General features: G+C 38.6%; 2 protein-coding genes and 1 long non-coding RNA gene across 3 annotated transcripts; all 3 read left to right on the top strand.

Annotated features, from left to right (window-relative positions):
- Positions 1-19,992: 19,992 nt before the first annotated feature.
- On the top strand, positions 19,993-20,573 carry LOC104107801 (uncharacterized). The gene is made up of 2 exons (XR_688861.4): positions 19,993-20,209; positions 20,288-20,573. It is a non-coding gene; the product is annotated as an uncharacterized lncRNA (long non-coding RNA).
- Positions 20,574-25,975: 5,402 nt separating this feature from the next.
- Positions 25,976-27,108, top strand: LOC138906838 (uncharacterized). Its single transcript, XM_070196543.1, has 3 exons — positions 25,976-26,254; positions 26,422-26,493; positions 26,638-27,108. Exons 1-3 carry the CDS (start codon positions 25,976-25,978, stop codon positions 27,106-27,108), a joined length of 822 nt encoding a protein of 273 aa, XP_070052644.1.
- A 17,113-nt stretch (positions 27,109-44,221) lies between these two features.
- LOC104119978 (CDPK-related kinase 5-like) lies at positions 44,222-57,936 on the top strand. Its single transcript, XM_070185085.1, has 11 exons — positions 44,222-44,927; positions 46,660-46,790; positions 47,063-47,104; positions 47,214-47,322; positions 47,428-47,506; positions 47,611-47,907; positions 47,985-48,097; positions 56,606-56,713; positions 56,805-56,867; positions 56,957-57,124; positions 57,257-57,936. Exons 1-11 carry the CDS (start codon positions 44,406-44,408, stop codon positions 57,395-57,397), a joined length of 1,773 nt encoding a protein of 590 aa, XP_070041186.1. The 5' UTR covers positions 44,222-44,405; the 3' UTR covers positions 57,398-57,936.
- The last annotated feature ends 14,153 nt before the right edge of the window (positions 57,937-72,089 follow it).

Genomic DNA, 72,089 nt, shown 5'->3' with positions numbered 1-72,089 from the left:
GAGTGCTAAAAATTCTTAAGTGAGCTAGGAAAATGGAGAATAAAGGAGGAGGAGTTTGGGATCCACAATGACATACATAAAAGATCGATCTTCCTTGATGAATAAAGTCAACTCTTGATGCTAAAGTGTCACATTAGAACTATATATGCATAAAAGTTTAACTTGTCACCATGTTGAAAATACATAAGTAGAGTGGGTAATTGATGGTCCCAATTGATGTGTGAATGGCTCACTTTTGATTGGCTAGAATGGACCTTAACTTGTGGAGGTAGGAATTATTTTATTTGCTTGAGGACAAGCAAAAACTTAAGTTTGGGGGAGTTGATAAGTGGGGATTTTGCCTACTTATTAGCGCCTTTTAGATTTTATTTTAGTCTAAAAGCGTTTAATAGTGTTCCCGAAACAGATGAAATGTACAAAATTGCAGGAATGTTGGAAGTTAGACTCCCGAGATGAAATCCAACTCAAAAAGGAGTAATCAAAACACAAAGCAACAAAAGGCACAATAGCTTGCAAAGTGCGGACTGCATAATTCCATCTGCGGCCGCAAATAATAAAGGAAGTCCCAATAGGGTTTCCTAGCGAACTGCGGACCACACAGGAATTGTGCGGCCGCAAATGAAGAACTGGAGATGAACTTCAGAGGGTGTGCAAATTTCCAACGTCCAAGTCCCTCAAGAATGTGGACCGGACAAGACTTGTGCGGCCACAGAAGTAAAAATGCATATCACAGAAATAATGCCTCGCGGCCGCAGTGGAGAATTACGCAGCCGCAGAATCCCAGCTCCTGCAAGATGAAGACTTTTCCGGACTGCATATGGAATTGTGCGACCACAGAACCTCTCGAGGGGCATTTTTGTCCGAAATTTCCAGCCTTGTATAAATAGACGAGTTTCACAAAATTGGGTTAATTTTTGACATCAGCAAGTCCTGTAGCTTCTGCGAGTCCTCGGCCGCACCTTCGGAATTCCCATCGCAAGTGCGGTTCTATCTTAGGACAGGTGCGTCCGCTTCTGCGGACCCAAATGCGCATCTGCCCTTCTGCTTCTGCAGCCAAGGAGCGCTTCTACGCACGTGCTCCTGCGGACCATGTCCGCTTCTGCGATCAACAGGTCTCATAGGCCCCTTCTGCGCTCATTCTTCCGTAGAAGCGACTCCGCTTCTGCGGCCTTCATGTCGCACCTGCGGCCACAGGCCACTTACTCCAGCCCCATATCTGTGACCAATGGCTCGCTTCTGCGAGCTCGCACTTGCGGTCAATCTTGCGCAAGTGGGATTGCACCAGAACTGGTGCCTTCAGCCATTCTCCCAAGTCCAAATTTGATCCGTTAACCATTCGGAATCCACCCGAGGTCCCCGCGACCTTGACAAAATATACCAAACAGTCCTAAAACATCATACAAACTTAGTTGAGCCTATAAATCACAACAAACAACGCTAAAACACGAATTGTGCATCGATTCAAGCCTAATGAACTTTAAAACTTCAAACTTCTACATCCGGTGCCAAAACCTATCAAATCAAGTCTGATTGACCTCAAATTTTGCACACAAGTCATAATTGACATTACGGACCTACTACGACTTCTGGAATCGGAATCCGACCCCGATATCAAAAAATCCACTTCCGGTCAAACTTCCCAAAAAATATCCAATTTTCCAAATTTCGCCAATAGACGCTAAAATGACCTACAGACCTCCAATTCAACATCCGGACACGCTCCTAAGACCTAAATTACCCTACGGAGCTATTGAAACCATTGAAACTCCATTCCACAATCGTCTTCATATAATTCACCCTACAGGCAATTCCTATGACTTAAACTTCCATTTCAGGGACTAGGTGTCCCATAACACTCCGAAACTAAAAACAAATCCTCTCAGCAAGTCACAAAACCCAAAAACAAAATAGAGGGAGAAATAAATAGGGGTTCTGGGCTAATACTCTCAAAATGACTGCCTGGGTCGTTATATCCTCCCCCTCTTAAAACAAACGTTCGTCCAAACGAGTATAGAGACATACCTAAAGTGGTGAAAAGATGAGGATAATGGATGCGCATAGCGTGCTTGGTCTCCCAAGTCGCCTCCTCGACCGAATGACCTCTCCACTGAACGTTCACTGCAGGGATGTTCTTTGACCTCAACTTTTGAACCTGCCTGTCCAAAATGGCCACTAGCTCCTCAACATAAGATAGATCCTTGTCCAACTGAACTGAGCTGAAGTCTAACACATGAGACGGATCATCGTGATATTTTTGGAGCATGAAAACATGGAATAATGGATGAACTGTAGAGAGACTAGGTGGTAGTGCAAGTATGTAAGCCACATCTCCAACCCTCTCAAAAATCTCAAAAGGCCCGATATACCTAGGGCTCAACTTGCCCTTCTTTCTCAAGACCCGCTCCCCAATCATGAATGCAACGTCGCGAACCTTCCGATCCGTATAACTCTTCGATCTGGATTGGGTTGTACGGTGTCGATCCTGAATCAATTTAACCTTTTCCAAAGCATCCTAAACCAAGTCTGTACCCAATAGCCTAGCCTCGCCCGACTCGAACCAACCCACTGGAGACCGGCACCGCCTACCATACAAAGCCTCATACGGTGCCAACTGAATGCTCGACTGATAACTATTATTGTAGGAAAACTCCGCAAGTGGAAAGAACTGATACCAAGCACCTTTAAAATCCATCACACACGCTCAAAGCATATCCTCCAATATCTGAATAGTGCGCTCGGACTGTCCTTCCGTCTGAGGGTAAAATGATGTACTCAACTCCACCCGAGTACCCAACTCACGTTGTACGGCTCTCCAAAATCGTGATGTAAACTGCGTACCCTGGTCAGAGATGATAGACACCGGTACACCATGAAGCCTGACAATCTCGCGAATGTAAACCTGAGCCAGTTGATCTGAAGAGTAAGTAGTAACCACAGGAATGAAATAAGCTGACTTGGTCAATCTATCCACAATCACCCAAACCGCATTGAACTTTCTCTGAGTCCATGGGAGCCCAACAACAAAATCCATAGTGACCCGCTCCCATTTGCACTCTGGGATCTCAAACTTTTGAAGCAATCCACCCGGTCGTTGATGCTCATACTTCACCTGTTGACAATTTAGGCACCGAGCTACATATTCCACTATGTCCTTCTTCATCCGCCTACACCAATAATGTTGCCTCAAGTCCTGATACATCTTCGCGGCACTCAGATGAATGGGGTACCGCGAGTTGTAAGCCTCCTGGCGAATCAACTAACGCAACCCATCTACATTGGGCACACATAGCCTGCCCTGCATCCATAATAAACTGTCATATCCAATGGTGACATCCTTGGCATCGTCGTGTTGAACCGTGTCCTTAAGGACAAGCAGATAGGGATCATCATACTGAAGCTCTCTGATATGATCATAAAGAGAAGACTGAGAAACCACACAAGCCAATACTCTGCTAGGCTCATAAATATCCAATCTGAAAAACTGGTTGGCCAAGTCCTGAACATCCAAGGCTAAAGGCCTCTTTACTACTGGTAGATATGCTAAACTGCCCAAACTCTCCGCCTTGCGACTCAAGGCATCGGCCACCACATTGGCCTTCCCGGGATGATAGAGGATGGTGATGTCATAATCCTTAAGCAGATCCAACTATCTTCATCGCCGCAAGTTAAGATCCTTCTATTTAAACAGGTGTTGTAGACTCCGGTGATCGGTGAAAACCTCACAAGGAACATCATACAAATAGTTCCGCCAGATCTTCAAGGCATGAACAATAGCTCTAACTCGAGGTCGTGGAAAGGATAGTTCTTCTCGTGCACCTTCAGCTGTCTAGAAGGATAGGCAATCACCCTACCGTCATGCATCAACACCGCGCCGAGGCCAATGCGCGACTCATCATAATACACCGTATAGGACCCTGATACAGTAGGCAACACTAACACTGGGATGTAGTCAAAGCGGTCTTGAGCTTTTGAAAGCTCTCCTCACATTTCTCGGTCCACCTGAATGAAGCACCCTTCTGGGTCAATCTGGTCATAGGTGCTGCAATAGACGATAAACCCTCTACAAATTGACGGTAATACCCCGCTAAGCCAAGAAAACTCCGGATCTCTGTAGCTGAGGATAGTCTGGGCCAACTCTGCACTGGTTCAATCTTCTTCGGGTCTACCTTGATCCCCTCGCTCGATATCACATGACCCAAAAATGCCACTGAATCTAGCCAGAACTCACACTTCAAAAATTTTGCGTACAACTATTTTTCTCTCAAGGTCTGAAGCACAGTCCTCAGGTGCTGCTCATGATCCTCCTGACTCAGGGAGTACACTAGAATGTCGTCAGTAAATACAATGATGAAGGAGTCAAGATAGGGTTGAAATACACAGTTCATCAAGTGCATGAATGTTGATGGGGCGTTGGTCAGCCCAAAAGACATCACAAGGAACTTGTAATGACCATACCGAGTCTTGAAAGTAGTCTTCTGGATATCTGGCTCCCGAATCTTCAACTGATGATAGCCTGAACGTAAGTTGATCTTAGAGAATCCTCTAGCACCCTGAAGCTGATCAAATAGGTCATCAATACGTGGCAATGGTACCTGTTCTTCACTGTAACCTTGTTCGACTGGCGATAATCAATACACATTCGCATAGAACCATCCTTCTTCTTTACAAACAAGACAGGAGCACCCCAAGGCGACATATTGGGCCGAATAAAGCCCTTATCGAGCAACTCTTGCAATTGTTCCTTTAATTCTTTCAACTCTGCTAGGCCATACGATAAGGTGGGATAGAAATGGGCTGAGTGACCGGTAAAAAATCAATGCTAAAGTCAATATCCCTATCGGGCGGCATGCCTAGAAGATTCGCCGGGAATACATCTAAATAGTCCCTCACTACCGGAATAGACTCGACGGTAGGAGTATGAATACTAACATCCCTCACATAGACCAGATATGAATCACACCCTTTCTTAACCATTTCTTGAGCCTTAAAAAATGAGACAACCCTGCTAGGAACATGATCTAAGGTACCTTTCCACTCTATTCACGTTAGGCCTAGCATAGCCAACGTCACCGTCTTGGCGTGACAATCATGGATAGCGTGATAGGGCGACAACCAGTCCATGCCCAAAATAACATCGAAATCCACCATACTGAGCAATAGTAAATTGGCTCTGGTCTCAAAATCACTAAGAATAATCAAACATGACTGATACACACGGTCAACAACAATAGAATCACCCACTGGTGTAGATATATAGACAGGTGAGCTCAGAGAATCACGGGATGCACCCAAATATGGAGCAAAATAAGATGAGACATAGGAATAAGTGGAGCCTGGATCAAATAAGACTGATGCATCTCTATGACAGACCGGAACAATACCTGTAATGACATAATCGGATACAAATGCCTATGTCCTACCAGGAAAGGCATAACATTTGTCCCAGCCTCCCTCACAAGGGCAACATCTACCTGTCCGACCTCCACCTCTAGCTGGATGTGCAGGTGGTGTGGTAGCTATTGCTCTAACCATAGCTTGAGGACCCGGTAGAGCACGTGGTACCTGAGAAACCTGTGGAGGTGCAACCCTCCTGAGTCTGGGGCAATCCCTCACCACTTGACGAGTGTCACCACACTCAAAATAAGCTCTCAGAGGACGTGGCTATTGCGACTGGCTCGGGCCTGATCGACTGGACTAACCACTAAAAGCACCTCGTACATGAGGTATGCTAGACACTAGCGGTGCATAATAGGGATCCTAGGGCCTAGGAGTGGCCGAAGCACCGCTGGCAACTCAAAGTGCTGAATGAACAGGGCGACCCATATAACCCCTGTCCTGACAAGCTGCCGCTGGGGCACGAGTACCACTATAAGTGCCAGACTCTCGATACCTCTTGGACTCTCTCTGCTCTCTATCCCGAGTCAGCATACCCTCTAACCTCCTAGCAATCCCTACTACCTGCTGGTACGCAATAACCGTCTCCAACTCTCGGGACATACTAAATTTGATACTAGGGTTGATCCCCTCAATAAATAGATGAACCCGCTCTCGAACAGTAGCAATCAAGGCTGATACATGCCTAGCCAAATCACTGAATCAGACCGCATACTCTGACACGGTCATAGAACCCTGGCGTAACTGCTCAAACTCTGTACGCCATACATCTTTGAGACTCTGAGGGACATACTCCCTCAAGAACATATATGAGAACTGAATCTAAGTGAATGAAGCTGTCTCGGTCGGACTACCCAACTCATATGCTCGCCACCACTGATACGACGTTCCTCTAAGCTGGAACACAGTGAAAGAAACACCACTAGTCTCCGTAACACCCATAGTATGGAGGATAATGTGGTACTCCTCAAGAAAACCCTGGGCATCCTCTGACGCCAAGCAACTAAAAAAAGGAGGGTGGTACTTCTTGTACCTCTCGAGCCTAAGCTGCTCTGCCTCAGAAATTGTTACCCTAACTTTCGGCTGAACTGGAGCTACTGGCTGCATCGGTATGATCTCTGGAACCTGGTCAACTTGAACTAGCTGCTCTGGGGTACCGGCGGTGGGAGTTTGTGCTCCTCCCCCAACTTGAGATGTGGCAAGAGCAAGTGATATCAATCCTGCATGAGCCAAGGTGCTGAACATGCTCAGAAACTGGGCTAGCGACTCCTAGAGAGCTGGTGCGGTAACAGGCATCTCAGGTTCCTGTCCTCCAACTGGAGCTACTGGTGGCTCCTCTGTAGCAGCTCATGTGGGTGCTCTGGCTGCACCAAGTAGACATCCTCGGCCTCTACCCCGGACCCGGCCTCTTGCGGCTCTAGCAGGGGGCGCGGGTGTCTGGTCATCTGATCCAGATGTACGTGTCCTCACCATATGTGAGAGAATAGAAAGACAAAAATTTAGAATTCGAAGTCAAAATCTTGCACGATAAGGAATCAAGAAGTGAAGTTTTTCCTAACAGTTCCATAGCCTCCCGAAGATAAGTACAGACTTCTCCGTATCGATCCGCGAGACTCTACTAAACCTGCTTGTGAGTCATAACACCTATGAACTTGGAGCTCTGATACCAACTTGTCACGACCCCAATTTCCCTCTGTAGGGTGTCGTGATGGCACCTAGTCTCTAAGACTAGGTAAGCCTAACAATTTGTGGAATAACTGAATATAAAACTGAACTCAAATCTCAACACATGACATATAAATAGAAACTGTAGTTCGAATAATTACAACTCCCTAAACCCGATAGAATTAAGTCACAAGCTTCTACGAGAAAATATTAAGTGTCTCTATACATCTGAGTCTAACGAGAATAAGGAAAAACAACATAATAAGGATAGAGGGGGACTCCGAGGTTTGCGGACGCTGGCAGATATACCTTGAAGTCTCCACATACAATCCAACTCATTGGTATCTGGTCTGGTAGGAAGGACCTAGATCTTTACAAAAAGATGTGCATAAGTGTAGTATGATCAGTAGGCCACAATGGTACCCAGTAAGTGCCAAGCCTAACCTCGGTAGAGTAGTGACGAGGTCAGGTCAGGGCCCTACTGGAATAAAAGAAAATGAGGGAGAAAAATGTAATAATACAATGAAGTGACTGAGAAATGATCAACGAGAAAGTACAGAAAGGTAACAGCACAGCAAATAGAGGAAAACAATAGGGGCTCTCCCGAGGAATTGCCTCATAGCCCCAAATGTAAATGCATAACAGGGGGATCTCCCGAGGTACCGCCTCGTAGTCCCAAAGGTAAATATGTAACAGGGGGATCTTCCGAGGTACCGTCTCGTAGTCCCAAAAGTAAATATGCACGACAGGGAGATCTCTCGAGGTACCGCCTCGTAGTCCCAAAAGTATATATGTAACAGGGGGATCTCCCGAGGTACCACCTCGTAGTCCCAAAATAAATATGCAACTCATAAATTATGGAACAACGAATTTATAGTAAGGAATCCTATAGTTAAAGACCGAATTCAATAATCAAGGAAACAGGAAATTCCATTGAGCATGTTGCACGAATTTCAAGTAAAGGTTAAGACACGTAGACATGCGATACTAGGCTAACATGACAGCTACACATGCTAAGGAAACTCAGTTAAGGAATTTAAAAGAAATCTACTTGGCGAGAACCGGAATTTCCATAATTTTTCCGTGTACGCACTCATCACCTCGCGTACACGGCGCTCACATATCATAAATTGTTACAACAGTACCAAATCCTAAGGGGATTTCCCCCCACACAAGGTTAGACAAGTCACTTACCTCAAATCTCGCTCAATCAATCGATAAGAATGCCTTTCCCTTGACTTTCCGACTCCGATCGGCTTGAATCTAGCCAAAACAATTACATACTATAAATATAACTACAAGAAACTAATTTAAATAATGAAACTACGACTTTAGCAAAGAATTAAAAAAAACTCGGCCCAAAAAGTCCACCCAGGCCCACGTCTCAGAATCGGGTAAAAGTCATAAAATACGAACATTCATTCGATAACGAGTTCACTCATACCAAAATTACTCAAATCCGATACAAAATTCTCGATCAAAACCTCAAAATTCAGCCTAAGAACTTTCACCATTTTCTCCCGAATTTCTCAACCCAAATCCTTAATTAAATGAAGAAGTTAATGATAGATTAGTGGATATTAATCAAAAATGAGTGTAGAATCCTTAACCAAATGTTTCCTCTGAAAAACCCTCGAACTTTCGCCTCATTCCGAGCTCTATAACTCAAATTATGAAGCAAATGGCAAACCCTTGATTTAATATAATCTGCCCAGCGATTTCGCTTCTGTGAGTCCTCAGCCGCATCTGCGGCTCCGCACCTGTGGAATTCCCATCGCAGGTGTGTTCTAACTTAGGCCAGGCACGTTCGCTTCTGCAGACCCAAATGCGCATCTACACTTCCACTTCTGCGGCCAAGGAGCGCTTCTGCGCACGCGCTCCTGTGGACCATGTCCGCTTCTGCAATCAACAGGCCTCCTAGGCCTTTCCGCTTCTGCGCTCATTGTTCCGCAGAAGCGACTCCGCTTATGCGGCCTTCATGTCGCACCTGCGGCCACATGCCACTTCCTCCAGCCCCACATCTGCGTCCAATGGCTCGCTTCTGCGAGCTCGCACCTGTGGTCAATCTTATGCAGGTGCGATTACACCAGAACTAGTGCCTTTAGCCATTCTCACAAGTCCAAATTTGATCCGTTAACCATCCGGAATCCACCCGAGGCCCCCGGGACCTCGACCAAATATACCAACCAGTCCTAAAATAGCATACGAACTTAGTCAAGCCTATAAATCACATCAAACAACACTAAAAACACGAATTGCGTATCGATTCAAGCCTAATAAACTTTAAAATTTCAAACTTCTACATCCTGTGCCGAAACCTATCAAATCAAGTCTGATTGACCTCAAATTTTGCACACAAGACATAATTGATATTACAGACCTACTCTGACTTCCGGAATCGAAATCCGACCCCGATATCAAAAAGTCCACTTCCGGTCAAACTTCCCAAAAATCATCCAATTTTCTAACTTTTGCCAATAGACGCTAAAATGACCTACAGACCTCCAATTCAACATCCGAATACACTCCTAAGACCAAAATCACCCTATGGAGCTATTGGAACCGTCGAAAATCCATTCCGGAATCGTCTTCACACAATTTAGCCTACGGTCAATTCCTACGACTTAAATTTTTATTTTAGGGACTAGGTGTCCCATAACACTCCGAAACCAAAAACAAATCCTCCCGGCAAGTCACAAAACCCAAAAACAAAATAGAGAGAGTAATAAATAGAGGTTCGGGGCTAATACTCTCAAAATGACCGGCTGGATCGTTACAAAACAATCCCAGAATATAGTTTTGATGATTCCAATAGCTCTGTATGGTGATTTTGAACGTAGGAGTGTGTCTAGAAAATTATTTGGAAGTCCGTAGTTAAATTAGGCTTGAAATGGTGAAAATAAAAAATTTAAGTTTGAAAGTTTGACCGGGGAGTTGACCTTTTGATATCGAGGTCGGAATCCAGTTCTGAAAATTTTCATAGGTTCGTTATGTTATTTACGACTTGTGTGAAAAATTTGAAGTCAATCGGACTTGATTTGATAGGTTTCGGCATCGAATGTAGAAGTTGGAATTTCTTAGTTTTATTAAGCTTGAATTGGGGTTTGATTCATTTCTTTAGCGTTGTTTGATGTGATTTGAGGCCTCGACTAAGTTCGTATGATGTTTTAGGACTTGTTGGTATAATTGGTTGAGGTCCCGGAGGCCTCGGGTGAGTTTCGAATGGTTAACGGATCAAAATTTTGACTTAGAGGAAATCTGAAAATTTTGCCTTCTAGTGCAATCACACCAACGGACATTTTCTTGCAGGTGCGAGCTCGCAGAAGCGAGCTTGGCATCGCAGAAACGTGAGGCCCACAGAAGTGGACGAAACCTCGCAGAAGCGAGTCCGCAAAAGTGGACTGCTGTCCGCAGAAGCGCCCTAAGCCGCAAAAGCGTCAAAGCCCTCGCATCTGCGTGACCGCAGATGCGGCCAAGTGAGCCGCAAATGCGAAAAGCCCTGGACAGAATAAAATCAGAAGGGTTGCGGGATTATGTCATTTTGGACCTTTCAAACACGGGTTGAGTCAGTTTTTGAGAGAGAATTCACAGGAAATCTTGAGGTAAGTCACTGATGATCATTGTTAGTCAATAATATTGAATTATCATTGAGTATTTCGACTAGATTACGTGTTTTTGAGGTGAAATTCGAGGATTTTGGCCTAGGGATTTGAAAATAAGATTTGAGGGTTTTAAGGTCGAGTTGATGTCGAAATTTGGTAAAATTGGTATGGTTGGACTCGTGGTTGAATGTGCATTCTTTGTAACTTTTGTTGAGTTACGATACGTAGGGTCCACTGTTGATTTTTGAGTTTTATTTTGGATTTTAATTGGGAAATTTAGTATCTTCATATGAAATTGATTCCTATAATTTGTGTTGACTGTATCGAATTAATTGTGACTAGATACGAGGCATTCGGAGTCCGATTCGCGAGGCAAAGGCATATTGGAATAAAGAACTTGCACGATTTGAGGTAAGTAATACTTCTAAACTTGGTTTTGAGGGTATGAATCCCTGAATTTCGTGTTATATGAATTGTTTGGAGGTGACGCACATGCTAGGTGATGGACGTGTGGGCGTGCACCATAAAAATTGTGACTTAATTGATTCCGTGGAGTTGCATAATTAAATAATCATGTCATTATCCACATATCCTCCACGTGTTAGAGGAAATTGAGCTGAGACTCATGTTAAAGATCATGTTTAGGCTACGTGCCGATATTTTTGGGACACAAAAAGGTCTTATCGCTATTGAATCACTTGTTTAAATTTACAAATTTTGTACTCAGTTACATCTATCATTTGCATATCATATCCCAGTCTCTGTTGTCATTCATTGATACATCATATCATCATGTCGGGTTGATTTTTATGTTATTGAGAGCCCGGGAGACTGGAGATTTTGAGTAATATTTATGGGATTGAGCTGCATGCCGCAACATATTTTTTTTATTTATGCCTGGATCTGGATATTATAGCGCTTGGGATAAAGGAGCCCCTCCGGAGTCTGCACCCCCACAGTGAGCGCGATTGATTTTATATTGAAGGATGGATCTTCCCCAGGCATGAATCTTGCCCGAAGCATTTATATTGAGGGATGGATCTTCCCTAGACATGGATCTTGTCCGAATCATTTATATTTGGGGATGGATCTTTCCCTGGCTGGATTGGCCTCATACAGTACTGAGTGACTGATTGTTAGTTGATGTATATATATATGGGATGGATCTTCCCTGGGCTGGATTGGCCGTATACAGTACTGAGTGATTGAGTAACTTGAGATTTTCCGTACACGAGGTTTCCACTGAGGTGCATCACATACAGCATGTACACTGGCATGTAGATATAGAGATGCCATATTCCTCATACCATTCAGAATCGATCTATTTTACTTGTACTGAGTTTAACTATTGAACATGAAAGCATGCCTACATTTCTGAAATGTTATTTCTATACCGGACTATACCTGTTGAGCTCGTCACTACTTTCAGCCCAAAGGTTAGTCTTGTTGCTTATTGAGTACATGGAGTCGGTTGTACTCATACTACACTCTGCACTTCGTGTGCAAATTCAGGTACTTCCGGCTACGGCGGTTGCTAGGTTTCGGAGTTTCATCTGTTGGAGACTATTGAGGTAGCTGCTTGGCGTCCGCAGACCTCGACTCTCTTTCCTTTCAATTATTTGTACTGTTCTACATTTCCAGACAGTGTTTGTATCAGTCCGACTATATTCATTTAGATGCTCATGTACTCAGTAACACCGAATTTTGGGAGTGTATTTATATCAGTATTTGCGAGATTCTCTATTGAATTTAAATAATAGGTTTTTCGAAATTAAGGAAATTTGTGGTTTATTGAGGTTGTCGGCTTACCTAGTATTAAGATATGCGTCATCACAACGGGTGTGATTTTGGGTCGTGACAAGAATGCAATGGCGAAAACTGTTTGATTTCAGAGAATAATCAAAAACCGGCGAAGAAGGAGAGAGAGACAGAGACAAGAGACAATATGAAGTATACTTAGAGAGAAAGTAGTCTTTTATTAAAGGACAAAATCGTCTTTTAAAAATATTTTTAACAAAAAAACGGATACAAATATAAACGAACAAATAAAACGGATAAAAGTTAAAAAGGGGCGACCAAATAAGGCGCCCATGCAATTTTTACCACTATAGCCGGTTAGATGGTAAGGCCACTAAAGGTCTTACGCCTCAAAATTTCGAAGGCCTCAAAACTTACTAAGTATCATTATATATAACAATGTATATTTATAAATTGACTCATCTTACTCAATCATGATTAATTATATTTTTTTCACCTAATAAAATCACTTAATTATGGAAAATTGAAACATCTCAATATAAACATCCGGTACTGAACTGCATATTGCTCTTCTCCAATTTGAATTCTACCTTTTTTCTTTTTTGGCATTACGTTGATCTAGACAATTCTGATACTAAATATGGTTAAATACCATAATATTGCTCATAAAATAATATTTACAGTTTCTATAATGTTGATCCAATAAAAATAAAAATTTTAAGTTAAAATTGATAAATATTATTTATGATTAATAATGTCTCAACAAAGATTTATTAAATGATAAAATATATTGTTCATTGAAAAACCCTTAGAATAATTAATAATTTTGTATTTCAAAAATCAAATATTAAATTTAAGTAAAAATATAGATGAATTTTGTTTTTTAAAAAAAGAGAGTAAAGCCTATTGTTAAAACTTAACTTTAGGCCAAATATTTTGCCGAGACGGCTCGGTCCTTCACCACCATCACTTCCAATTCAATATAGCCACATGCAATGAAGGGTGATCAGTTATTAGAAAGTCGAAGTAGTAACTTTATCCCAATTTTCAAATAGATGAGATGGTCGAGTGGTCTCATTTGGAAATGAAATTGCACGTGTTTATGGATTGAACAAGATTCAAACTGGAAAAATGGTTGAATTTGCCATCGTTAATGAAAATGTTCAAGTAAAATAGACATCAAATGTGAATTGGTATTGAGATGGAGTCCTTACATAGGTACTTCTATTATCATATGAAGCAGAATCAGAACCTGGAGTTGCTGGCAAGCTACCCTAGTGTAACGACCCGATCGGTTATTTTACTTTTTAGATCCCCATTCCCTTAAATAAGACTCCTTGTATGTGCTTCTACTATTTTATGACATGCGGGGATGGTTAGTTCGGATTTAAAAAGGTTTGGGTTGAAATCGGAACACTTAGTTCCTTAATATTGGCTTAAAAGGGGTAAGTTTGACTTGAGTCAACATTTTGAGTAAACGACCTCGGAACTGGGATTTGATGGTCCCAATAGGTTCGTATGATGATTTTGGACTTGGGCGTATGTTCGGATCGTATTTCGGATCACCCGGGAGCATTTCGGCACACAAAGTTGGTGCATTAAAGGTTTTAAAGTTCTTTAAATTTGGTTTGAAGTAGATTTTGATGTTATCGAGGTTCGTTTGGGATTCTGAGCCTCGAAATAGTTCCATATGGTGAATTGTGAGTTGCACGCAAAATTTGGTGTCATTCCGAGTAGTCTACGTATGATTCAACACGTTCGGAGCAAGTTGAAAATTTGAAGTTCATAATTTGATTCAATTTGGTTTTGGGGTGCGATTCTTATTTTCGATATTATTTTACGCGTTTCAAGAGTTCGAGTAGGTCCGTATTATATTTATGGACTTGTTGGTGCAGTTGGACCAGATTCCGGGGAGCTCGGGTGAGTTTCGGATCGCCCGGAGCTAAATCCAAAACTATCGGTGTGTTGGTTCTGGTTTCCTTCTTTGCGACCGCGGAAGAACCCTCATGTTCACGATGAAGGATTTGGGGACTGGGAGCTTTTGCTCTTCGCGTTCGCGAAAATAGGGCCACGTTCGCGAAGGCTTGGAACCATTGGCCATCGCGTTCGCGTTTGGTTGATCGTGTTTGCGTAGAAGCCTGGGCCTGGGCAACCCAGTTGCCTTACGCATTCGCGAGTTGGGCCTCGTGTTTGCGAGGAGTAGCTGACTCAGTGCACAGTGTTCGCGTGTGCCCTCTCGCATTCGCGTAGTATCTTTTCCCTGGGTCCTTCAGTTTAGCCTTCGCGATCGCGTGAGCTTGGCCGTGATCGCGATTAAGGACCACTGGAAAAAACGTTTTTAAAATGAGACTTAGGCCATTTGGGTTCATTTATTTCACTTCTTGGGCAATTTTGGAGCTTCTTAGAGAGGGATTTCCACCTAGCTATTGAAGGCAAGTAATTCCTACCCAATGTAAATACATAAATTATGGGTAGATTTTAACATGTAAAATGGTGAAAATTATGGGTTTAGTTGAAAAATCTAGATTTTGATAAAAATGGGATTTAACCACGAAAATAATTATGGAATTGGGTGAAAATTATATATTTGAGTTCCTGAGATTATGGGTAACAATTATCTTCAAAAATTTCTGGAATCCGGGCATGTGGGCTCGGGGGGTGAGTTTTAGAAATCTTCCAATTTGGGTTGGGTAATCACTCTAATAGTTAAATTATGAACTTTTGAGTATATATTGACTTATTTATAAAATATTTGGCTAGTTTCGATTTTTTTGGCACCAAGTTGAGGATTTAAAGCGTATTTGTGGACGAGAAGTGAGCTTGAGAACGAGGTAAGTCTCTTGCCTAACCTTGTAAGAGGGAACTCATCCCCTTATGTGTATTTTATTGTGTGTTATTCGTGTAGGGATCTACGTATGCACTAGGTGACGAGAGTCCGTGCGTAACTATATTTTATGAGATGTCCGGATAGTCTTAGATTTACATCATGCTTTAATTGTACGGTCATATTTGTTTTGCATATTAATTTTCTTAAATAGAGCTGAGACTAGAGATTTTAAAGTTGAAAACTTCCAATTTAGGTTTCTTATTTTGGGGAAGAATTGATGAATACTTAATATCTCTGAGAAATCCATGTCCTCTCGCGTCGCAAGTACTTCCGCGAGAGGGGTAAACTTCTCTATTCTCATGGGAGCGGGTCGTTCGCCTCGGTAGTATAATAGATGCATATATGGTTCATGTCATTCGACCATCGGTAGTGCACATGGTATAATTTTGGATCGGGTCGTACGACCCCAGTATAAATCATGCGTGATAATACTTGGAGCCTAATTATACTTGATATTATTTTATGGCTTGAGAGGTTAAAATTTATTTAATGACGGAAATTGATTTGAAGTTAGTAGGTGTTGGTTAGAGATGTTGGAACTTTTAATTAAAGAATCATTTATTCACCGATTATTATTGTGTTATTATTATTATTATTATTTACATAACCCATGCTTATTTATAATTTCTATATTTTATTTGTTGGCCCATAGTAAGTGTCGATGTCGACCTTTCGTCACTAATTCTTCGAGGTTAGACTAGATACTTATTGGGTACATGTTTATGTACCCACGCTACACTTCTGCACTAACCGTACAGGATCTGAGACGGGTGCATCTGACAGTCATCCCGGCGCGCACCCCTGATACCCCGAGACTTAGTGGTGAGTTGCTTTCCGAATCCGTTCTGCAGCACCCAGAGTCTCTCTTTTGTATTTACTTTCTGTCTACTCTATTTCAGACAGTAGTTTAGAGTTTTGTATATCCTACTAATAGCTCATACACTTGTAATACCAGGTCTTGAAAAATATGCTAGTAGACATTTGATGGCTTTTGAGTAATTATTTCACCACACTTGTTCTTATATTTATTTATGCTTTATTTTATTAAATCTTTCACCTCTTACTTACTTAATAAATAAAAATCAACTATTTCGAAATTGTTAAAAAGAATAAATACATGGCTAGTTCACCCTTCGCTTGCCTAGCGACGACGTTGGGCGTTATCACGACCTATAGGAGAAATTAGGGTGTGACACCTTGCCTACCTCATCTATAGGCATTTCTATCCGCCCGCGCGCAAGATCAAATCGACTACTCTACTATCATCATTCGGAAGGTTTTTTATTCAAAATGATGAAGAATAAATAGCTTATTCCCTTATGAACCTAATGCATACAAGTTTTTCTGTTTGTTGGAAAACTTATACATAATACATAACCAAAGGAATGCTTATAGTGTATTCATTACCTCATAAAACGATCTTTTCCGGTAAAAAAAATGATCTTTTCAATACCTTCAAAGAAAAATTATATTGTATATAAAAAATTATATTACATACGTAAATCAAAAATTACTTTATATATATATATATATATATATATTAAATCCTAAACCCTTAATGAAATTCTTGTTTTTGCCATTGTACTCTTCCATCACCGTACCCACCGTTGGTACAACCACCTCCTCTTAGTCAGTAAAATATTTTGAGTCGGCTTCAGTTTTCAATGATCATCCATTTTAGAACCCTTTTCTTATTCCATATCCATAGCTTTACAAAAAGCTTTAAAAAATGGAAAAGTTCAAGAGACTTTGGTCGGAGAGTTTTTTCTGAGAAGCCTCCATTTCTCCAGTAAGTCCACTTGAGATTCAATTCAAACAGTTCAGATATAACTCATCCCACACATTATCTCATCCCACAAATATTCAGTTGCAATTAATAACACCATGATAATTCAGTCCTCAACTCCAGCCATGATATACAGCTCCATGTACTATTTGAAGTTGCAATTTCTATACACGCGACCCAAACGAATAATAAGTTGAATTTCTAAAAATCCAAAAAAAAACATTAAAAGGGAATTAATCTTTACGTACTATTGAAGAAAAGAATAAAGGAGTTTTATTTCTTGTCTCTTTCTCTAAGGGCTTTTCTCTTTTGAAAAGCAGTGGAGTAGTTCGAGGAGGTGAGCAAGAAGATTGGAATAGAGAAATTTTGGAGAAAAAAATTGAGAAAGGTATATTTTAGCTATTCTTAAAAATAATAGTCGATAAAATATATATATATATATATATATATATATATATATATATATATATGCGTGTGTGTTGTATACATATAATATACATACTTTATATATTGTTTGGAATGTAATTAATTTTAATTGACCGATTAATTCTATATTTTATGCTGAAAAATTTAAAGTGTTTTAAGTTCTTACGTTTTTGCTAACACGGAGCACGTATACTTCACCACTCGATTTATAAGACTACTTTTGGAATCGACAAGAGGGCATCAGTTCGATTCCAAAAAAGGATAAGGAGACGACCGCCAAAATTGGATTGTGTAGATAATATTTTTCCGTTATAGATATACATTTTTTTACCCAGAAAAAACAAAATACATTTCATAACATGAAAAGTTGGTAGAATTGTCAATAAATATTTAAAAACCGATTGAACCATACCGTATCGAATCGATTTTTAGGTTTCTTTTAATAAAATCGTAGGTTTTTATATAAATCTATAATTCTACCGATAATTAGGGTAAGTTTTTTATTTTATAAAAATAAACCGAAAAAAATATCAAACCGTACCGAATAAATTTACATGTAAAAAATATATTTATATAATAAAGCATTAAATTTTTCCTTGGGTGTTGATATTATGAAAACACTTACAAGCCAACAAGTAATTAAACTAAAAATCCTAATTCCAAAATCTATTATGCTACTCATATTGAAACTAAATTTTCAGCACATTCACTAGCAAGACATAAGGTATTGTAGCGATTGATTGTAGCGATTAGCGATTGATAAGCAAACTACAATGTATTGAATATTTTTCCTTTCGTATGATTTAAATTTATCTTTTTGAATATAGAATAGTTAATATATTTTCACTCATGTGATTTATATTTTCTTTGTATTTGCTTAGTTTCTTTTACACTGTTGTAGAATAGTTAATGTATCTATATTCTGGTCATATTTCATATTTTCGTAATTCATCACCCTTTAAACTGTAAAAATATCTTAATGTTTTGCTAAAGTCTTATAAATGTACATATGTTATTGCATTCTACTTCTCCTAATGACTTTTACATAATTGGGACGAATCGAAAAGTGTAATTTTGGTTATACATAATAGAATAACCAAAAAATTGGTATGGTATAATTTTTATAAAATAACCGGCGGAACCGAACCATTGACACCCCTAGAAGTTGGTATCAACTAGGATGAATATGCCACAAAAATAAGCCAATAAAGCTTTTGGGAAGAATACTTACTTTTCTGATAAATCTTTTGCCTTTCAAACATAGATGAGGCACTTGTTTTGTGCTCGGGTGGCATTGGTGTGACAACCTACCCATATAATTAGTAGAAAAAAGTCATAGTTATAAATATTGACACCAAATAATCAATAAATGTATATCACAACAATAATGTGTATATCATAACTTTTTTTCTTCTTTGCGTATATAAACATATATATTAAAATTTTATTTTCCTTTTTGATATATCCAAAATATGAAATTATATTATAGTTATTGAAAATTTATCGTTGCCTCTATATCAGTGTATATCACGATAAAATAATTATATTGTTTTATATATCACAGTATAACACATCGATTATGTGTATATCAAAATGTATATCCTAAGTTTATTTTTCTTCATTAGGTATATCGAAATGTATATCAAATTTTCTTTCTCTGTATATCAAAATTTTATTTACTCCCATAATTATATTTATTAATTTTATTTTAGAACTTGCTCTATACCTATTATAGCAATAATTTATTTTCCTTCTTTGATCAATAACAAAATTAAAGTAAGTTTATTCAGAATGAATTTTGCCCTTTTAAAATCAGTTGGACGATTTGATTCCGATCTAACATTATATTGCCAAACCTAACAATGTATATCACGATATACATAGATGTACACCACCTCAAATACATATATTATCTTTTTTACAATAAAAAAAGAATAGAGAAGAAAAAGAAAATCGAAATCGCCAAAGAGCTTACGAAAACAAATCGAACTCTACGATTGCTAATTGCCGTTGCCGTCATTGTCATAGCAATCTGCCAAAAAAATCAAAATTTGTCATTGCTAACTGCCTTTGCCATTATCATCATAGCCACTTTTAGGGCTTTCTCTTATTTATATAGATGGGAATATGACGGGGAGAGAGGGAGAGAGAGACGGAGAATAAATAGAAAAATGTGTTGAATCAATACAACTTCCTAAACATTATCAAAGAACACATGCCCTTCCAAATCTATATTGAAGAGAAAAAATTGCTAGATTGAAGAAGAAAAAAAAAATATTGAAGAAGAAAATTGGAGAAGAAATACGGGGAGAGTGAAGAAAAAATATGTGGAGGGAGAATAAATAAGAAATTAAGATTATTTATGATTTGACTATATAATGCCAATATTTTTAGGTTATCTTTGTCAAACCTAATATAAGGCTAAAATATTGTCAATTCTCTTTATGTATTGTCTAGCATGTCATTATCTCCGCATACAATTGGTAGCAACAAGCCTACAAGGCCCAATAAGCTCTTCAACTCCGACCTGCCGGGCAAGTGTTGCTCCGAACTCCGAGATTTATCACTGTAGAGATTCCGGCCGCCGGAAATTCATAGTTATAACCCTAATTTCACTCCACCAGTCCATGCTTCACTGGAAAGTTCTTCAATTTCGCTTTGATTGTGAGAAACGATTGATTTTTGCAGTAGGTAAGCTATTGCCTTATTCTATGGCTCGGATTAGTAAAGATCTCACTTTTGATAATTGAACATGATTTTCATTTCCAGATTGGTACCTCTTCTGGAATAAGAACATTACCTGTTCAAAATGCTGCACGTTAATCTATATGTGCACATCGCTTCTCGAAGAGCAACCAAACAGATCGCTTGCACGAAAAAGCAAAAGAAGAAGAGATCCTTTCTTTCAATTGTCGAATGGCAAAAACAGAGTATACATAAAAATGAAATCCTAAGTTCTTAACTTTGGATAAAATCCATAAAGGGTAATCCAGATGAAACCAGCGATCATAAAGAGGATGTTGTACGAGCTCTTTTCTTATTAAGTAACAACTCTTTAAGAAAATAATTGGAGCCTATTGTTTAAGTTCCCTTAATCGCACAGTCTCCACTTTTTAGTTTGCTTCCAAAATTACAACCATGATATTGTTGAAAATGCTAGTAATATCTTATAATCTCAATTACCTTCAAAGTTTTTTTTTTTTTTTGGTCTCAATTTAAATACACAAGGCTACACTCATTTTGAATGTACTGACCCTAAATTCTAGATTACTTGTGATGGTGAATTTACAAATGGGCTTGGAGAAATACTGCTGCGAAGTTGATCAAAATGGAAGATTTTATTGGCAAGGTTGGCAGTGGGATAGGGTTGTTTTAGCCTTACTTTCCTGGTAATAACTAAATGAGTGATTTACTATTGAGCAATCACTATCTCTTTAACATCTTGCAACTGCAATTGAATGGAAGACCTTAAGTTTTTGAGAAGACTACTACTTTGCCTTGCCGCAGACCAGAGAATAAATTCAGAAATTTTATAACTTGTCCCTGTATATCATTTAATGCCTTCTTCGTTTAGAGGTCAAGCTATGACTAATCAAGGTTGTGAAAAATATTGGTTGTTTTCGATTATCTAGGGCTGGACTCTGAAGTCACAAATCTGGTAGTTGGCTTCATTGATTACCTTCGTTTTCTCCCTAGGATTTATAAAGTTTAATCATTTTCCTTGTGTTTCTTTCTACCTTCTTATGACGGCTTTCCTTTTTCTTCTTCTTTTTTTCTTCCAATTATTTTCTCCATTTCATTTTAAGTGGTACTGTTTAACTAGGCATCAAATTTAAGAAAGAGCTGAAATATATCGTAATATTTGTAGGGTTATAAAAACTGTTATTAAAAAGTTGAGTAAATTACTTATAAATTTAGAAATGAGTTGTTCTCTTTTGAAAGATTAAAAAGAAAATAAATGAAATGGGGAAGTATGTAGTTTTTCCCGCTATCCCCCTGGAAAGTTACTGATCTTCTCGAAATCATTTCTCAAGCTTTACTTTGTATTATAGGTATCTCATTTTCTCTCAACAGTGAAATAGTATCACCTATAATAACGTAACTAGAGAATTCCATTCGACTCTTTTTTGCTCTACACACGCACACACACATCTTAGTTAAAAGAGGCTTTTTATATCATTCAAAAGTGGAATAAGGAATTATATCTAACCTTAAAAGGTTAGGAAGTTTAACTACTAAGTTTTACTCTTTAGAATTGGAAATTAATTAAGAATAAATTGGATTTTGATTAACGCTTCTCGATCACGGACAGGAACATGAAAAATGGGGTGACAAATTGAACAAATTTTCAAGCAAGAGAATTGGTTAAACCATTAAGTGCTGCTAAAAAGTGGTCAAATTTGATAGATGTTTCCCATTTCTGAGTGAAGGACTCTTTCCATGAATTATGAATTAAAGATATGATGGCTATAGAAGAAAAAAGAGCACCGAGTGATTTCTGGTTTGGTTCTTTTAATAATTGCATTTTAGTGGGGAACCTACTCATTTTTGGAACAGTCATTACCACTATCATGAAATCGATACAAAGTGCGTGAACTTCCAACTTTTAATGTATGGTTTCCAATGCTTTTCCCTTTGACTTTGCTAAAATATTTAGCTCATCAATACTTACAAGATTTATTGTCACTATAGATGATGTAAGAATTAATAAATTGAAGAGTATCTGAAATACTAGTACTTCATTAATAATTGGTTAAAATGTTACTAACAACATTATGGACCTATGTAAAAAATCGATATATGAAGATGGTTTGGTATAACATAAGTTATTTTTCAAAAAAATAGTTTTTTTTAGGAGAAAGTCATTTTTCTATACTTGGTTATGGACGGTTGCTAGAAAACGGGAAAAAAAGACTTCCCTCTTGTATAGAAGTTATTTTCTTTACAATTATTCTAACTTCTAACTTCCTATCTTGCTCAAATAACACTTACACATTATTGTTAATCTTACACAAAGTTCCATAAACATACTCTTAAATTTGCATGGTCAACACCATGATAGTGAGTTCGAGTCACTAAAGGAGCAGCAATAGCTCCAACAAATATCAAAGAATATTTTTCATTTACCAACAAAATATCAAAAAATAATTTCAAGAAAATAATTTATTACAAAAAATGCTTTGTTGAAAATGACTTTCATCATACAAAGACACTCTAGAATTCTGCATCCATTAGTTATATCAGGTTTATCGAAAGCAAGACAGTTCGGCCATAGATTATAATAAATTTCATATTTGTCTTGGTTGGTAGTGGAGAATTTTGTAGCCTACAAATAGTGGAACATCTATTGATATGGCTCCTAAGATGTTACAATATTTTTGCTCTTTATTAGTAGGCAATTTTGTGGGGTATGACTGGAACTCTAATTATAGTCATGGATATGCATGCTAAAAGATATGGGATGAAATTCATTACCTAGATATCTACTAGTGGTTTTTAAGTGGGTAGATGCATCTCAATCAGCGGCGGACGCACATAGTGGCAAGCGAGTTTAACTGAACCCGTTTCATTAAAAAATAATATTGTGTATATGTATAAATTAGGATTAAAGCTGCGTAAATTTTATATAAATATTTTATTTGAACCCACTTGACAACTACTATTTTACGACTAAAGTTATGTACTTCTAAGATTGAACCCGTTTACACAAAATTCTGGGTCCGCTACTGATCTCAATTAGAATGAACTTTTTTGCTTACAACATCAAAAAAGATAGGTTAGTGAAATTCTCCCCTTTTGGTTTAAATATAGTACTAATTCTGCAGATATCTCTGAGCAAAGGATGCTTCTTATGGAGCAGCTTTTATATGGAAACAAAGGCACAATATGGATTATTCCTTGTCATTTTTGGCATCATGGCTCATAATTATGGAAATCTATTTAAGCAAATCCCGCATTTCCATTTAGTCGAAACAAAACAAAAAGACAAAAACGGAAGAAAAACAGACATTTCTCACAACTCTAACTCAAAATTGTGCTCTTGTCGATCAGAAAGAAAACTCTAAATATAGCAATAAGCTTTTTATCATCTTGTTTCCTCAATAAATTTCTAAATGATAATTTCAGTTCTGTAAATAGAATTTCCAGATACGCTCTTGTTAACCCAACAGGCAAAAATTATAACAAGTTATAAAACCAAACTTAGTAAAAAAATTGTAACTTGTTTAGCCGAAAAATCGGATAACGTTAAATTTAGATATGGTTCTAAGGGTATGCAAATTTTTTTAATACAAAATGACGATACAGGTATTTTTTGCTATGAAATGGGAAATGATGGACGGGAAGACTAAAAAATATTAGAAGAACAAGCACAATGAAATCTTAATATGTCTTGCCCTTTCTATTGCAGTCTATCTCCCTTTTTATAGTAGAGGGTCACTACTTTATCTATAATAACATAAAATAATACATATAGTGGAGAACCCATGATGGTTTGTCTCTCCCTTGATTCTCGCCAAGATTCTCTCCCTTGGTGCTGTTGTAACGCCTCTTGTCTGCGAACTTGGCACTGACTCGAGCTTGGTGCTAGATCGAATCCCCAGTCTTAGTTCGAGCTCGGTTCTGCCTTGGAGCATCGATATTCGGGGCCTGTGTCGGTCGTCGTTATCTCATAGTCCGATTCGGACGCGGGCTCGATAATGATATCGAGTTTTGCGGTTGATTGGTCTTATAGCTCGAAGCTCGACGTCTCTACTTCGGAATTCGTCCGAGATCGCCATGCGGATACCCTTCGATTGAAACATCATTGTCTCGACCGGTTTTTATGACTGAGAATCGATTTTGACCGTACACAAATAGTCCCCTTATTTTCTCGGAAAGGATGTGGCGAGGAACGATATGATTTCCCTGCGGCTCGATCAAATTTATGCCGACGTTTCTATCGAACCCGATCTCGACGTATGTGATAGCTGTCCCATCGGCTCGATTTTACCGAGGCATTTAATGTGTGTCAGACGGTGGTCGGCCACCGCTGATACCGAACCGTCAGGCCTTAGTCTATAAATAATCTTTCCACACAACTTTTACCATTTTTGCGCCTTCTCTTCTTCCAAACTTTCCTATTTATCCTCTCTACTTCGCTGTTACGGGGCCGTCCATACCAGAATTTTGGTGCTGTCTATTTCCTCCTTTGCACTCTTTCCTTTCATATCCATGGCGAAAACTTCCAAAACCGTACCTCAGAAGGAAAAAGCCTCTTCCCCACGGCCGTCTGATGATAAGGCGCCGGCGGAGCCGTCAGTTCATGACTACATTCCTGGCCCGTGCATTTTGAAAATTGATTTTAAGGTGGAGAACCCTTCCTCCGTTCCGGGTCGATGCGAATACGTATCGATGTATACATGCTCTATAACGGAGGATTACCTCGAGGCCGTCCGAAAAGACTGCAACTGGGGTTCCGAGGTCGTGTTGCAAATTTCGTCTTCCGATGAGGATGTTACCACTTACGTGGAGGGGTTTTTAAGTGTTTACACTTATCCTTCACACTGGGACCTGTCGACCCGATGATTATTGATTTCTGCAAAAGGTATCAAGTCACCCTTGGCCAAATTCATCCCTCTTTATGGCGTATAGTGATCTTATTGCGCTTCTTCTCCATCAAAGCCGGGGGATTGGATTTTTCTCTGAACCATCTCATACGACTGTATCGGCCTCAGATCTTCCGAGGGCTAATCAGACTTCATCGTCGGGCGTCGAAGGCATTGATGTCGAGCATCGATGAAGACAAGGATCGAGGTTGGATGGGTCGTTATATCGGAGTGAGGACCTGTGATCTCATTCTGGAGGAGAATGTGTCGTTCCTTGAAGAATGGAATTTTGAACGTAAGTGGTTTTGGTTCACTTTTCAGGTGCTTTTTTGATTTTTTCTGATGTCCTTCCCTGATGTTCAGCTGCCCCTTGGATGCCACAAAGCGGTGCCCGACCTCGAGGACTGGGTTTGGAAGCTGGCCTCGACCTCCTCTTATGCCGAGTGCGCTTGGCGTAATTTGGCAAAAGGCAGATGGAGGCCAAGAACCATGGTGAGGTTTGCTTCTTGTTTCCTTCGAAGTATTCTTTGCGTTCTATTCGTTACTGATTTCCTCTTGTGCAGGCGTAACCAGGGATGCCGCTTTGAGGCCTTCGAGCAGCGAAGAAGGGAACAAGTCCTAGGTCTCTAAACAGGGGGAAGATAAGAAGCAAAAAGCTTCCTCTCGGTCGGGGGACCCCAAGCCCAAAACTCGTCGGGTGAAGAGAAAAATAATTTCCCTTTCGATTGACTCGGTCCAACGACTGAGAGAAGAAGAAGAAGAAGAAGAAGAAGAAGAAGAAGAAGAAGAAGAAGAAGAAGAAGAAAATAGCTCCTCGGCTTTGGTAGTCCGGTCTACGGAGGCCATCGCGGTTGCCAGAGCTCCCGAGCTGATGGCGGCTGTGCCTGTCGAGGTTGTTCCCGAAGACCAGAATCTCGACCGGAGTACTCCGAGCGATTTACTCGGGGCTATGACAATGGGTGATTCACCTTCTCTTCTATCTTTTTCTGAGGAGGCGCTGAAGGAAGCTCGAGAATTGAAGACTCTCGATATCAGCGCAGGCTCTGGTGCAGGGGATCCTTTCAGGGATTGTTTTACTAGAGTCGACGATGGTTCTGATATCGATGATGCTTCTCTTTTATTGGAGGAGGCTCAGTGTTTCATTACTCGGGTAATGATTCTTCCATACTTCGTTTATTTGTTCTTTTCCATACTTGACTCGTGTTTCTTACTGTGCAGGCCATTAGTAGGTTTCGAGTCGATCTTAGCCAGTGTGAGGCCGAGCTCCGGAAGGTCTCAGGTGAGAGAGATGCCCTGCGGCTTCTTTGCATCCAAAAGGACGAGGCTATAAAGGACCTCCAAGCGGATTTGGCTAAGGTCCGTGAAGAAGAGGCTGAGCTCGATAAGCAGGTAAGCCTCGTTCTGTTAAAGTATGGGTCTGACTCAACCGTGGAAGTTAACCCTTCGTTGTCTCAGTTGCAGCAGAAGATCGAAAAGATCGGGTTACTTCGAGAAGAAGTCGATCAAATCTGAGCTGAATGCAATCGGTGGAAGGAGACCCTCGACCGCCTGGCAGCGGAAAAAGAGACCATTTTAACAAAATTATTATCGGCCAACGTTCAAATTCGAAGTGTCAAGAAAAAGGGGTCGGTTCAAGCTAAGAAGATTGAGGAGCTTGAAAAGGGAATTGCTGAGGCTAAGGCGGAGGTTGAGTCGTCGAAAGTCTTGGCGGATAAGTCCATTGTTGTATATCGGGCTGATGCTGAGGCTGCTCAGATGGAGGCCCGGGCAGCAGCGAAGGTCGCCGATACTCGAGCTCATTGGATTGCCGAACTTGCTAAGTATAGGTCTCGGAGGGAGACCCTCGAGGAGATACACGCTCGAGGTTTCGACCTTACCGAAGAGGTGAAAAAGGCAAAACAGCTCGAAGCAGAAGCTGAAGCCTTGGCTTCTGATGATGATGATGATGATGATGGTAGCGAAAGCGGATCCGAGGACGGGGAAGAGCTCGACCAGGAAGCTTAGTTTCGAATTCTTCATGTTTGTACATTAATCTCGTAGGCAATTTTCGTATATATATGTATAATCAGGTTGACTTGTTTTTGTTCTGTGAAGATTTTTAATCGAATGTTGACCTTGTAGTCTCTCTGAGTCGATGATTCAAACTTTGAAGGAACATAATCCGTAGATGTTAAAAGTAGCTTATTAGCCATCGAGTGAATGTTTGGAACTTAAAATATTGTAGCCCGTAGGCGTAATGGTCGAGTGCGTGCTTGTTCGAACTTGAGATAAAGGTAGTCCGTAGGCTTAATATTCGAGTGATTATTTCAAATTCGGAATGTAAGCAGCCCATAGGCTTAATAGTCGAGTGAATATTTCGAACTCGAAATTTAAGTAGCCTGTAGGCTTAAATGGTAGAGTGAGTGCTTTGCTCAAACTCAGAATAACAGTAGCCCGTAGGCTTAATAGTCGAGTGAATGTTTCGAACTCGAAATTTAAGTAGCCGGTAGGCTTAAATGGTAGAGTGAGTGCTTTGCTCGAACTCAGAATAACAGTAGCCCGTAGGCTTAATAGTCGAGTGAATGTTTCGAACTCAAAATTTAAGTAGCCCGTAGGCTTAAATGGTAGTGTGAGTGCTTTGCTCGAACTCAGAATAATAGTAGCCCGTAGGCTTAATAGTCGAGTGAATGTTTCGAACTCGAAATGTAAGTAGCCCGTAGGCTTAAATGGTAGAGTGAGTGCTTTGCTCGAACTCAGAATAACAGTAGCTCGTAGGCTTAATAGTCGAGTAAATGTTTCGAACTCGAAATATAAGTAGCCCGTAGGCTTAAATGGTAGAGTGAGTGCTTTGCTCGAACTCAGAATAACAGTAGCCTATAGGCTTAATAGTCGAGTGAATATTTTGAACTCGAAATGCAAGTAGCCCGTAGGCTTAAATGGTAGAGTGAGTGCTTTGCTCGAACTCAGAATAACAGTAGCTCGTAGGCTTAATAGTCGAGTGAATGTTTCGAACTCGAAATATAAGTAGCCCGTAGGCTTAAATGGTAGAGTGAGTGCTTTACTCGAACTCAGAATAACAGTAGCCTATAGGCTTAATAGTCGAGTGAATATTTTGAACTCGAAATGTAAGTAGCCCTTAGGCTTAAATGGTAGAATGAGTGCTTTGCTCGAACTCAGAATAACAGTAGCCCGTAGGCTTAATAGTCGAGTGAATGTTTCGAACTCGAAATGTAAGTAGCCCGTAGGCTTAAATGGTAGATTGAGTGCTTTGCTCGAACTCAGAATAACAGTAGCCCACAGGCTTAATAGTCGAGTGAATCTTAATTCTGGTTCCACAATAAATCTCAAGTCATTGCACATGTGTTTATGTTTGGGTTGATCTATATGAGCATGGTTCATTTTGACCATTTGGCTCTTACAATTTTTCCTGTTGGAACCTTGTTGTGAGATGACTATCTTGCATCTGAACTCGATGTATTTGAGGGCCCTGATGCTCCCCCGGTATTCGAGGTCTATTGGAAAGAGGCCTCGGATATTGTTGAAAGTGCAGCACGATCGATGGTTGCCTCATTAAAAACCTTGCCGAAAAACCTATTTGGGAGAAAACCGGTCTAAGGGAAAAAGAGTGCAACGCGTGCTCTTGATCGAAAGATCTTCTTCAGCTCTTGTTCGGACTTCTGCATGGGTTAGTTAGATGAATATGGAAAGGTCGTGCCTTAGCAGTAGTACCGTTTTAGATGTGATACATTCCAACCACTTGATAGTTGTTTGCCGTTTATGATGTCGAGCCTGTATGATCCTTTTCCAACGTTCTCGAGCACCTGGTATGGTCCTTCCCAATTTGGTCCTAATTTTCCTTCGTTCGGATTCCGAGTATTGATGGTGACTTTTCTTAACACTAAGTCCCCGGGCTTGAAATGGCGGAATTTAGTTCTTCGATTATAGTACCTTTCGATTCGTTGCTTTTGGGCGGCCAATCGGATGAGGGCAGCTTCTCGTCCTTCGTCCGATAATTCAAGGCTGGTGTTCATAGCCTCGTTATTTGATTCTTCTATCATGAATCAAAATCTGGGATTAGGTTCACCGACTTCGACTGGTATCAATGCTTCGGAACCATATACTAAGGAGAACGGGGTCGCCCCCGTACTGGATTTTGACGTTGTTCGGTATGCCCAAAGGACTTCGGGCATGATTTCTCTCCATTTTCTCTTCGCATCGTTCAATCTCTTCTTCAGGTTTTGAAGAATAGTCTTATTCGTTGATTCGGCTTGACCGTTCCTACTGGGGTGGTATGGTGTTGATAATATCCTTCTTATTTTGTGATCTTCGAGGAATTTTGTGATTTTGCTGCCAATGAATTACTTCTCATTGTCGCATACTATTTCGGCGGGTATCCCGAATCGGCATATGATATGATCCCAAATAAAATCTATGACTTTTTTCTCTCTTATTTTCTCGAACGCCTGTGCTTCAACCCACTTAGAAAAATAGTCAGTCATAAATAAAATAAATTTGGCTTTACCTGGGGTCAACGGCAGAGGGCCGATGATGTCCATCCCCCATTTCATGAATGGCCACGGGGATAGGACCGAGTGAAGTTGCTCCCCGGCTTGATGGATCATTGGCGCAAACCTCTGACATTTATCACATTTACGAACAAATTCTTTCGCATATTTGCCCATATCGATCCAATAATACCCCGCTCTGATCACTTTTCGGACTAATGTGTCGGCGCCGGAGTGATTGCCACAAGTGCCCTCGTGTACTTCCCGGGGGATGTAATTGGTATCTCTCGGACCCACGCATACCGCCATCGGTCCATCGAATGTTCTTCGATATAGTGTTCCGTCCGCAACCAACGTAAATCGAGCAGCTTTAGTCCGTAGGGCCCTGGAATCTTTAGGGTTTGAAGGGAGCTTTCCGTTTTTAAGTACTCAATATACTTGTTTCTCCAATCCCAGGTTAAGCTAGTAGAATTTATTTCGGCGTGCCCATCTTCGATTACCGATCTTGAAAGTTGGACGACAGTCCCCGAGCTCAAATCACCAACCTCGACCGACGATCCCAAATTTGCGAGAGCATCAGTCTCATTATTCCGTTCTCGTGGAACATGCCGTAGGGTCCATTGTTTGAAATGGTGTAAGGTGATAAGCAGTTTGTCCATATACCTTTGCATCCTACCTTCTCGGACTTCGAAGGTTTTGTTTACTTGACTCACCACCAGCAAAGAGTCACAGTGCGCCTCAATGACTTTTGCTCCCAAGTTTCTAGCTAGTTCGAGACCTGCAATCATGGCAAAAGGAGTTCCCTTTCGACTTTGGGTATGAGGGTTGGCGTGAAGTCGGCCACGAAGTCTGCCAAAATTTGAGACTTGATGGTCGTGCGGTGTTGAAATTCGATATCGTACCCACTGAGTTCGATGGCCCATTTGGCCAATCGGCCTGATAGTTCGGGCCTATGTAAAATATTTCGGAGTGGGCAGGTGGTTAATGCGCTTATGGGGTGACATTGAAAATACGGCCTTAACTTTCTATATGTGCTTACCAGGGCAAGTGCCAATTTTTCTAAGTGCGGATACCTAGTTTTCGCTTCTCCTAAGGTCCGACTTACGTAATAAACGGGAAATTGCGTACCTTGCTCTTCTCGAACTAGGATGCTGCTTACGACGACTTTCGATACTGCCAAGTACAGGTAGAGCTGCTCGTCCACTTTTGGAGTATGAAGCAGTGGCGGGCTCGAGAGGTATCGTTTCAATTCCTGTAATGCTTGTTGGCATTCCGGCGTCCAGGCGAAGTCGTTCTTCTTTTTGAGTAGGGAGAAAAATTTGTGACTTCGATCCGATAATCTTGAAATGAACCGGCCTAAGACTGCAATTCTTCCCGTTAACCTTTGTACAGCTTTCACGCTGTCCACGATGGTAATGTCTTCGATGGCCTTGATTTTGTCGGGGTTGATCTCAATTCCCCGATTTGAGACCATGAAGCCGAGGAACTTGCCCGAACCAACCCCGAAAGCACATTTTTCGGGTTTGAGCTTCATGTTGAATTTCCTCAGAATCTTGAATATTTCCTGCAAATGGGCCAAATGGTCCTCTATGCGCAGGGACTTAACTAGCATGTCATCAATATAGACTTCCATCGTTTTACCTATTTGTTCTTCGAACATTCTTTTTACTATGCGTTGATAAGTAGCTCCTGCATTTTTTAGCCCAAAGGGCATTACGTTATAACAATATGTTCCATATCGGGTCACAAATGAAGTCTTTTCCCGGTCGTCCAGGTTCATCTGAATTTGATTATACCCGGAATAGGCATCGAGAAAGGTGAGAATCTCGTGGCCGACCGTGGCATCGATCATACGATCGATGTTGGGCAGTGGAAAGGAATCTTTAGGGCATGCTTTGTTCAAATCCTTATAGTCCACACACATTCTAAGTTTGTTTCCTTTTTTAGGTACAACAACCACATTGGCTAACCATTCGGGGTATTTTACTTTCCGAATGGATCCTATCTTGAGAAGTTTGGTTACCTCGTCCTTTATGAATGCGTGCTTTTCCTCGGACTGGGGCCTTCTTTTTTGCTTCACCGGTCTGAATATAAGGTTCAAGCTTAACTGGTGCGTCGTTATGTCCGGCGGGATCCCTGTTATATCTAGATGGGACCAGGCAAAACAGTCGATGTTATTGATAAGAAATTGAATGAGTTTCTTCCTGAGTTCGAGGCTCAAACCCGTTCCCAGGTATACCTTTTGTTCGGGCCAGCGTTCGATCAGTAAGATTTGCTCCAGTTCCTCAATTGTTGATTTGGTGGCATCGAAATCATCGGGGGTTACGAAGGATCGAGGGATCCGTCGATCATTATCTTCTTCTTCAATGTTTTGCTTACCTGGTCGGGTCGAAGCCGATGTCTGTGATTGCTATTTGGCACTCTACTTTGAACCTGATCCTTTTATTGGTGAAGGTGAGGATATTGATTTTTCTTCTTCGACGGAGAACATTTCCTTTGCGGACGGTTGTTCCCCGTACACTATTTTGACACCTCCCGATGTTGGGAATTTGAGGACCTGGTGTAGGGTCGAGGGTACGTCTCTCATGCTGTGGATCCACGGCCTTCCGAAGAGGGCGTTATATCTCATATCACCTTCGATCACGTGAAACTTTGTTTGCTGGATGGTTCAGGCCACGTTTATCGGTAGGGTAATCTCGCCTTTAGTAGTTTCACATGCCATATTGAATTTGTTTAGAACCAGAGTTGCGTGTACGACCTGATCCTACAGGCCGAGCTATTCTACGACCCTCGATCTGATGATATTGGCCGAGCTACCTGGATCAATTAACACACGCTTAATCTTAATTTTATTCATGAGTACGGATATTACCAGCGCATCGTTATGGGGTTGGATGATTCCCTCTGTATCTTCATCACTGAAGGATAAAGTCCCTGTGGGTGTATAATCTTGAGTTCGAGATCGTTTCACAATCGACGTTTTAGCGTGTTTAAGCATCGGTCCCTGGGGGGCATCGATGCCGCCGACGATCATGTGAATGACGTGTTGCGGTTCTTCTGGCTCGTTTCACTTACCGAATTCCTTGTCTCTAAAATGGTTCTTCGCCCTATCGCTTAAAAATTCCCGAAGGTGCCCTTTGTTAAATAAGCGGGTCATTTCCCCTCTTAGTTGCCTGCAATCTTCCGTTTTGTGACCATGGGTGCCATGATATTCGCACATTTGATTGGGATTCTTTTGGGCAGGATCAGTTTGCATAGGTCGAGGCCATCTGGTGTCTTTAATGCGTCCGATAGCCGATACAATGGCGGATGTACCAATGTTGAAGTTATACTCCGATAGTCGAGGGATTTCTACAGGATCTGTATATTTATCAAAGCCGCTCTTGCTCATAAGTCCCCGAGGATTTTGCCCCCGATCAATCCTTCGGTTGTTCCAAACCGTATCACGTGCTGAACAGTTGTTCATCCGATCTGTGTCATACGGTTGGTATCGATCTCTGTTCGACCTTTGTTCTCTGTTGGTTTCCCTTTGATTTTTAGTGGTTGTGTGGTTTTGATGTACGGGCCCATACGGAGCTCCCAATTGATCATCTTCGACCCTGATTTTTGATTGGTACCGGTTGTGTACATCTGCCCAAGTTATTGCTGGGTACTCGATCAAATTTTGTTTCAGCCGACGTGACGCTGTCGAGCTTAGCCAGTTCAGTCCTTGGGTGAAAGCTTGTACGGCCCAATCGTCTGTGACCGGTGGCAAGTCCATACGCTCTATTTGAAATCGGGATACGAATTCCCTCAGCATCTCGTTACCCCTTTGCTTTACTTTGAAGATGTCTGATTTTCTTGTTACAACCTTTATGGCACCAGCATGTGCTTTTACGAACGAGTCTGCTAACATGGCGAAAGAATCAATGGAATTCGGTGGTAAGTTGTGATACCAGATCATCGCTCTTTTTGCGAGGGTCTCTCCGAACTTTTTCAACAACATGGATTCGATTTCATCATCCTCCAAATCGTTGCCTTTGATGGCGCATGTGTAGGAGGTGACGTGTTCGTTAGGATCGGTCGTACCGTTATATTTGGGAATTTCGGGCATACAAAATTTTTTGGGGATTGGTTTTGGGGCCGCGCTCTAGGGAAAAGGCTTTGTATGAATTTTTTCGAATCGAGCCTTTTTATCATTGGCGGAGCCCCCGGAATTTGATCGACCCTAGCGTTATACGTTTCCATTTTTTTTGTTGTTGGCTTCGACTCGCTTTGTGAGTTCCTCGAGCAATTTAGCAATTTCAGGAGCAGTCCCCGATTCCTGCTCGTTTGATTTCACTACGGCGGGTTCCGTTCTGGGGGTGACTTCTCGAAGAAGCGGATTAGAGTTCGGCCCGCTTTGCGTATGAGTTCGGCTCTGCAACTGGCTATCGCTGCTTATTGGGCTTATAACATTTCGAAAACCATACGCAAGTTTACCCCGATTCCCCCGTGCTGTAGGTGTCTCGGGCTATGGATCGAGCACCGCCCTGAACGCTTCTCTCCGGTTCAGAACATTGATTCGCTTCTAGAGCTATTTGCGAATTGATATCCAGTGGTATTTCGGCTCGAATTTCGGGTTCTTCGATTCGAGCCTCATTGCCGTTGTCAGGTAGCCTTCCGGCCTCGGGCACCAAGTTGTTGGTTTCATCTTGAAGGCCGGCTTCGAGGTCGATAGGTAGAGCCATGGCTGATTCGAAGTTGTAAGCTGGAGTGTACTGTAGATTTATATCAAACAATCACCGTTACCCTTAGCCCCACGGTAGGCACCAAACTGTTTACCCGAAAAATCGGATAACGTTAAATTTAGATATGGTTCTAAGGGTATGCAAATTTCTTTGATACAAAATGACGATACATGTATTTTTTGCTATGAAATGGGAAATGATGGACGGGAAGACTAAAAAATATTAGAAGAACAAGCACAATGAAATCTTAATATGTCATGCCCTTTCTATTGCAGTCTATCTCCCTTTTTATAGTAGAGGGTCACTACTTTATCTATAACAACATAAAATAATACATATAGTGGAGAACCCATGATGGTTTGTCTCTCTCTTGATTATCGCCAAGATTCTCTCCATTGGTGCGGTTGTAACGGCTCTTGTCTGCGAACTTGGCACTGACTCGAGCTTGGTGCTAGATCGAATCCCCAGTCTTAGTTCGAGCTCGGTTCTGCCTTTGAGCATCGATATTCGGGGCATGTGTCGGTCGTCGTTACCTCGTAGTCCGATACGGATGCGGGCTCGATAATGATATCGAGTTTTGCGGTTGATTGGTCTTATAGCTCGAAACTCGACGTCTCTACTTCGGAATTCGTCCGAGATCGCCATGCGGATACCCTTCGATTGAAACATCATTGTCTCGACCAGTCTTTATGACTGAGAATCGATTTTGACCGTACACATAACTAAATCAGGCAAACTAATCCGGAGATGATGGGCCTTAGAACGCACACATAATGCCAGCACAGACTTTTATTCCTGAACTTACATATAAATGCCAATTTATTTAGAAATTAAAATTTATAATGGTATATACGAAAGGTGTAATAAATATTTCAGAGGAGTGGCGTAGGCGGTTTATTTTTGGATGCGGTACGTAATTAGTAATGCAAACCTTTCTCCATTTTGCTGTCCTCAGTTTGTTGCAACTTGCAACATTTTGTTCAAATTAATGACCACATAAGTTTGCATAAATTTTCCCATAAGAAATAGCTTAATCTTTGTTGTGTGGACTGTGGACCATCTTATGTCTCTATCAGTTTCTACTGATTTTTTCTTAAAATTATAGTAGAACTCTATTAAAAAAATTAGTTGTGACTCTCATAAAATTCCAATAATTGACTGTCAAGATTAATTATTAATTATGCTTTGAAAGAGAACACAACTTTTATTGTTTGTATTTTGTCTGGTTGCAAACTTCTAGTGTTTGCTGGCGGATTAGGTTCCTTTCTTACGTTGCGGTATCCCCAAAATCTTGTCATTAATCTAATTGCAGCCCCTGAGTGGGGTTATTCTTTGAAGAAGTAAATAAATAAAATAAGTAAATTATTTATATTGACAAGTGATGTTGTTTTTTATATTTATTCTTCAATACTTTTATTTTGCTTAATTCATATCAATATATATACACTTTTAGGGTGTGTTTGGTTTGAAGAAAAATATTTTTCAATTGTCTCACGTTTGATTGGGTTAAATGTTTTAGAAAATATTTTTCTTATGAACTCATTTTCTTCCCATTTGAGTAAAGGGAAAGTATTTTCAAATCTTTTTTTAACCTTCCCCACCTTGTTCCCCATCACCGCCAACCCAACCCCACCCCTACCCCACCCCCACCCTAAATAAAAATATTATTAATAGTACTTTCTTTTTATGTTATAAATAGAGTATTTTTTTCATTTCAACAAAAAAGTTATTTTCTTTTCATGATGTAAAAAAAATATTTTTTTTTATTTCAACAAAATGAGTATTTTATTTTCAACAAAATGAGTACTTTATTTTCATGTTATAGAAAAAGTACTTTCTTTTTCAACCAAAAAAAGAATATTTTTTTTTGTAATGGAGCATAAATTTAAATGTTATTTTTGTGTAAAAAGATGAAGCACCACATTAGTTCCTTTAAATTTTGTGTGAATTTTTAGAAGAATAATTAAATTCTTGAGAAAATAGAGTCCTGAAAACGTTGGGTATTTGGAGGGAGGGAAAGTACATGAAACATGGGAACTAGGGGGACGGGGACCAGGGGGTGAGGAGAGTAGCATAAAAAAAAATTTCTACTGATCTCTAACCCAATACTAGAAAATATTTTACGAAAAAAATATTTCGCTCACCAACCAAACAAGAAAAAATAAGTGATAAAATCACTCATTTTCCAGGAAAATATTTTCCATAAAAAACATTTTCCTTCCTACAAAACACACCTTTAGTACTAAGAAATTTAGACGAAACAGTGTTCCAGAACAAGATATATCCGCCCATGTCTAGTTGGATGTATGATGTATACATCTGGTTGAATAGTTTTTTTGTAACACATTACCTATAGTAGATATTGAACCTCTTTTAAGTTATAACAATATGAGAATATGAGGTACCTTGGTGGTAAATGTTTATTTACACTAAATTAAGCAAATTACTATTAATAATTAAAATTATATAACATTTAATTACCATAGTTAGATGATAAATATTTGCGTAAAAAATATGCCCTTTGATGTAAATATTATGTGCGAGTAAAATTTCAATCATTCCAAGCAATTATACCCAACGAAAACTACCATGTCTTTCTTGAATAATCTAACGATTTCCAATAATTCTTCCTTCAGAAGGTAAATGCAAAATTAGGATTTTGAAAAGGTCAGAAAAATATTTACACATATACGACATTATCTAGTCAATATATACGATAGTACCTTCTAAGTTCTAAGACAAACTAGTAAGGGAATTAACAATATTGAATTGGACCAAAACTCACATTTTGATTGAACTGACGTTAAGATCAAAAAGTTCTTAGCTCCTCCACCTTAACTTGAACCAACTATCCAATGTTTCACTAGCAACGAGGTTCATATGTTCCTATTTTTTGGGTAATCATCCATTGTTAGTATATAACACGTAAAATTCAACTGACATAAAAATTTTAATGGGATAATAAAATCAAATAGCTGTACAATGTAGAGCAATCACAAATAATTCTCATAAAATATACCGTATTTTTTTCTTTTTCACTAAATATATTACAGTAAGAGTTATGTGCACGTGTGGCTGGGTGGCTGCATATCATTAACAACAAAATTGATTTTATTTGTTTGTTTATTGTTATTTGCTGATATTGTCACGTTGTGCGAGCAATGAACATGATACGTAAAGTTTAATTTGGTGTTATGTACAAATAGTCAAAAAGATGATTTGAGGAATCCCAAAATATTTGTGATTTCCGTGAAGTTCAAGTAATATTAGTAATATATTTGCGTGTTTTTCTGGCAATAATAAAGTCTCTCCATGACTTTTAGTTGGATCATGATTTATGGGGATTTGGTCTCTCTCCACATGGTCAGATTGTAAAACACATTTCCTAACAATTTCACTATTAATCTCTTTATTCTCACTCTTTCTTGTTAAAAATATATAAAGATTGTTGTTAAAGAATCTTAATGACGTATTTGAAGGGAAATTCTTGGCTTAATTGTAGTACCATCTGTGGAGATTTTTGCAATTATAAAAACGAGCTTGCAAAACTAAATTGCTAAAGGATCTGTTTGGAATAACTTAAAAATACTATAAAAAAAAATTGAAGTATATATCCTATACTATTGATCTTTGAGTTCTTATAAGTTCATGATAAACCCTATAAAATGACAAAAATAATCATTGGAGTTGAGTGTGAAATGGATTTAAAAAGGTTAATGAAGAAATCCAAGTGAAAATAAGATCCTTTATGCAGTCCTTGACTTTGATCAATAGTAAGAATTTAAGTTCGAAGGAAACAGTTAACAAACTTCCTTTTTATTTCTGGTATAAACTACTAATTAATGTCACCTTACACCCCTTTTGTCCTCCTCTTTTATGGAGTATGATATAAAAAGAAGAAAATTTGATTTTCATCAACTTGTACATACGGATAGCATGTTCTTTTAGCTGAACTAATTCTAGCTGTTTTACACTAAAACTGTAACACAACTCACTAGTTGGAAATAAATGAAAATTAAATATGCTTAAGTGAAAAAATTCAAGCATCGTCGTTGTGTCACGACAAATTATGTTATGATCAGTCATCAATTCACGAATGAGAACAACATATTAATACTGAAAAACTTGTATCTTTGACATATGATAACTACTATCACAGACTCACAGTGCCCCTTCTCGGATATCCCATGAAAAACTACCACTGTAATTTTCTTTTCACTATTAGTATAATTTTACCATGTATATTATCAATTAATGTTTGTATAGAGAATATTTGTAATTATTTTGTAAGTAACTTGATGGTATAAATTATTTATATACCGTTAATGCAACTTATACTCGTCCAATTAAGGATCGCTGGACGTGACCGATTAAGAACTACTCCATCTTAGAAGTTAGAATTAAAAACATTAAATACATCCACGAAGCCAAGGAGATCAATTGAGCAACAAGGACATGTTCAAATTTTATCTAAGCACGAATACAAAGAGTCACAATATGCTCTAGGGAAAGTACAAATTTTCCCTCTTAAACTTGTCCCGAAAGCTCATTTACATATTTAAAACTTTACTGATGATCTTTTACCCTTTAATCTGTCTTGAGCGAATTTATTATCACATATAAAAGATCGCTCGCAAAGTTTTATGTATTTCATATATTTCATTTTCTAAATCTATATTTCTATATATAAGTCTTGAAGTATAAATCCCTATTCATATGGATTACCACTTTAAAGCTATTTTAATTTTCATCTTTGTCCGTGAAATTCAGGTCAAATGATTTTGTGGGTTTTTACAAATTTACTTTTAATTATATGATCCTATCTTCTTTTCTTTGTTTACATAAGTGAGATTTATATTTACACGCAAGAGATATATCTTTTATACATAAAAAATTTAAAAAGGATATTTTCTTAATTGCAACATTGTAAATAGTCATATGCCCATTCCCTCAAATTTGAGTGAGGTAGCTTTTTCCAACTTTAACGATGAGACAAGACCTACGACATTCAGTCAAACTAGGGAAAAAGGTCAGATTTATCCCTCTACTTTAGTAAATTGTCCACATTTATACTTAGTTCTACTATCGGTCCAAATAAGTCCCTACCGTTAAAAAAGAGACAAAAACACCCCCAACCCATAATAAAAAATACCACGTAATTAAATAACCCACCCCTTACCTTTTTTTGTTAATATTTCTTTTTCATTCTAAATTCTTATATTTTTCCTTTCTTTTTTTTCTCTATCCCTTTCCCTACCATCAGAATCCCTTCCTTTCTCTCCCTGCCCAGTTGCCCTCCACCATTATAGTGGAAAATTTCACCGAAAAAAATGGTCCCTCTCCTATAGCAGTTGCTGGTGCCGGCGATATCAACCGGCCGGCTAACCTCTAGAAACAATCTCTCTCTCTCCCTCCTACTATATCCGCCTGCCACCTACCAAAAAATATCCGCCACCACTAGAAATTAGATCTGTCTGAACACTATCGGAAGCCACCAGACTCAAAAACTCTTTGACCATGATTCACCTTCTTTGCCTACCCATATTCAGATCCTGGTAAAAAAATTAAAATACCGGCGAGCACCATTGGCCCCAAAAATAGTAGATTGGGAAAACACATACACACACATAGATCTGTACAAAAATCATAAAGACGGGATGGAAGTGGCTCCACCATCATTATATTGCCGGAAGTTGTTCTGGCATCTGTCGTTATTGGTAGCAGCATCTTGATATCTTCCCCTTTAACTTTGTCTTGTTCCGGTTCCGGCCCCCTGTCGCTGTGCGTTTTGGCCTGTAATTTTTAGTCCTATACATTATGGTTGAAAAGTTGTTATCTACTTTACGTTGGTTTGCAATATTTTCTTTCACACTATTTTGTTGGTTCATTTCTTTAATGGATACTCCTAATCTAAATAAAACTATACAGTTTATTAATAAAACCAAGGAAAATAGCAAGTAATTTCAGTTTTTGAGTTCTTTTTGTTTTAAGAAACAGTGAAGACTAGCAATTTTAACAAATGAAGACTAGCGATTTTTTGAAATATGAGAGAAAGACGACAGAGGTTGAAAATGGTGGTGGAAGGTTAGTGGTTCAAGGTGGAGGACGATGGTTCAAGGTGCTGCCGCAAAGTCTTAGATACCCAATTCTTTCATGGGTTTAGTTGTTAAGGTTGCTCTAATGGTGGAGGGCAAGAGATTCATATGTTCGAGAAAATAAGAGAGAAAAAGAAGAAAATGAAAAAGAATAAAAATTTAGAATTAATTACGTGGCATTTTTTATTCTGGGATCCTTTGCCACAGTGGACAAACGTTAGGATTGTGGGTGTTTTTGTTTACTTTTTTAACGGTAGGGATTTATTTGGACCGATAGTAAAACTAGGTATAAACGTGGACAATTTACTAAAGTAGAGGGACACATCTGGCCTTTTTCCCAAAAAGGAAAGAGAATAAAAAGAGATGTTCTAAAAGCTTAACAGAAATTACTTTTAAAAAATACTAGTAGTTCAATATTAAAAAAATATTAATTAAATTAAATTATGATCGGGCTTGTTTGAACAAATTAGATCGTATTGCTTTACTAAATTTTAATTGTTATCTTATTTGTCACTGTGATATACCCCAATGATAAAATTGCTATTAAATTAAAGGGACTTATATAGTCACTGAATAACTTTTTTGTCATATATTTTTCTTTATTCTATTATCCAATGTTTAGTATTTTTACATTGTTAATAGAAATTTTTATTAGCATGTTACTTTGTTTAATATTTTTGTCTACTCGATTTCTTTTTGTAATATTAGAGAAGATATTTATATTTTATTAATCTTGAAATATTTTTAATTTTTAATTTTATTTTGTTGTTGTCAATAATATTATCTGAATTTTAATGAATAAAATCTCTATCAAATTAAAGGGACTTATATAGTCATCGAATAACTTTTTTTATATGTATTTTTTTAATTATATTATCCAATATTGAATATAATTGCATTGTTAATAAAAAATTTATTAGCATATTACTTTGTTTAATATTTTTGTCTACCATTATAATATAATAGAAGATATATATTTTATTACTCTTAAAATATTTTTTTATTTTAAATTTTATCCTATTGTTCTCAATAATATTATCTGAATTTTAATGAATAAAATCTCTATTAAATTATAGAGAGTTGTATAGTCATTGAATAACTTTTTTGTTCTGTATTTTTCTTTATTATATTATCAAATATTTAGTATTATTGCATTATTAATAGAAACTTCTATTAGCATATTACTTTATTTAATATTTTTATCTATTACTTTCTTTTTTTTAATATATTAGAAGATATATATTTTATTACTCTTAAAATATTTTTTTTATTTTAAATTTTATCCTATTGTTCTCAATAATATTATCTGAAATTTAATGAATAAAATCTCTACTAAATTAATGAGACTTATATAGGCATCGAATAACTTTTTTGTTATGTATTTTTCTTTATTATATTATCCAATATTTAGTATTATTGCATTGTTAATAGAAACTTTTATTAGCATATTATTTATTTAAATTTTTGTATGATAATTGTTTTATAATATAATAGAAGATACATATTTTTTTTTTATTCTATTATTCTCAATAAGTTTTTCTGAATAAATAAAGTTTTTATTATTAAAAAGAAAAAAAAATATTAAAAAAATATAGAAATTTTAAATTGTTAGTTTTTTATTTTAAAATAATTTAAAAACTCCAACTTGAAACTACTTTCCAATTTGAATGGATAGTTTTTTTTTAATTTTTGTTTTGTATTATAAAATATTTTATTATTTTTTAGATATTTAAATTCAAAAATAATAATTAATAACTAATTATTAACTTCTTATTCCATCTGGCTTTTTTCTAGACTGCCATTTGTCTTAAGGAGAGGGTTTTTTCCTCTCCTTTTAATAATATATAGATATAGATATAGATTATCCAATTTTTAGTATTATTGCATTGTTAATAGAAACTTTTATTAGCATATTACTTTATTAAATTTTTGTATGCTAATTTATTTTAATAATATAATAGAAGATACATATTATTTTATTTTATATTTTATTCTATTATTCTCAATGATATTTTCTGAATAAATAAACTTTTTATTTTTAAAAAGAAAAACAAAAATTATTAAAAAACAAAGAAATTTTAAATTGGCAGTTTTTTATTTTTTATAATTTTAGTTTTGTATTTTAAAATAATTTAAAAACTCCAACTTGAAACTACTTTCTAATTTGAATGGACATTGTTTTTTTTAATTTTCATTTTTAATTATAAAATATTTTATTTTATTTTTTTATAGATATTTAAATTCAAAAATAATAATCAATAACTAATTATTAACTACTTATGTCATGTGACTTTTTTCTAGGGTGTCACTTGTCTTAAAGAGAGTAATTTTTTCTCTCCTTATATATATATATATATATATATATATATATATATAGATAGATAGATAGATAGATTATCCAATATTTAGTATTATTGCATTGTTAATAGAAACTTTTATTAGCATATTACTTTATTTAATTTTTGTATGCTACTTTATTTTTATAATATAATAAAAGATACATATTTTTTTTTATTCTACTATTCTCAATAATATTATCTGAATAAACTTTTTATTTTTAAAAAGAAAAAAAAACAAAGAAATTTTAAATTGGTAGTTTTTTATTTTTACTAATTTTAGTTTTTTATTTTTAAAAAATTAAAAAATTCCAACTTGAAACTACTTTTCAATTTGAATGGACAGTAACCAATTTTATTTTATTATTTTATAGATATTTAAATTCAAAAATAATAACTAATAATTAATTATTAACTAAATAACTAATTATTAACTACTTATGTCATGTAACTTTTTTCTAGGTTGTCACTTGTCTTAAGGAGAGGGTTTTTTCCTTTCCTTTTAATAATATATAGAAGATTTTCTCATTGACTAGTGACTCGCATCCAAACCATCTATAAATACTATAAATAAGAAAGATTACGTAGTCGTTTGGACATAATAATGTAAGATTTGAAAAAGGTAATTTTTTGAAGTTAAATTAAAAGAAGTATTTAAAAATTAAAATTATGTTTGAATATGCATTTCATTTGAAAAAATATTATAGGTTTGTGAGAGTAAACTATTAGTAAAAAATAGGTAAAGACTACTTTTTCAAATTTTAAACTCATCTTCAAAATTTTTTAAAGCTCATCTTCAAAAAGATTAGTTAATTGTATAACCAAACATTGATTTTAAATTTTTTTGATATTTTTTAATGTCCAAGGCTCTTAAGTAGTCTCAAAATCAGGGATTTCTTTATAAAATATAGGAGATTTCCATACCAACTACGGTTAATAATGTACATTTTTACTTACTTGCTACACCCCTATACCAAATTAATTAATGTAATCTTAGCAATCAAAAATTACAACAAGAATCTATAATATTTAATATAGTTTAATAATAAGTATATATGTTATACTTATACAAGTATCGGGTGTGAATAAATTCTTGCCATAATAATTTATAAAAGCCACAATGAGGTACAATACGGTAGAAAAGAAAAGTACTTATTTAGAGTAATTTTTAGAAGAATTAACCCAAATAGTCGTCTACTCAATAACTTAAAATAAAAATAGTAGATGAAATTATAATATATGTATATTTTATTTATTATATGTGTATAAATAAATATATAATATATGTAGATGGTTAGAAAAACTAAACATGCGAGCTAATTTTTAACCAAAAAATTGGAGTTGACGATTCAGATAATTAACAAGACTTGACCACAGGAGAGTGGAGCCAATTAGGGCGTAGTTAATTTGGGGAGTAAATTCTCACGTGGATGACGCGTGGCTTTCGACATAAAGGTACAAGTACTCTAATTCAGCTCCTCCTTCAGTCCCCGTCCATCCATTATAACGGAGCTACCCATCCCTCTTAACATCCATCCACCCATACATTACATATACATACAGTTTTTTTCTTCCCTCAGGAAATCTTAATCTTCTAAATCTCTACTTTTTTCACACCGTTGTTCTTGATTCTTGAATTTTACTATGTTTTCCCTCTAAGATTCTGTTCCAATAACCATGGGTGCTTGTACCTCAAAGCCTCCGAATAAACCCAATCCTTATTCCCCAAAAGACTCCCTCGAAATCCTTCCACCACCGGAAACTCCAAACCCACAGAAGGACAACAATGAAGTAAAAAAGTCACCTTTTTTCCCTTTTTACTCACCTAGTCCCGCTCGTTATTTTCTATCCAAGAAATCTCCTGCCCGTCAGTCTTCTGGTTCTAAAAGTGGTAATTCTACTCCGGCGAGGTTATTTAAGCGGCCTTTTCCTCCTCCTTCTCCGGCAAAACACATAAAGGCTTTGCTTTTGAGGCGGCACGGTAGTGTAAAGCCTAATGCTGCTGCTATTCCTGAAGGAGAGGAAACTGAGGGTGCTAACTTGGATAAGAGTTTTGGTTTTTCTAAGCAGTTTAAGAATAAGTATGAGGTTGGGGATGAAGTGGGTAGAGGCCATTTTGGGTATACTTGTTCTGCTATTGCTAAGAAAGGTGAACTTAAGGGTCAACAAGTTGCTGTAAAGGTCATTCCAAAAGCCAAGGTCACTCCTTTCTCTCTTTCTTGTTCCTTATGATTATACTGCATTGAAGTATATATGTGCTTTGAATAACTTACATCTCTGATCCTTGAAGTCTATGTTGAGAAAAGTTGGTTCTTTTAGGAATTTATTTCCGTTGATTAAAATTGTGTTGGGTTTAAGTTTTGTTCTATCTCTTTCTCTGCCTCACTTCCTTGTGGGGTGGGATGAGTAGATCATCCTCTTGCTCCCTTAATTCTCCCACCGCCCACATGTATTTTAATTCTTTATTTTATTCTCCCCTTTTATCTTGTGAATTTGGGGGTTTTTCACTTAAAACTGGTGTGATTCAAAATCAAAGTTCAAGATTCTTCTGCTACCTTTTTAAAAAAAATTCAAAATCCCTTTCTTTTTTTGTGTGGGCATAAGCACTCCCTTTCTAGGAAATTGCTAGTAAGTGCTGTGTTAGTCTTGGCTTTTAGTAGTAGCTTTTGTTAAAAATTCCAATTGAAGTTTATTGGGGTCCATGAAATGTTTGAAAAGAGTATAGTGGCTTACACTATTAAATATTGAGGAGTTGGTGAGCATTATAGAATTGTGCAATCTCTTGTCCATTTCCTTTGATGTAAACATAAATCAATTAGCAAACTTGCTTAGTATAGAGTCCCCGGTCTGACTCCTAAAGATTTTTACTTTTTTGGTTCACAAAATCACCTATGCAAGTTAAACTATTCATATCTTTCTCAGAACTTCAAGGGCTGACTTTCCTATGTGACTGATGCTAGTCACTGCTTTAAAAACTGATGAACATTGTAATTATCAACCCAAAAAAAAAAAGGAACACTGCATATGATTATCTTCTCGCTCCAAGAACTCCTCTTTAAAAGGTGCCAGTATCATCACTAGGAAAAAGATATCACTACGATTATGCTAGAACATGACGTACCAAATCAAATGTAATCAGAAATCATGAATCCCGCATGGTTTAGACAGGCCTACACCAAGTGACAAAATTTCAAGCAAGTTGAGCATTTACATAATGACTAACAAACTTTAATCTGATACTTTTGGCCTTATCATTGAGGAGGCTGCAACTGGTATCTTTATATCCCGTTGGTGTTAGAAACTTAACATCGGTTCCTGCAGCCAATATTCTTGTCGCTTTGAGGTGATGACATGACTCACTCTACAACAACAACAACAACATACCCAGTATGACTCACTCTGTAATATGAAATCTTATTCAGTCACAGGGTGTTTCATATAAGGAAATAATATACAAAATGATCTTATATAATCTTTGAAGGGAAAAATATCATGTCTTAGACCGAATGAGAGATTCAATCACACTGTTATGCTTCATTCTGCTTATCTATAATTATCGAAAAAGTAGATATTTATGTTGGAGGAGCTTCTGCTTTGCTAGTAGACAGAAAGACTGTATAAATTCATGAGAATAACTATTGAGGTGCTTAAAAAGATTCTATAGCTGACTACTTTGAGGGACAAAAGAAAAGGTTTTGGTAGTAGATAGGTTTAGTGAAATTTTTCTACCTGATCTCATGAGACCATATCATGTTTTGTAGCTTACAGATGGAGTTACATTGTTGCTAACATTTATTTATGACCCGTTATATTTGTAACACTATAATGAATTCACTTTTGGGGTTTTAAGTTTTGACAGATGCAATTCTTCACTGTATCTTACCCTCTTAACAGCTGACTATCAATTTACTCCAATTTTGTTGCCTTTCAGATGACAACAGCTATTTCCATCGAGGATGTTAGAAGGGAAGTTAAAATTTTGCGCGCCTTAACAGGACATAACAATCTGATACAATTCTATGATGCATTTGAAGATCAGGATAATGTCTATGTAGTGATGGAGTAAGATTCTTAACCACACATTAGTGAGATCTAAATCTATTTTGCTGTAAGGTTTTTCCTGTCTGTCTTAGTGATGCTTCTGGTCAGGGGATAATTCATGTAAGCTCAACATGGAGGAAAGTTTTGGTATTAAGCCACAACTTAGCTACTCAAAGAAAGTGCATGACCCTAAACCTTTATAGCATCAGGCTTTAGAAGAATTTGTTTTGAATCCCTAGCATGGTCTTTTAAGGATATGAAAGTAAGTGAACTCTTGAAAAATTTCTGTTTAGGTTATGCCAAGGAGGAGAGCTCCTTGATAGAATACTTGCACGGTATGTCTTTGGTTAATTTACGGAATTTGACTTCTAATTTATGGATTTGTCTTTTCTAAGTTAACTTTTTGGGTATACTATTTTATTTCCTTCTCATTTCTTTTGGTAGCGGCGGGAAGTACTCAGAAGAGGATGCAAAGGCCGTTATGGTACAGATATTGAATGTTGTTGCATTCTGTCATCTCCAGGGTGTTGTGCACCGTGATCTTAAACCTGAGGTAAACAGATTCCTCAAACTGGCCTTGCAAATTAGAACACTAGTTATACTTTTTTTATTTTCACTAGTTACAAAAGTATCTCATTTTTTCCATGTCCTCCTTCAGAATTTTTTGTTTTCGTCGAAGGATGAATCTTCGCAGTTAAAAGCTATAGATTTTGGCTTATCAGATTTTGTGAGACCAGGTTGGTTTTCATCATGCATATTTGTATGATTTCTTTGTCTTCTCTATACCAATCAAAGAGATATTTGCCTTCTCCATTAAATGCTTTAAATACGATGAATGCAGATGAAAAGCTTAATGACATTGTTGGAAGTGCATATTACGTAGCACCAGAAGTTCTTCACAGATCATATGGTACAGAGGCTGATGTGTGGAGTATAGGTGTGATAGCATATATTCTTCTGTGTGGTAGTCGTCCATTTTGGGCTCGCACAGAGTCTGGAATCTTCAGGGCTGTTTTAAAGGCTGATCCAACTTATGATGAAGCACCTTGGCCTACACTAACTTCGGAGGCTAAAGATTTTGTCAAGCGACTATTGAATAAAGATCCTAGGAAAAGAATGAGTGCTGCTCAAGCATTATGTAAGTGTTTTCTCCTGTGATTTTTTTTTGGCATTCTCTTTCTTTAAATAGCCTCTTCTAATCACCCCCTTGTGCAGGTCATCCTTGGATGCGGAATCACAGTGGTGCAAAACTACCACTTGATGTTCTTATATTTCGACTCATGAAAGCATATATGCGATCATCCTCTTTGCGTAAGGCTGCTTTAAGGGTGTGTATATTATTTAGCTGGAACAATTAATAGAACCTGATATATCTGTCTCTGCCCTTGATAGCTTATCTATTTATTTCTTCCTATCTTTTGGTTTTAGGTTTTGAAATAGTTTATAAGGGTTTTATTCTCAAAAACAAATAGTTTATAAGGTTTTTAAGCCACCTTTCCTTTTTGTCTTTAAATAAATTCTGCGATTACTTTCTTTGGTAAGTTTTTTCGATAAGGTAATCATTTATAGAGGAGCATTGACACTTTCTTTGATAAGTGATAAGGTATTCAACTATAGTGGATAATAAGCAGTAAGCTAGTGCGTCAAAACATAGTTACAAGTTGTGCAGCTCCCCTATCATATCTAACTAGGAATTAATATCCTGTACAAAGACCTGTTTGCACCAAAAAGCTAGCAGAGAAAAAGCTCTAAACTAAAGGATAAGTAGTTCTCTTGTTGCCTTAAAAAAATCTGTTTTTCCTTTCTGCCCAGAGAGTACACCAAATAACTTGGGGTATAGTATTCCAAATTTTGAGGGATTTTTTGTGGACACCATCTCTGTTCCAGCAAGTAAGGAACTCTTGAGAGGAGAGTGGGATAGTCCAACTCATGCCAAGAATAGCAAAAATAAACTCCACAATTGAGAAGTGACGTTGCAGTGAAGAAAATGGTGATTTTCTTCTTCAAGATGGTCTTCACAGAGGACATCTACTAGAGTTTGAAAGCCTCTTTGCTGAAGGTTGTTTTGAGTGCAGCAGGCCTCCCTAGCCACTAACCAAGAGAAGCAGGAGACTTTCAGGGGAGTGTTGTTAAAACCAGATTTGATTTCAAGGTCAAGAAGCAGTGTTGTCATTAAAAGACAGGATTTTGTAGCAAGATTTCACTGAAAAAAGACACTTTGGGTGTCCTCTAAGGGTTCGGTGAACCTTCTACCCCAATCCGTGCAGTTATGCGGTGTAGAATACAGGATAAATCTCACCAATTACTTATAAAAAAGAAAGATATGTCTCACCCATTATCAGGGATATGTGAGAAAAAAAGCTTATATTGCCATAGGTATTAGTCATCGGGAATGGACAAGTTGCTTTGATTTTGGGGCAGTGCCTGTTCTCCTGAAAAGCAATTCCATTTTTTCTTAAAACCTTTTTTAGTTCCAGGGGTGTTTTACTATAAGATCTTTACTGTTAGGTACTTCCTTGATTCTGAATTACATAGATTGTAACTGGATAGTCATGGGATCTGTGAAGCTCCTTCCCGTTATCACAAATAAGATACTTACCTAAGGAGAGAGGTCCAGGAATAAACGAATAACCGAAGAGGAAATAACATGATAATTCTTCTGCATTCACGAAGCTATATAGTTTTCGGTAGTTCTAAGGTCTCGGACGCAGCTGTATAGTTTTCGGTAGTTCTTAGGTCTCGGACGCAGCTGTTGTCCTAATTCATCTTGAAAGTGATGACAATAAAGTCTTACTAGGATAAAAGAAGCTAGTCTGGTGAATATATCTGCTAAGCTGAGGGTCTATTCGAAACAGCCTCTCTACCTTCCCAGGGGTAAGGTCTGCGTACACACTTGACACTACCCTCCCCAGACCCCACTTGTGGGATTCAACTGGGTTGTTGTTTTTGGTGAATATATCTGCTAAATCCCTTTTAGCCTGTGAAATTATCTTGATAGATTATTATTCTACGATGGGAAAAGAGATTGAGGCTAAAGTAACTTGTTTTACTTTAAGATTTTTACTGTTAGCTACTTCCTTGAGTCTGAATTACATAGATTGTGACAGGATAGTCATGGGATCTATGAAGCACCTGCCCATTATCACCAATAAGAAACTTATCCAAGGAGAGAGGTCGAGGAATAAACGAATAACCGAAGAGGATATAACATGATAATTCTTCTGCATTCATGAAGCTGTACAATTTGTCGGTAGTTCTTGGGTCTCGGACGCAGCCGTTGCGCTAATTCATCTTGAACGTGACGACACTAAAATCTTTCTAGGATAAAATAAACTAGTTTGGTGAATATATCTGCTAAATCCCTTTTAACCTTTGAAATTATCTTGATAGATTATTATTCCACGATGGGAAAAGAGATAGAGGCTAAAGTAACTTGTTCCTACTGATTTTGTTTCTTCACTCTTGAGCTGTTAGTCTCGATAAGTTCACTTGGACAACTTTCAGGATGCGTATCACTCTTACATGGTTTAGTTTAGATGTTCCGACAAGAAAATCAAATGATATGTCATGGGCGGCTTTCCAACCATGCCCCATGACCCCTTGGACGCACCCCGTGGCGTCCTGGCCAGCTTCCCAACGCCCGTCGCCACGGTCGGCCCCGTGGTTTCGGCAGCTCTAAGTGACAAGCGCGCATGTGCCTCTGTCGCCCCACCGATAGCCATCGCCAGCGCCCGGCCACAAGCAGATGCCAACAATGCCGCGCGCACAGACCCTGATGCTAAAGACAAATTTGCTGCCAACGGACTTGTTTCTGCTTTGTAGAAGACTAAGTCCTTTTCATTGTAAATATAGAGTAGTTTTACTGCATTTTCTTTAAGTGTGATTTTCCAGCTTTCATAGGTCTAGTCATGTAACTTTGGTTTATTTTTTTAAGCATTATTAAGGGAGACCAAGCAATCAAACTTTCAAGCAAGCAAACAATTCTCTGTACTGGTGTCTCTCCCCCCGACACCGTGTTGTTTTGCCTTACGTCGCCCTTCCAAGGAACTTCAGGAAGGCGTCGCGTAACAGTTGGTATCAGAGCCTAGGCTCGACATCGGACGAGGGATTACATTGCAATTACCACCATTTCTGACCATGGTGAATTATGGGGATCCCATCGCGACCCTTGAGGGAACGGTTGACGCATTACGGCCCATCGTGGAAATGGTGCCTGACCTAAAGTCCAGCCTAGTGCAAAGGTTGGACGACATGGACCGCAGACTGATCCAGGCCGAAGTTGACATAGAAAACATCAGTCGCGACTCTGAAGGAGACCGGCAAACGGCAGCCACAGAGGCAGCCGAAATTTTTGGTAAATTTGAGGTCCTCCAACAGGAGCGCGCCGAGGATTTAGCCAACAGGGCACAAGAGGCAGACAAGGTGACTGCCATGCAACAAACTATAGACAACTTGACAGGCCAACTCAACGTTGTCAATGCTGCTTTACAAGGCCTGCTTCGAGGAGGTGGAAACCAAATTGGGGGTATTGTGAACCTCGCTCCTGTGGCCCAAAAACTGAAAATTCCTGAGCCAAAGCCATACAGTGGAGCTCGGAATGCCAAAGAAGTGGAAAACTTCATCTTCGACATCGAACAATACTTCAATGCCGTAGGGGGCCTAGAAGAAGCTAAGAAGGTAGCAATTGCTGCCATGTATCTGATGCCAAACTTTGGTGGCGGGTGATATACGAAGCCATCAAGGCTGGTGAAGATGCCCTCGAGACATGGGCAGAACTGAAGGCAGCCATACGTCTACAGTTCTTCCCCGAAAATGTTGAGTACAAGGCTAGGAGAAAGCTACGGGAGCTCCGCCAAACCAAATCAGTGCGGGATTACGTGCGGGGAATTCTCTGCGCTCATGCTGAACATCCGCGACATGGGGGACAAAGACAAACTCTTCACCTTCCTGGAAGGGTTGAAACCTTATGCCTGTATGGAGTTGCAAAGACAAAGGATAGACACGTTACCTAAGGCAATCCAAGCAGCAGAGTGCCTTGGGGATTATCAAGTGGAAGCCCGGAAGGACAGGCCTCAACAGCCTGTCCGACGAGGATACAAAGGAGGCCAGCCGAACACTGGTGGTCCTAGCAGAAGTGGAGGAGACCGGAGTGCAACCAAATCTAAGGCTCCCTCCTAGGCAGTACTAGCGCTGCATCTAACAACAATGATCGGGGGAGGAAACCCCCCTCAGGATGTCGTCGTTGCGGCGGACCACATTGGAATAATGAATGCCCACATGCACAGATGAACGCCCATCAAGCTTTTGAGGATGGGACGGATGACGATGCCGATGATGCGGACCAGACCAAACCAGTTGGTGCATTCAATGCCATTGTTGGCTCTATTTCTGAGCCTCTAGCGGGAACTAGTGCTGGTATCCGTAAGAAGGAGGACCCCTGTCCAATCACCAAGAAAGGGAAAAAGAAGGCGAACGAGAGGACTCCTCCTCATCAAGAGAGGACCTTAATGTTCGTTGACATGAAGGTAAATGGCAAACCCATTCGGGTGATGATAGACACGGGTGCTACCCACAACTACTTAGCTTCGACTCAGGTGGAGCGCCTTGGCCTAGTTGTAGGAAAGGGCAAAGGTCGTGTCAAGGCTATCAACTCACCACCTCAGCCAGTGGGTGGAATAGCCAAAGAAGTACCGGTGAAACTTGGCCCTTATGAAGGAAAGTTTAACCTGCGCGTGGTGATCATAGATGACTTCGAGTTGATAGTGGGGTTGGAATTCCTGAGACAGACCAATACCATGCCCGCACCATATGCAGACTTGCTACTGATGATGGGAGAAAATGGAGCTAAGCCTTGTATTATTCCGTGCATTCCCATGAAGATGGCCGCCGAGAACATCTCGGCCTTGCAGTTGAAGAAGGGGTAAAAAGACATGAACCCACGTTCCTGGCTACCCTCTGCATGGAAGATATAGAACGCTCCTCGGGTCCGATTCCTGCACCCGTGAAGGAGTTGCTTCTGGAATTTGAAGACATCATGCCACAAGACATGCCAAAGCGTCTTCCGCCTAGGCGAACTGTGGACCATGAGATTGAGTTGGTGCCGGGTGCGAAGCCACCTGCCCGGGCGCCGTACAGAATATCACAACCCGAACTCACCGAGCTTCGAAGACAATTGACGGAAATGCTAGACACAGGGATCATCGTGCCCTCCAAGTCCCCATACGGGTCCCCTGTGCTATTCCAAAAGAAACATGATGGTAGTTTACGACTCTGCGTGGATTACCGGGCTCTAAACAAAATCACCGTGAAAAACAAGTACCCTATTCCGCTAATGGCAGACTTGTTTGATAGACTGGGTGGTGCGACGGTATTCACCAAAATAGACCTGAGGACAGGTTATTGGCAAGTTCGGATTGCCGAGGGTGATGAGCACAAGACGACCTGTGTGACAAGATATGGGTCGTACGACTTCCTGGTTATGCCCTTTGGCTTGACTAACGCGCCAGCCACATTTTGCACCTTGATGAACCAAGTCTTCCGAGAATACATTGATGAATTCGTCGTGGTTTATTTGGATGACATTGTGGTATATAGCCAGACACTGGAAGAACACCTGGAGCATTTGCGGAAGGTCCTAGCCCGATTGCGGGAGCACGAATTATATGCGAAGCTATCCAAGTGCTCCTTTGCTCAGAAACAAATTGACTTCCTCGGACATGTCATCGAGGAAGTGCGGATCAAGATGGACCAGCAGAAGATTCAGGCCATCACAGAATGGCCGCCTCCTAAGGATATCCACGCCTTGAGGTCGTTCCTTGGCCTATGCAACTTCTATCGGCGTTTTGTGAAAAGTTACTCCCTCATTGCAGTGCTGCTGACAGAACTTCTCAAGAAGGTCACACCGTGGGATTGGGGGCCCAAGCGGGCAGAGGCCTTCGACGCATTGAAAATGGCTATGTCTAGTAGCCCAGTCTTGGCCCTCCCTGACTTGGCCAAGCCATTCGAAGTGCAAACGGATGCCTCCGACTATGCACTTGGTGGAGTATTGCTACAAGAAGGGCATCCCGTAGCGTACGAGAGCCGGAAACTGAAGGATGCAGAGCGACGCTATGCCGCCCATGAGAAAGAATTATTGGCTGTCGTTCATTGCTTACGCCTTTGGAGGCATTATCTACTGGGAGCCCCATTCGTGGTCAAGACAGACAACACAGCCGTTAGCCATTTCATGACCCAGCCAAAGCTGAATGGTCGACAGGCTAGGTGGCAGGAACTCCTAGCGGAATTTCACTTCAACCTGGAGTACCGAAGTGGGAAGACCAATCATGTTGTTAATGCACTCGGTCGGAGAGCTGATCTAGCATCGGTGTGTGTACTCGCCGCCCTAAAGGGAAGCGAAGTAACCACCACCATAAAAGACCAGATACAGGATCTACTCATCAAGGATCCTGCTGCATAGTATTTGGTTGATTTGGTAGGACAGGGCAAGACTCGCCAGTTCTTCACCGAAGATGGTTTCCTGAAAGTGAAAGGGAACCGACTTTATGTTCCTAAAGGAGGAGATCTGCGAAGGGCTCTTCTGGCGGAATGCCACGATACTTTGTGGGCCGGTCATCCCGGCGAGGAACGCACCATGGCATTGCTTCGCCGTGCATATTATTGGCCTCAAATGGTCGATGACGTCGCTCAGTATGTGAAGACTTGTCTAGGTATGCCAGAAGGATAAGTCAGACCGCTTGACGCAGGCAGGGCTCTTGGAACCACTAGCTGTCCCAAAAAGACCTTGGGAAAGCGTTTCCCTGGACTTCATCACCGGATTGCCCAAGGTCGGAGATCTCACAACTATCTTGGTTGTGGTGGATCGGTTTTCCAAGTATGCTACCTTTATAGCAGCCCCACAATATATATCAGCAGAAGATACAGCTCGACTATTCTTCTCTCATGTCGTCAAATATTGGGGCTTACCTAAAGACATTGTTAGTGATCGCGACTCACGCTTCACTAGCAATTTTTGGACCCAACTCTTTAAGTGCCTCGGGTCAAAATTGAGTCATAGCTCAAGTTTTCATCCGCAATCTGATGGCCAGACGGAGCGATTCAATGGCATGCTAGAGGAATATCTCCGGCACTTTGTGACCGGATCGCAGAAGAATTGGGTGAAGCTTCTGGATGCTGCTCAACTGTGTTTCAATTCACAAAAGAGCTCAAGTACCAACAAAAGCGCTTTTGAAATTGTTACCGGACAGCAACCGCTACTCCCACACACAGTGAACGCACCAAACATGTCAAAATCTCCTCGGGCTGCCAGCTTCTCAAAAGAATGGAAGCAAAATTTGGAGATAGTGCGGAGCTATCTTGTCAAAGCCCAAAAGCGGATGAAGAGGCATGCTGATCAGAATCGCCGCTTTGTGGAATACCAGGTGGGAGACAAAGTGATGGTCAAAATCCCAAAGCGGTACTTGTTTGCAGGGGTCCATGACCCTCGCCTATTGCAAAAATATATTGGACCCTTGTCCATTGAAAGGCGCATTGGGAAAGTTGCATACCGGGTGGATACCCCAGCTTGGTGGAAAATCCATCCTGTTTTCCATGTCAGTCTCCTGAAACCTTTTCGGGAAGATGTGGAGGATCCTTCACGAAGCCAACTCACAATACCAAGTATTCGAGGTCCCAATTCAACCGGGAAAAGGCGTGCTGAAGCTATTCTTGATGATCGAGTGATTCACGCCTCAAGAAAAGATCACCAGGAGTTCTTGGTGAAATGGTAGGGATGTGATGCAGAGGAGAATACTTGGGAGAGGGAACAAACCTCAAAGCCTACAAGAGCCTGATTGATGATTACCTTGCAAGGAAGGCGCCGAGGACGTCGCCAACTCAGGTGGGGGAGAATGTCATGGGCGACTTTCCAACCATGCCCCATGACCCTTTGGACGCGCCCCGTGGCGTCCTGGCCAGCTTCCCAACGCCCGTCGCCACGGTCGGATCCGTGGTCTCGGCAGCTCCAAGTGACAAGCGCGCATGTGCCTCTGTCGCCCCACCGATAGCCATCGCCAGCGCCCAGCCACAGGCAAATGCCAACAATGCCGCGCGCGCAGACCCTGATGCTAAAGACAAAGTTGCTGCCAACGGACTTGTTTCTGCTTTGTAGAAGACTAAGTCCTTTTCATTGTAAATATAGAATAGTTTTACTGCATTTTCTTTAAGTGTGATTTTCCAGCTTTCATAGGTCTAGTCATGTAACTTTGGTTTATTTTTTTTAATCATTATTAAGGGGGACCAAGCAATCAAACTTTCAAGCAAGCAAACAATTCTCTGTACTGGTGTCTCTCCCCCCGACACCGTGTTGTTTTTCTGTAATAGCTTTCATTCAATGCAATCAAGCTTTCTTTCATTCTCAATTCTCTTTTCTGCTCTCTCTTTCAATTAATCATGACATTGGTTTTCCCGTACGACACTGACAATCTAGTCTAGCGTACGGAGGGGACCTCAGTTGGCGGACAGCAATCGCACTGACATCGGTTGCTTAGCCTCACGTCGCCCTTCCAAGGAACTTCAGGAAGGCGCCGCGTAACATATATTATGCTTCTTTCTCATATTGTGGGTTCATAAAGCTCTATGTTGTACTTTTACCAGAATTCTGAAAGGTGAAAAAGGGAACTCTTTAATTTAATCCCTAGGTATTCGGGATAAAGTTAACCTGATTAATGCCTGAATTTTTCTAAAGTTCTATTGATTTATGTAAATTGATATGGTGATTCTGCCTCTTTTATTAGCTCTGATGCTCATAGTCTTGGTACATTTGACTTGGTAAATTGATACTAATATTTTTGCCTTTGCAGGCAATGTCGAAAACTTTGACAGCAGATGAACTGTTCTACCTGAAGGAGCAATTTGCATTGCTGGAGCCAGACAAAAATGGCAGCATAAAACTAGAAAATATAAGATCAGTTAGTATCTCAACTCTCTCATCTTCAGCTCTTCCGCGTTTTTTGCTAAAGCCTGAAGGTCTTATCTCCTTACTCTTTTTGTGCCATGTAGGCGCTGATGAAATATGGAACAGATGCTATGAAGGAGTCGCGCATTCCGGATTTTCTTGCCTCGGTACTGACATAACTGTCACTTTGTGTGTTTCCCTGCTTCTTCTGTGCTTGTAGCTTATGAATAACTGTTTTTTATGTCATCTTTGACAGCTAAATGCACTTCAATATAGAAAGATGGATTTTGAAGAATTCTGCGCAGCTGCCTCAAGTGTTCATCAGTTGGAGGCACTTGAGCGCTGGGAACAACATGCTAGGTGTGCATACGAAGTTTTTGAGAAGGATGGCAATAGGGCTATTATGATAGAAGAACTTGCATCTGTAAGTTTCCTTACAAATGCCATGTTCTGCTCTCGCGTTTGCATTGTATATGACTTTTTGAGTGTACTGAGTACTTACTGTATGTTTCATGACATGTTTACTGCCTGAAATTGTGATAAATCTCGCTTTCAGGAACTTGGACTGGGTCCTTCAGTACCAGTTCATGCCGTTCTACATGACTGGATAAGGCATACAGATGGAAAGCTAAGTTTTCTTGGATTTGTGAAATTGTTGCATGGTCCCTCCACTCGAGGACTTGCAAAGGCGCAGTAATATGTGAAACATGCTTTGGAGAATATTGGATGTACCGTGTCTAGACAGTGTGGCTGAGACAAACCTTCAAGCGCTTCAACATTTCAGTTATCTGCCACCTTGCACTGAAGCGTCAAAGAGGCCTGTCCTGAATTGGACTGTCTGGAGTATTTTTGATTCACGGGTTCCACTTTTATAGCACGTATTGATAGCTTTTGTTTCCACACCATATAGTGTAAAGATTTCTGATGGTGTGCGGGTGAGCAACATTGTTGATTGGATTTGCAGCTGTTTGTTACTAAGGGGAATGAATCCTAGTTGCAACTCCTGCCAACTGGGATTAACAAGATGTAGTTACTACTAGTTATGCCACTTAAATTGGGAATGTGGCACTCAATATAGAAAACATAGGGCCTTAGTTGATTCAATGCTGGAATTGGATGATTTAGTTGATGTATTCTCTATTTGTTGTCCAATTTGAGTCCAGGCTAAAAGTTGCCTGGCTGTTGAATTGTATCCTCTTTCCTATAAGATAACGTGCTTCTGTTTCTGGTGCTTAATTATCTCAACTCCATAACCTAAGGCTGTAATTTTTCTTATCATCTGAACTGAAAATTGTAGCAGACCTATCTATTTTAGCATCCAACTAAATATTATTACTAAAAGGTTTCTTTTACTACTAATAATGGACTTTGATGAGCATGAGTTCCTGCTATGATTTGAAGTACTGAAAGGTTTGAAGTGGTTGAAGGAAAAGGTTAAATTGGAAACAAAATAACTAAAATAAAGCTGCCTCAAAAAATATATTCCAAATTCAGTGGGAAGCTAATGCACATGGATTTGGCCAGTTAATTTCTGGCTTGAATGTGATAAAGTATTCCCATCACCTATGTTCTTCATACTGTATTTGTAAGTACATATCTATTCCTATTTACTTTAAGGATCAAAGTTTTGAGAATGCTCTGCTTATAACATCAAACGTGATAAAACAAAGGAGACAAACTCATCAACTTTAACAAAGCACATGTTGGTATTGGTAATTAAAGAGTATTGTGATGATTGCTTTTAGAGGTATACAAATGAAACTGACAAACCGCACCAACCCGACAATCCGAGTCAAACAAGAAAAAAAAACCGACTATGTTTTGGTTTGATGGTTTGGTGTTGGAAAAATAAACCCGACCATATTTGGTTTGGTTTGGTTTGGTTTTAACTAAAAAATGTCAAACTGAAACCAAACCAACCTGATATTATATGTATATAAGTTTTAAATATATTTAATACATAAAATTTTTTATGGTAGTGTAGTTTATAAATATTTCTTAAGCTTTTTCATAATTTTATCTTTTAACGTATTATTTAAAGGAAAAATGACAATGTATAGCCGATGTAAAAATAATAGCCGAAAAAATGTATAAAATTTATATATTTTTTGTATATATATACATTTTGTATGTTATATACAAAAATTATACAAGTTTTATATACTTTTTCGGCTACTAGATGTAAATAATTTCTGGCGCGGGCTAAAAATGATAATACCCCTTATTTCAAGCTTGGGCTTATAATTTTTGAATGCTCCAATAAGTTTTATAATCCGTAAATGTTAGTAACTCAAATAAATCCTAAACCAAAATCAAATCAATACTAATGCTAATAAAATACATTCAATTCAATTGTACTGTGGATGAAAATAGTGTTGGATATATATTTTTTAGTTTTTCCATGGTTTAGATAAAATGTATAACTTATTTTTCTTTTAGTGGTTAGTCATGTAAATAATAGTACTTATTAGTCATAATTTTAAATTATGTTTATTTTTATTATGGTTTATTAATAATATTTATTTTATGCGATTTTATTATCTTTATTGTTGAATATATTTTAGTACAATGCCATGACTCATCTCATATTTAAGTTATTTTATTGAAAAACACCTTATATAGTTCTGACTTACTAGGATTAAAAAAATATTTGGAGCACAAATTTTACGTTTTGTGCTATGAAGACTTTATGAAAAAAAATCCGAAAAACCCCAAAAATCCGAAAACCCGAGGTTAAAAAACCCGATTTTTATTGGTTTGGTTTGGTATTTAGATTTAATAACTCGATATAATTGGTTTGGTTTGGTAATTAGAAAATCCGAACTAACCCGACACATGTACACCCTTAATTGCTTCTACTTAATATATAAGTAGTAATACTATATGAGGTAGCTTCTATAAGTATTATTGGTTCTCTAAAACCCCAAATGATATTTCAGTCATTCATAAGTAAATGCGTTGTCTGTTGAGATTCCAGTATAATGTGTTGAAATTTCATAATGAGTTGTAGTTCCATCATAGTATGCTAAAAGTTTATACGCATGAGCTCCATAATCCAACATATTATGCTTGAACTTTCCGTATTTCCGTATTGTAGTTTCAATGGCTTCGCAAACACAGATTATTTTTCAATTACCAATCCGAAAACTAACTAACCCGTGCTATTTTCACCGGACCAGAAATAAAATGCATATGTCTGTTGAAGTCTTATGTTCCATACTAGATAAAGATTGCTCGTGCTATCGTACGGGCCCAACATATTAAGCCTTTTGCTTATTTTTTTTCTAAGTTTCCCGTTGCCAATGGAATAATGCTCCATCTATAGATAAGAAATTGGACTATCATAACCAATAGGCTTTTCGATACATCATACAAGATGGTAGGATGGTAAACAAAGGACATAAAAAGAATCTATAATCAACTAGAAGTAGCAATTACAACCATGTATTATTAATTATAATACCCATAAAATATAGAAAATGTGTATCTTCAAGCAAAGCAACCCGTCGAGAGTAAGCAGACAAAAACTTTTGTATGGTTCTTTTTATTAGTGGGAACTCGGGGACAAAAAACACATTTAAGAATTTATCTCCTCTGATTTAGAACCGCGGTGGAAGACAACTGCACAACTTACCATGAAAAACTCAGGGGAGGAAGGATAGAGGCATCATATTGAGAAGTTCCCTTGTCAAAGTTCTAAATGAGAAGTAAAGGACTTATTTTTGGGAGAAGAAAGTGGATTCATTTTTCCTGCAAATTTTCATGTAATCCCTTTTGTCAAGTAAAGTGTATGACATCTGTAAAACTACCATCTCTCACACCTTGAGAAACTTTCAAGAAAAGAAAAGAGATTACAGCTTAGCGGCAGTTTATCAAAATTACATACTCCATCTATCTCAGCAAAAGCACTCAATGCATAGGTGTCATTGCCAGGTTTGATGATAGGAAATGGGAAATGAAATGGAGAGGAATGAATAGGATTTCAACCAAATATTAGATTATTGGAATAGCAGCTATGTGTTGGAAGTTGTTTATTCATTACAAGGAAATAGATGCTACAACACTCAAGTGTTTAGCAAGTTTCTGCTGTGCCTTATAGATAAATTTACATCTTAAGGTATCATCTCTAGAGTAAATTTTCTTTATGATCCTTAACTTAGCTTTGAGCCCTTGACTGCCTGCACAGTTGCTAGATGGGGTTTAGGAGCTCCACCAGCACAAGCTTAAGTTTGTACCTCACCAAATTGTATCACTGTTGATACCTTCTTTATTCACCGACAACCAAAAGAAAGAAAATTCTGACATCATTACCGTAAGCCAATAGAGGATTCTGATTAATGAATCTTGTAAATCTATCATCAAATAATGAACTAATATAGAGCACGTGCAGAACTTCAAAAGTACTTGTTAGCACATACTAAAACAATTTCATGCATGCTTGACATTGCCACATGAAAATTTAAGGAGAAGGAATATCAAAAGAATATAAAAAATATAATTGTCAGAATTAAAACTACACATGGTAATTAAATGGTCATGGGTTCAGAAAGCGGGTTATTACAAGTGCTGAAAGTAACACAACGCAAAGTGTGAAAATAATTCAGTTTGCAGAATGGTATCACTGTTGAAATAATGTCCATAGAAAGAAAAAGAAAAACAGAAAGCTACCCAGTCAGTTAACTTAGCAAGTTCCCTCATTCCTTCGGTATGGTATTATCTCAAAAAGCATAGAGGCCAAATGTCTTTTTTGTCTCAGTTTCTGATAATTATGAATAACATATCACAACGCAGAAGAATTGTGAAACTTACATAGAGATGGGAGTCAAGGTTGAAAAGAAAGAAATTGCAGAGAAATTGTGTCTTATTCCACGACCTGTAAAAATTGAAGTTATACTACCAGAAAGCATGGCAATAGATGTTAAACCAAGTAGGAAAAGAGCAAGCAGCAATAAACAGAAACATAACTTGCTTTACTAAGGACACTAATCTCGAATACTGTTGAGGTTTTATTTTAAGATGTAATATTCTTAAAATGAGGATGAATGGGAAATGGAGGGAAAATGAAATTTTGAGTAAAATTTTAAGTTTCCCCCTCTTAACAATGAGACATTGTCCCATATTGGAAGTGGAAGACATTTTTGGTGGGTATATATATAATTGCTCTTCTTGTAGCTCTTAAAGAGTTAAGAAGAAAGCAAGCCTCGCGCCGTCGTCGTCGTCGTCGCTCGCTCGGCTCCGGCTTCGGCTTCGGATTTGGATTTGGTCAAATGATCGATTGATTGATTAATTTTTTGGACCAAATTTATTTGTTAATAGTAAATATTAACGTAAGATTATCCGTATTTGTAAACGGATATTTTCCAATCCGTGTATTGATAATTTGGCAGCCGGATAATGGTCTTCCCACCATGAAGTGCTTGCTCCACAAACATGAAGTGCTTGCTCCACAAACATGTAATGCTTGCTCCACCATGAAGGGTGGACGTTTGGTCTTGCACTCCTTCTTGGCTGCTATATATATGAGCAGCAAATGTTGAAGAAAGATACCAAAAACTCAACATACAATTCGCTCAACAAATTGGCTATACATTGCATTCCTTCCTCTCAGAACTTCCATACGTTTTTCTGAGTATATACTCCTTCGTTCTGCATTGTTTTTAACTTCAAACAAAGCAACTGTAAGTGTGATTTGCTACCGAACTTTGTGTTCGCCGAAACACTGGGGTTTGAAGTACCGCTACACCAGTGTGTTATTCGTTCTATCCTGGGAGGAAATAATCCATTACCTTGGGTACTAGGAGGGGATTAAATTCCTTAAGGAAACACTGTGAATTCAGTGGGCTCGAATTTATTATTATTGTTTCATTACGTTAACTTATATTTTGCAGAATTAATATTTACAAAAACAGGAATATTGACGGGAATAACAATCTTAAGGAATTTAATATTTATTTCTGTACTTGTGTTATTCTTATTATTCTGCAAACTAAAACCTTTGTGGTTTGTGTACTCCCGTTTTGGAGAGTTAAGCCTTCGTGGCGTTTTGTTGGATATTAAAATCTACGTGATTTTTACTCCAGTTTGAAAACGTGTATTAAACGTTTGTTTGTGTCATTCTTTTACAGAAAAGATGATGACTGAAAACGAAAACCAAGCTGTTCCGATGGCGACTGCCAACGCAACGACAAGCCGAACACCGGCGTTGGCACCGGCAGAAAAACCCGGAAAATTTTCCGGGATTGATTTCAAACGCTGGCAGCAGAAGATGTTCTTCTACTTAACTACGTTATGTCTACAGAAGTTCATCAAGGAAGATGTTCCTGATCTGCCGGATAAAACTCCAGATAATGAACGCTTTCTCGTGATTGAAGCGTGGAAGCATTCTGATTTTTTATGCAAGAATTATATTCTTAGCGGACTGGATGATAATCTGTATAATGTATACAGTAGCATGGAGACATCCAAAGAATTGTGGAATGCGCTTGAAAAGAAATATAAGACTGAAGATGCCGGGATGAAGAAATTCGTTGCCGCAAAATTTCTGGACTACAAAATGATAGATAGCAAGTCTGTTATTACTCAAGTCCAGGAATTGCAAGTGATTATTCATGATCTACTTGCTGAAGGTCTTGTAATCAACGAAGCATTCCAAGTAGCAGCAATGATTGAGAAGTTGCCTCCGTTGTGGAAGGACTTCAAAAATTATTTGAAACACAAACGAAAGGAAATGTCCCTTGAAGATCTCATTGTTCGGTTGAGAATCGAAGAGGACAATAAAGCTGCTGAAAGGAGAGGCCGTAGAAATTCAACAATAATGGGAGCAAATATTGTTGAAGCTAACAAAAAGAGGAAGAAGGCTTCTGGTCCGAAATACAACCCAAGCAAGAAGCGGTTCAGTGGAAACTGCTACAACTGTGGGAAAACCGGACACAAATCTACGGAGTGTCGTGCTCCGAAGAAAGACAAGAAAAGGGGTCAAGCAAACATGGTAGTAAACCATGATGATGTTGATAACTTGTGTGCCATGCTCTCTGAATGTAACTTGGTGGGAAATCCTAAACTGTGGTGGTTTGATTCAGGAGCCACTCGCCATGTTTGTGCAGTTAGAGAGGCTTTTGCTACCTATGCTCTTGCTGAACCCGGAGAGACAGTTTATATGGGAAATGCTTCAACAGCAAAAGTTGAAGGATATAGGAAGGTATTTCTAAAAATGACTTCTGGCAAGGTCATGACTTTGAACAATGTCCTTCATGTTCCCGAAATGAGAAAGAATTTAGTCTCTACTGGACTTCTTGTTAAGCACGATTTTAAGTGCATTTTTGTATCCAACAAGGTTGTAATTAGTAAGAATGGAACATTTGTGGGAAAAGGTTACCTCACCGAGGGCCTTTTCAATCTAAATGTAATGGTTGTTGAAAATAATAATAATATTTCAGCTTCTTCTTACTTACTTGAGTCAAATGATTTATGGCATGTACGTTTGGGTCATGTCAATTATAAAACCTTGCGGAAAATGATTAACTTGGAAGTACTGCCCAAGTTTGAATGCGAAAAATCAAAATGTCAAACATGTGTGGAATCTAAGTATGTTAAACATCCTTATAAGTCAGTTGAAAGGAATTCAAATCCTTTAGACTTAATTCACACAGATATTTGTGACATGAAGTCAATACCATCTCGCGGTGGAAAGAAGTATTTCATAACTTTTATTGACGATGGTACTCGATATTGCTATGTTTACTTACTGAATAGTAAAGATGAAGCAATAGACGCATTCAGGCAATACAAAAATGAAGTTGAAACGCAACTTAACAAGAAAGTAAAAATGATAAGAAGTGATAGGGGTGGTGAATATGAATCTCCTTTTGAAGAAATATGTTTAGAATATGGAATTATTCATTAAACAACAGCCCCTTACACGCCCCAATCTAATGGGATTGCGGAAAGAAAGAATCGCACATTAAAGGAGATGATGAATGCGTTGTTGATAAGTTCTGGTTTGCCACAGAACTTGTGGGGGGAAGCCATTCTTACGGCTAATCGAATATTAAATCGAGTGCCCCATAGCAAAACACAATCCATTCCTTATGAACAATGGAAAGGAAGGAAGCCCAACTTGAATTATTTTAAAGTGTGGGGGTGTTTGGCAAAAGTGCAAGTTCCTAAACCCAAAAGGGTAAAGATAGGACCGAAAACCGTTGATTGTGTTTTCATAGGATATGCGACAAATAGTAAAGCATATCGATTTCTGGTTCATAAATCAGAAAATCCCGACATTCATAATAATACGGTTATAGAATCAGATAATGCTGAGTTTTTTGAAAATATATATCCGTATAAAAAGGAATGTGAGTCGTTTGGTGAAGGATCTAAACGACCTCGGGAAGAAACAAAAGAAAGTACATGTAATCAGGAGAATCCAAGACGTAGTAAACGTCAAAGAACGTCTACTTCATTTGGACCAGATTTTGTGACTTTCTTATTGGAGAATGAGCCTCAAACATTTAAAGAAGCTATGACTTCTTCGGAATCATTGTTTTGGAAAGAGGCAGTCAATAGTGAAATAGAATCCATATTGAACAACCATACATGGGAATTGGTTGATCTTCCTCCTGGAAATAAATCTTTGGGTTCTAAATGGATTTTTAAGAGAAAAATCAAAGATGATGGCACTATTGATAAATTCAAGGCAAGGCTCGTAGTCAAAGGGTATAGACAACGAGAAGGTCTAGACTACTTTGATACATACTCTCCAGTTACAAGAATTACGTCCATACGGATGTTAGTAGCATTAGCTGCAGTGTATGGTCTTGAAATTCATCAAATGGATGTTAAGACGGCCTTCTTAAATGGAGAGTTGGAGGAAGAAATTTACATGGAACAACCTGAAGGGTTTGTGGTTCCAGGTAAAGAAAAGAAGGTATGTAGACTTGTTAAGTCTCTTTACGGACTAAAACAAGCACCCAAACAATGGCATGCGAAATTTGACCAAACAATGTTGTCAAATGGTTTTAAGATAAATGAATGTGATAAATGCGTGTACATTAAAAATGTTCCAAATCACATAGTCATTGTTTGCCTATATGTGGATGATATGTTGATAATGAGTAATGACATTGCCAACATAAATGCTACTAAGCGTATGCTCAATAGCAAGTTTGATATGAAAGACTTGGGAGTTGCTGATTTAATTCTGGGAATTAAGATCAATAAGACTCCTCAAGGTCTGGCATTGTCACAATCTCATTATATTAAGACAGTACTTGAAAAATTCAAGCACTTGGGCTTTAAAGTTGCAAAGACTCCAATTGACGTGAATCTTGCATTAGCAAAGAACAAAGGCCAAAGCATATCACAATTGGATTATGCTCGTGTATTGGGATGCTTAATGTATATCATGAATTGTACACGACCAGACATAGCTTGTGCTATAAGTAAACTGAGTCGATATACGAGCAATCCAGGCCAATCTCATTGGATGGCAATGAAACGAGTTTTGGGATATTTAGAACATACCCAGAACTTTGAATTGCACTACAGTAATTTCCCTGCGGTGATTGAGGGATACTGTGATGCAAATTGGATCACCGGTTCAACTGATTCTAAGTCCACGAGTGGATATGTATTCACTATTGGTGGAGGAGCGGTATCTTGGAAGTCGTCCAAACAAACATGTATTGCCCGCTCTACAATGGAGGCTGAATTCATAGCCTTAGATAAAGCCGGTGAAGAAGCTGAATGGCTCCGGAATTTCTTGGAAGACATTCCATTTTGGCCCAAACCGTTGGCACCAATATGCATACATTGTGATAGTCAAGCGGCAATTGGAAGGGCTGGGAGCGTCATGTATAACGGTAAATCTCGTCATATACGACGAAGACATAAAACCGTTAGGCAATTACTCTCTAGAGGAATTATCACAATTGACTATGTAAAGTCAAGTGATAATGTGTCGGATCCACTTACAAAAGGCCTAACTAGAGAGGTAGTTGAGAAATCATCAAGGGGAATGGGGCTATGGCCGAGAACAAGTCATTGTGGCGGTAACTCTACCTAGAAGACTGGAGATCCCAAGATCTAGGTTCAAAGAGATCAAACAAAGTCATTAATGACGGTTCAACATTGTCAAATAAAATTTTAGTCCATTCTCGTGATGAGACAATGTTCAGTACCAAGGATAAAGCATTAAGGCTTTTTAATGATTTCTAAATTTGATACGGGGTATATCAAATAGTGTATCTACAGGATGACACGTTTAGGAATCACCTATTTAAGTGTGAAGTGTGAGCCGCTTCAAGGAGAACTTTGTAAGGCCAGTTCTCTACGCACTTATGAAACCAGGCGGTGTTCATGGCTGAAACGAACACAACAATGAGAACCAAAGACGGTTAAGGGTTGATTGTGTGACTTATGGTTGTCTAGGTATACACCAAAGATCGACGGTTCAAAGATATCAAATCTACCGATTGACCGAGTATATCCGACATAAGTTTACTACGGAAAGTTCAAAGGGAAACCTACTTATCCAGATGCAATTAATCCTTGCTTGTAAATCACACAGTTTTTCATGCATACTTCCGTGATATAGCCATTCCCCATTCATGTGGGGGATTGTTGAGGTTTTATTTTAAGATGTAATATTCTTAAAATGAGGGTGAATGGGAAATGGAGGGAAAATGAAATTTTGAGTAAAATTTTAAGTTTCCCCCTCTTAACAATGAGACATTGTCCCATATTGGAAGTGGAAGACATTTTTGGTGGGTATATATATAATTGCTCTTCTTGTAGCTCTTAAAGAGTTAAGAAGAAAGCAAGCCTCGCGCCGTCGTCGTCGTCGTCGCTCGCTCGGCTCCGGCTTCGGCTTCGGCTTCGGATTTGGTCAATTGATTGATTGATTAATTTTTTGGACCAAATTTATTTGTTAATAGTAAATATTAACGTAAGATTATCCGTATTTGTAAACGGATATTTTCCAATCCGTGTATTGATAATTTGGCAGCCGGATAATGGTCTTCCCACCATGAAGTGCTTGCTCCACAAACATGAAGTGCTTGCTCCACAAACATGTAATGCTTGCTCCACCATGAAGGGTGGACGTTTGGTCTTGCACTCCTTCTTGGCTGCTATATATATGAGCAGCAAATGTTGAAGAAAGATACCAAAAACTCAACATACAATTCGCTCAACAAATTGGCTATACATTGCATTCCTTCCTCTCAGAACTTCCATACGTTTTTCTGAGTATATACTCCTTCGTTCTGCATTGTTTTTAACTTCAAACAAAGCAACTGTAAGTGTGATTTGCTACCGAACTTTGTGTTCGCCGAAACACTGGGGTTTGAAGTACCGCTACACCAGTGTGTTATTCGTTCTATCCTGGGAGGAAATAATCCATTACCTTGGGTACTAGGAGGGGATTAAATTCCTTAAGGAAACACTGTGAATTCAGTGGGCTCGAATTTATTATTATTGTTTCATTACGTTAACTTATATTTTGCAGAATTAATATTTACAAAAACAGGAATATTGACGGGAATAACAATCTTAAGGAATTTAATATTTATTTCTGTACTTGTGTTATTCTTATTATTCTGCAAACTAAAACCTTTGTGGTTTGTGTACTCCCGTTTTGGAGAGTTAAGCCTTCGTGGCGTTTTGTTGGATATTAAAATCTACGTGATTTTTACTCCAGTTTGAAAACGTGTATTAAACGTTTGTTTGTGTCATTCTTTTACAGAAAAGATGATGACTGAAAACGAAAACCAAGCTGTTCCGATGGCGACTGCCAACGCAACGACAAGCCGAACACCGGCGTTGGCACCGGCAGAAAAACCCGGAAAATTTTCCGGGATTGATTTCAAACGCTGGCAGCAGAAGATGTTCTTCTACTTAACTACGTTATGTCTACAGAAGTTCATCAAGGAAGATGTTCCTGATCTGCCGGATAAAACTCCAGATAATGAACGCTTTCTCGTGATTGAAGCGTGGAAGCATTCTGATTTTTTATGCAAGAATTATATTCTTAGCGGACTGGATGATAATCTGTATAATGTATACAGTAGCATGGAGACATCCAAAGAATTGTGGAATGCGCTTGAAAAGAAATATAAGACTGAAGATGCCGGGATGAAGAAATTCGTTGCCGCAAAATTTCTGGACTACAAAATGATAGATAGCAAGTCTGTTATTACTCAAGTCCAGGAATTGCAAGTGATTATTCATGATCTACTTGCTGAAGGTCTTGTAATCAACGAAGCATTCCAAGTAGCAGCAATGATTGAGAAGTTGCCTCCGTTGTGGAAGGACTTCAAAAATTATTTGAAACACAAACGAAAGGAAATGTCCCTTGAAGATCTCATTGTTCGGTTGAGAATCGAAGAGGACAATAAAGCTGCTGAAAGGAGAGGCCGTAGAAATTCAACAATAATGGGAGCAAATATTGTTGAAGCTAACAAAAAGAGGAAGAAGGCTTCTGGTCCGAAATACAACCCAAGCAAGAAGCGGTTCAGTGGAAACTGCTACAACTGTGGGAAAACCGGACACAAATCTACGGAGTGTCGTGCTCCGAAGAAAGACAAGAAAAGGGGTCAAGCAAACATGGTAGTAAATCATGATGATGTTGATAACTTGTGTGACATGCTCTCTGAATGTAACTTGGTGGGAAATCCTAAACTGTGGTGGTTTGATTCAGGAGCCACTCGCCATGTTTGTGCAGTTAGAGAGGCTTTTGCTACCTATGCTCTTGCTGAACCCGGAGAGACAGTTTATATGGGAAATGCTTCAACAGCAAAAGTTGAAGGATATAGGAAGGTATTTCTAAAAATGACTTCTGGCAAGGTCATGACTTTGAACAATGTCCTTCATGTTCCCGAAATGAGAAAGAATTTAGTCTCTACTGGACTTCTTGTTAAGCACGATTTTAAGTGCATTTTTGTATCCAACAAGGTTGTAATTAGTAAGAATGGAACATTTGTGGGAAAAGGTTACCTCACCGAGGGCCTTTTCAATCTAAATGTAATGGTTGTTGAAAATAATAATAATATTTCAGCTTCTTCTTACTTACTTGAGTCAAATGATTTATGGCATGTACGTTTGGGTCATGTCAATTATAAAACCTTGCGGAAAATGATTAACTTGGAAGTACTGCCCAAGTTTGAATGCGAAAAATCAAAATGTCAAACATGTGTGGAATCTAAGTATGTTAAACATCCTTATAAGTCAGTTGAAAGGAATTCAAATCCTTTAGACTTAATTCACACAGATATTTGTGACATGAAGTCAATACCATCTCGCGGTGGAAAGAAGTATTTCATAACTTTTATTGACGATGGTACTCGATATTGCTATGTTTACTTACTGAATAGTAAAGATGAAGCAATAGACGCATTCAGGCAATACAAAAATGAAGTTGAAACGCAACTTAACAAGAAAGTAAAAATGATAAGAAGTGATAGGGGTGGTGAATATGAATCTCCTTTTGAAGAAATATGTTTAGAATATGGAATTATTCATTAAACAACAGCCCCTTACACGCCCCAATCTAATGGGATTGCGGAAAGAAAGAATCGCACATTAAAGGAGATGATGAATGCGTTGTTGATAAGTTCTGGTTTGCCACAGAACTTGTGGGGGGAAGCCATTCTTACGGCTAATCGAATATTAAATCGAGTGCCCCATAGCAAAACACAATCCATTCCTTATGAACAATGGAAAGGAAGGAAGCCCAACTTGAATTATTTTAAAGTGTGGGGGTGTTTGGCAAAAGTGCAAGTTCCTAAACCCAAAAGGGTAAAGATAGGACCGAAAACCGTTGATTGTGTTTTCATAGGATATGCGACAAATAGTAAAGCATATCGATTTCTGGTTCATAAATCAGAAAATCCCGACATTCATAATAATACGGTTATAGAATCAGATAATGCTGAGTTTTTTGAAAATATATATCCGTATAAAAAGGAATGTGAGTCGTTTGGTGAAGGATCTAAACGACCTCGGGAAGAAACAAAAGAAAGTACATGTAATCAGGAGAATCCAAGACGTAGTAAACGTCAAAGAACGTCTACTTCATTTGGACCAGATTTTGTGACTTTCTTATTGGAGAATGAGCCTCAAACATTTAAAGAAGCTATGACTTCTTCGGAATCATTGTTTTGGAAAGAGGCAGTCAATAGTGAAATAGAATCCATATTGAACAACCATACATGGGAATTGGTTGATCTTCCTCCTGGAAATAAATCTTTGGGTTCTAAATGGATTTTTAAGAGAAAAATCAAAGATGATGGCACTATTGATAAATTCAAGGCAAGGCTCGTAGTCAAAGGGTATAGACAACGAGAAGGTCTAGACTACTTTGATACATACTCTCCAGTTACAAGAATTACGTCCATACGGATGTTAGTAGCATTAGCTGCAGTGTATGGTCTTGAAATTCATCAAATGGATGTTAAGACGGCCTTCTTAAATGGAGAGTTGGAGGAAGAAATTTACATGGAACAACCTGAAGGGTTTGTGGTTCCAGGTAAAGAAAAGAAGGTATGTAGACTTGTTAAGTCTCTTTACGGACTAAAACAAGCACCCAAACAATGGCATGCGAAATTTGACCAAACAATGTTGTCAAATGGTTTTAAGATAAATGAATGTGATAAATGCGTGTACATTAAAAATGTTCCAAATCACATAGTCATTGTTTGCCTATATGTGGATGATATGTTGATAATGAGTAATGACATTGCCAACATAAATGCTACTAAGCGTATGCTCAATAGCAAGTTTGATATGAAAGACTTGGGAGTTGCTGATTTAATTCTGGGAATTAAGATCAATAAGACTCCTCAAGGTCTGGCATTGTCACAATCTCATTATATTAAGACAGTACTTGAAAAATTCAAGCACTTGGGCTTTAAAGTTGCAAAGACTCCAATTGACGTGAATCTTGCATTAGCAAAGAACAAAGGCCAAAGCATATCACAATTGGATTATGCTCGTGTATTGGGATGCTTAATGTATATCATGAATTGTACACGACCAGACATAGCTTGTGCTATAAGTAAACTGAGTCGATATACGAGCAATCCAGGCCAATCTCATTGGATGGCAATGAAACGAGTTTTGGGATATTTAGAACATACCCAGAACTTTGAATTGCACTACAGTAATTTCCCTGCGGTGATTGAGGGATACTGTGATGCAAATTGGATCACCGGTTCAACTGATTCTAAGTCCACGAGTAGATATGTATTCACTATTGGTGGAGGAGCGGTATCTTGGAAGTCGTCCAAACAAACATGTATTGCCCGCTCTACAATGGAGGCTGAATTCATAGCCTTAGATAAAGCCGGTGAAGAAGCTGAATGGCTCCGGAATTTCTTGGAAGACATTCCATTTTGGCC

Source organism: Nicotiana tomentosiformis, chromosome 1, assembly GCF_000390325.3.
Source record: "Nicotiana tomentosiformis chromosome 1, ASM39032v3, whole genome shotgun sequence".
NCBI classification, from domain to species: Eukaryota; Viridiplantae; Streptophyta; class Magnoliopsida; order Solanales; family Solanaceae; genus Nicotiana; species Nicotiana tomentosiformis.
The sequence above is the reverse complement of the archived record's forward strand: the minus strand, read 5'-3'. Positions and strand labels throughout refer to the sequence as shown.

Excerpts from the sequence above, each read along its gene's own strand:
- LOC138906838 (XM_070196543.1), top strand. The coding sequence starts at position 25,976 with ATGGCGGCTGTGCCTGTCGAGGTTGTTCCCGAAGACCAGAATCTCGAC. Across the intron at positions 26,255-26,421 it reads CTCAGTGTTTCATTACTCGG|GACGAGGCTATAAAGGACCT; the intron begins GTAATGATTCTT and ends TGCATCCAAAAG. Across the intron at positions 26,494-26,637 it reads AGGCTGAGCTCGATAAGCAG|GAGACCCTCGACCGCCTGGC; the intron begins GTAAGCCTCGTT and ends AATCGGTGGAAG.
- LOC104119978 (XM_070185085.1), top strand. The coding sequence starts at position 44,406 with ATGGGTGCTTGTACCTCAAAGCCTCCGAATAAACCCAATCCTTATTCC. Across the intron at positions 47,105-47,213 it reads CTTGATAGAATACTTGCACG|CGGCGGGAAGTACTCAGAAG; the intron begins GTATGTCTTTGG and ends TTCTTTTGGTAG. Across the intron at positions 48,098-56,605 it reads TGCGTAAGGCTGCTTTAAGG|GCAATGTCGAAAACTTTGAC; the intron begins GTGTGTATATTA and ends TTGCCTTTGCAG.